The 72,089-nt window shown below is 39.2% G+C and overlaps 2 protein-coding genes across 2 annotated transcripts; both read right to left on the minus strand.

The window, feature by feature from the left end:
* Positions 1-10,113: 10,113 nt before the first annotated feature.
* Positions 10,114-19,705, minus strand: nfil3-2 (nuclear factor, interleukin 3 regulated, member 2). The gene is made up of 2 exons (XM_079831693.1): positions 19,455-19,705; positions 10,114-14,360 (listed from the first exon to the last, which is right to left on the minus strand). The coding sequence occupies exon 2, from the start codon at positions 13,762-13,764 to the stop codon at positions 12,118-12,120; it is 1,647 nt and encodes a 548-aa protein (XP_079687819.1). The 5' UTR covers positions 13,765-14,360; positions 19,455-19,705; the 3' UTR covers positions 10,114-12,117.
* A 3,337-nt stretch (positions 19,706-23,042) lies between these two features.
* Positions 23,043-26,858, minus strand: nfil3-6 (nuclear factor, interleukin 3 regulated, member 6). The gene is made up of 2 exons (XM_079827836.1): positions 26,436-26,858; positions 23,043-25,323 (listed from the first exon to the last, which is right to left on the minus strand). The coding sequence occupies exon 2, from the start codon at positions 25,210-25,212 to the stop codon at positions 24,031-24,033; it is 1,182 nt and encodes a 393-aa protein (XP_079683962.1). The 5' UTR covers positions 25,213-25,323; positions 26,436-26,858; the 3' UTR covers positions 23,043-24,030.
* Between the last annotated feature and the right edge of the window lie 45,231 nt (positions 26,859-72,089).

Genomic DNA, 72,089 nt, shown 5'->3' on the forward strand with positions numbered 1-72,089 from the left:
ACTAATAAAATAAACTATGCTTTTCAGGTTTTTCAGGTACGTCTAACATTAGTTTTCAGGTACAGAAATTTATCAAATGTAAAATAACATTGCATATTTGACTGTATAAATTAAAGATTAATCCTATTAAACTTACAAAAGCTATTCAATCAAGAGCAGTGAGTGATGTCCTTGTCTTTTGTTGTTTGACATTAAACAGACAGCAGTAAAGGCTACTGCCCCTTTAAGACCTAAAGCTCGGATATATGTCGTCTTTTCTCGACTGTATAAAGTTTACTTAAAGGTGAACTATGTAGGATTTTTGCAGTAAAATATCCAGAAACCACTAGGCCAGTGTTATATATTTTGTTCAGTTGAGTACTTAGAATATCCCAAATGTTTTCAACTATTTGTAAATCGTGAGAAAATTGCTATTTTAACCAAGGAGCCGGGACGTGTGAGCTATGCGTGTGAGGGAGTCGCCTGTCGATTGCGTCATATCTGCGTCACCCTCGGTCTCCGGTTTTATTCAGTGAAACGCTTTACTCTCACAGCAGTGTGAACAAGTGTCATAGCAGCCGCCGAGCGAACGTCATAACTTCCTTTTCAACACACTCAGATATGTCTAATACGATAAACAGAGCTGCGTTACCTCATATACTCATGACTGGAAAAGAGGAAGTGCCGCCGGCAACCGTGTCATAATAAAAGTCCCGCCAGCGACTATGCCATAATAACAGTCCCGCTCTTCAATCGCTCCTGCGGCCTTGCTCAGCTCCACAACACTCGCTCCTGCTCTGCTTCACTACAGTAATGTTAATAATCGCATCCATGAACATGATTTCTGCCCGAGTCCTATCCTGACTGTTTCCCACCGGCTGTGTGAGGTGAAGACCACATGTCCCGAGATTCTGCGCTCAAACGTGGCGTCATCAAACTACGCCTTTGTTTTGAACAGGCGACCTCTAGTGGACGGAAAAGTTACATAGTGTAGCTTTAAGGCATATACAGACTATGTCTGCTAGAATACTCATAAACATGGACATACTTTATTCATATACTTTTTTCATTAACATACTTTTTACGTGAGTCCGTCCGTTCAAGAGTGAGACTTGAAAGAGAACTCAATATTTGCGCGCTGTGAGACGTGAGACTTTCGGATGAGTGCACAGAGACAAATTTTCTCACAGCGTGCTCATTCTTGCTTCTCATTCGCGTCTTCTGGCACTAAACCCGGGTGATGACGGCAAAAATGACTGGTCATATTCGAACATACAGCATGCAATGAACAAAGTTTACAAAGAGAGAATTATTTGAAAAATTTGAACAAAAAAAAAATATATTTAAAGGACTTTTACACGGCACCCCTGCTCTCGTCAGACGGCACCCCGGTTGGGAAAGCTACTGTCTGTGTACTGCCACCTGCTTGACTGGATGTCTAGCAACCCAAGAGCAAGCCACTTCACAGACACAGATAGTTGCGTGTTCTGAGTTAACACAATCAGAACGTAAAAATACGGGATATTTTACGGGAAAATACTAAAACGGGAAGACAGCGGGAAAAGAGCTAAAATACGTGAGAAACCCAGAAAAAAACTGGAGGGTTGACAGCTATGCTGTAAAGCTGCTTTGAAACGATCTATATTGTAAAAAGCGCTACATATATATGTGTGTGTAACCATACTTGGCAGTAGTTCTGATCCTGAGCCCTATAGGGTTCTATATGGACCTTATGTAGCCCCGCCCCTTTTCAGCGCCGCGCTCGTTGTGTATTTTCATAGCATGAAGTTATGACAGCCGCTTCAAACATTTAAATGCTCATGATAACTTTAGTTAACTCTACAGTAAGTAAATCCACATCACCAGCGAATTACTCTACGACAGTGATCATTGAAATATACAGATACAGCTAAAACAGGAGTTCAAACACAATATTCTAAAGATGGCTGCGTACTTGTTTTTCTGGCGGATAATGTCTATTCGGTTGTTAAAGGATTAGTTCACTTTTAAATAAACTTTTGCTGATAATTGACTCACCCCCATGTCATCCAAGATGTTCATGTCTTTCTTTCTGCAGTCGAAAAGAAATTAAGGTTTTGGATGAAAACAGTCCAGGGTTTTTCTCCATATAATGGACTTCAGTGGACTCCAAACGGTTCAAGGTCCAAATGACAGTTTCAGTGCAGCTTCAAACGATACCAAACGATACCAGATGATGAATAAGGGTCTTATCTAGTGAAACAATCAGTTTCTGCGAATTTATGCTATTATTTTACCTCTTAACAGACGAATGTGATCATCTCTGAGCTCAGCCATAACTTCCGGCAAGTAAGGTCAAATTAGATCGTGGTCATAGATATATCGATAGTAGATGCCTCATTCTACTGATCCGTGCAGTCGCTAATGAGGCATCTATGTATACATCTATGACCACGATCTAATTTGACCTTACTTGCTGGAAGTAATGGCGGAGCTCAGAGACGATCGCATTCGTCTGTTAAGAGGTAAAATAATAGCATAAATACTGCTCGGTTTCTCGCAGAAACTGATCGTTTCGCTAGATAAGACCCTTATTCATCGTCTGGTGTCGTTTAAAGCCCTTTGAAGCTGCACTGAAACTGTCATTTGGACCTTGAACCGTTTGGAGCCCACTGAAGTCCATGATGTGGAGAAAAACCCTGGACTGTTTTCCAAAACCTTAATTTCTTTTCGACTGCAGAAAGAAAGACATGGACATCTTGGATGACATGGGGGTGAGTAAATTATCAGCAAAAGTTTATTTAAAAGTGAACTAATCCTTTAAGTCTGACGTCACACGGTAACGGTTCCGGGTCCAAACGCCCTTTCTCATACCACAAGGAAAAACAACAAACGGTGCTAATATACACACACAATGTGGTCTAATACAACAACAAAAAAATTATAATCATAACCTTTATCTCCATACCAAAATTCCAGATGGCCAGACAGTGATTCATCTTTTATAAATCGTTAAAATATTAACGTCCGTGACGCTGTGAGCACAGAGACTGTTGTGTAGACTGTAAGTCTTTAAACTTTTTTAAATGTTTTGTTTAATATGAATAAATAGCGCTCGTAAATGGCATTCTCAAGTGAAACGAGTTGAGGCTTGGAACGGCGTTCCTATACGTCACGTCTTAACAAGTGGATAGAGAACCCAATTGAACCTTTTTTAGTGCGTTTGTGTGTGTCAAAATACTATTGCTTAAAGTAATTTTTTTGACTTGAGATGGAGAAAGTGGAATAATTTTAATATGCATTGATGAATTTGCTCATCCAACCTGCATTTTCACACATCAATCACGATGCATCAAAATCACACAGAAGTTTATTTAGAATAACAATTAGAACCACCATTAACCACATGCAAACCATATGCAAACATTTAAGCTTAATGTTATGATACTAAATATGAATTATTAGGAATTTAATAACTAAGTTCATCTACAAAAGTATAACTTAAAAACGATGAGCATTATAGTTTAGTTTGGGGAACATTGAAAAATAGGAAACAATTTTCACTCAGAAATTGCTAGTGAATTTCACAAATAATTACAAGGAAACAGCAAGTAACACATTGAATTAAAAGTGAAATTTTATAAGTTGAAAGACTGAAATAGTATTTCTTGCAAAACATATAACAATAATCTTCATTAACACCTTTTTTTGTAGTTTTGCATAAAAATGTAGCTGATTCGTTCAGTCTAGATCTACAGTGCATAAAGGTGTTTATTTTATGATTTCCAGAGTGAATGCCAAACTCAGCAGACTTGGCTTTCTGTGTAAATAATTAAGCAATTTGCATGAATAAAATAAATAGTTTTATGAAAATTTTGGCTGTAGGCTGTGCTTGCAGAAGGTGTTTCTGCAGACCCGTCCATGTGGAGGAAAGCTTAAAGTGGGCCAGATTCCAGTGCACAATATTTCCGTTGTGCAATGGCACAAACACATGCAGCAGTGGCCTGATCCGTTGACCTCTCTCGGCAGTTCGAAATAAGCCAGGTAACTTGAGAAGGCTGTTTTCCCTCAGCTTAACTCAGCTTTCCTCTACAGGACAGGCCCGCTTGTCTCTCTCTTTTCTGTTTTTCTACCAATACTTTCACTTCATGTCCATCACCCTCTCTCTCTCTCTCTCTCTCTCTCTCGCTCTCATTCCTCCCTCCCTTCAGCGCTGACCTACTTTTCAACTGACCTGTTTATGCAAGCTTCCATGCGCTCCAGTCACTAAAAGGGGGACAAAGGGGAAGCCGAGTCCATATAGGACTGTGCTACTGTTTCCACTGCTGTTGTTTGGGGAACATTACCTGCTGCCCCACCTCAATACAGACACTGTGGCAGCCATTGCAATGGTGTTTCTAACCTCACAAAACAGGTTACGACACTGACTTCAAAAGCAGAGGTGATTATTTATAGCATTCATGTAGTTATGAGGCCGCTGGCATTTGGTTGCATTGGCCTATTTCACGCTGCTTACTTCGGCGGCACATATTTCTTTCACTGCCCATTTTAAAAAGCACTGTGATCCTATTCATAACGTGATTTTTTTTTGCAATATAGGCTTTTATGAAACAACATACATAATTTGCCCATTGTTTGAAAAAAGCTACTGTTTGTAGTTTGGCTTCTTGCAAATATGCTAATTTTATAATAAATATATTTTACCTTGTAACTAACTAAAACGTATATATTTAATGTATTAATATAGTTTAACATATATATTTGCAATCTATTTCTAGGCCATCATAGATTTTGAAATATTTTTAAAGGTGTCATGAACTGGCTTTTATTTTTTTATACTCTCTGAGATCAACTTATGACATTTGCGTGGTTTTTACATTTAAAAACATCATAGTGAATAAGTATTAGGCTATTTTCTGCCCTGGTTTTGAGCCTCTCTCCTAAAACGCTCGGTTTTTATGGGTGTGCCGCACTGAAGACTTGGAAGTAAACACCCACGCCTAAGGATTGGATAAGATTTGCACATTTAATGAGCTGGATACTATTGGCCCTGTCAGTACATGTGGGAATTGTTTTGAAAGCGTGTGGAAAAACGGCAACCGGAATGATTCGCCCACTGGGCTCCCAAAATATCTTTTATCAAACAAACACAATGATTCATCTCCCATCCACCCGCGATTGATTGGAATGTAATTTTTTTTATTACTTGGCCAGCCCGATCGGTGGATATAACCGCGAAACCGTACACACAAATGCGACAAGCCTTACATTTTGGTAGCCCGTCTGTAAAACACATAGCCCCGGGGACGTTGGGCTTTGCGAGCACTGGCCCATAAACATGTCAGAGTCTGATCACGAATCGCAATGAACCAACAACACCACAAATAAAGGATTCTTCAGACTTTGACAGTGTGCTACGGTATGTTCAGTTAGACAAGTACACATAATCAATAGATATAAAACGATCTGTAAAAATGCAAATCTGTCATGTATAAAACATGTTTTACTCACATTAGTGTGTTGCTTCATTCATTCATGTAATCTCATCCTGTCTGCAAATCCAGTCTCTTGTTTACAAACGAATCCGTGGTTAAATTAAGGAACGGACACGCAATGTCTTCCCAATGCGGTGTGTTTATTGCATAGAAGTTCGATGCGGTTCAGCTCTATGTAGGCCTATGTTATATCAGGGGCTACAGAATAAGGAGCTTTTGTTGAGGGCGGTGCTTCACCACACGATGACGTCAAGGTGTGACATATTCTGAGATTGAGTGTTTTCTGGGCCTGGTGTCAAAAAATGCTTTTCTTTGACTAACAAGGAAGTTTTCAGCTCTGAAACTTACAGGATATTCTTATATTACCATGACCTTTCATATATCAAAAAATCTCAAGGGAAAGTTGATTTCTCAATTCATGACTCCTTTAAAATATACATGATTATTCAAAAGTTTGGGGTCAGAAAGGACACATTCATTATAATGTAACCAAACATTTCTATTTTAAATAAATGCAGTTCTTTTGAACGTTCTATTAATTAAAGAATCATGAAAAACATATGTTTTCCACAAATGATTAAACTGTTTCCAACATTGATAATAATAAGAAATATTTCTTGAGCATCACATCAGCATATATTATAATGATTTCTGAAGGACTGGAGTAATGATGCTAAAAATTCAGCTTTGATCACAGGAACAAATTACATTTTAAAATATATTACAATAGAAAACCGTTATTTCAATTGCAATATTTCAATATTACTGTTTTTACTGTATTTTTGATCAAATAAAGCAGCCTTGCTGAGCATGAGCAATGACTTCCAAAAACATAAAAAAAATCTTACCGACCACAATACTTTTGAACTTTTCAGTGTATGTGAAAAGATACAGATCTTTTCCCAAAAATAAAATCACTATATAATATCTATATATATCCCACAGCCTTGTCTTGTCTTTCTAGTAAAGAAAACAGACCTTATCTAGGCCTCATCTACAAAACAAGCCTTCTTTGTAATGAGTGTTCTAGTTTTGTTGTGTCGCGCTGCTTGTTTTTAGTTTCAATCGGGTCAGGGTGTTTCCGATCAGACGGTGTGTCTCAGGAGAGATCTAAATCCCCTCAGCCCAATCCCTCACTCTCTCTCTGTCCCTCTGTATGTCTCTCTCTCTCTCTCTCTCTCTCTCTCTCTCTCTCTCTCTCTCTCTCTCTCTCTCTCTCTCTCTCTCTCTCTCTCTCTCTCTCTCTCTCTCTCTCTCTCTCTCTCTCTCTGCCAGACTCATTATGTCAGCTCTGTGTTTCGGGCCAGTCTCTCCGCTTCTATGTCTGTCCTCACACAGATTGTGTAACATTTTCCTTGTTGAAATGTAATCAGAACAAGGGCTTCAGTTTTATTTGAGGACAATGGATTCAAAGAACACAAGTTAACGTGACCTGTTCGATTCGATACCTCATTGATACTGGCACTGTATGTTCATTTCATTTAGCTAAAGTAAACTAGGACTCGAGAAGATATTATAGATTGCTTACAAATGGTAGTTCATTACTGAATACAAATTACATGATGAAAATTGTGGTTACTGACGACATTACACATTTTACGTAATAAAATCGGACTACTTTTTGATTTCTTTGACCTAATGTGTTTATCACATAGATTTGAATAGGATAATCTTAAAAAAAGAGAGAAAATTATGATGATAAATTTGCTATCAACAACATGAAGTGCATTAAACATATGGTGTCAGGGTTTTGGTGAAGGAACTGCTAATTCAACATATCCTATCTTTTTATAGAAAATATTCAAATATAACCCCCTTTGCAATCGTTAACATTTTCATAAGTACATTATGATCTAATATTGCGTTGGTCCCCTTTTGCTGCCAAAATAGCCCTGACCCGTCGAGGCATGGACTCCACTGTGTTGTGGTATCTGGCACCAAGATGTTAACAGCAGATCCTTTAAGTCCTGTAAGTTGCAAAGTGGGGCCTCCATGGATCGGACTTGTGTGTTCAGCGCATCCCACAGGTGCTCGATTGGATTGTGATCTGGGGAATTTGGAGGCCAAGTCAACACCTCAAACTCGTTGTTGTGCTCCTCCAACCATTCCTGAAGCATTTCTGCTTTGTGGCGGCGCATTATCTGCTGAAAGAGCCACAGCCACCAGGAAATACCGTTTCCATGAAAGGGTGCACATGGTCTCAGCAATGCTTAGGTAGGCGGTACGTGTCAAAGTAACATCCACATGGATGGAGGACCCAAGGTTTCCCAGCAGAACATTGCCCAAAGCATCACTGCCTCTGCCGGCTTGCCTTCTTCCCATAGTGCACCTGGTGCCATGTGTTCCCCAGGTAAGAGATGCACATGCACCCGGCCATCCACGTGATGTAAAAAAAGAACACTTGATTCATCAGACCAGGCCACCTTCTTCCATTGCTCCGTGGTCCAGTTCTGATGCTCACGTGCCACTGTTGGTGCTTTCGGCGGTGGACAGGGGTCAGCATGGGCACCCTGACTGGTCTGCGGCTGTGCCGCCCCATACGCAACAAACTGTGATGCTCTGTGTATTCTGATACCTTTCTATCAGAACCAGCGTTTTTTGCGCAATTTGATCTACAGTAGCTCGTCTGTTTGATCGGACCTCACGGGCCAGCCTTCGCTCCCCACGTGCATCAATGAGCCTTGGCCGCCCATGACCCTGTCGCCGGTTCTCCACTGTTCCTTCCTTGGAGCACTTTTGATAGACACTGACCACTGCAGACCGGGAACACCCCACAAGAGCTGCAGTTTTGGAGATGCTCGGACCCAGTCGTCTAGCCATCACAATTTGGCCCTTGTCAAACTCACTCAAATCCTTATTTTTCCTGCTTCTAACACATCAACTTTGAGGACAAAATGTTCACTTGCTGCCTAATATATCCCACCCACTAACAGGGGCCGTGATGAAGCGATAACTTAATTAAAATTTTTGTTGGTGTTATTTTGTTTGATTTCATTTACACATTTTAAATGTAACTGATGCCTCCAACACTATAAATTATTTGTCCAACCATATCGATATTACCCACTTAAAAAAAACTTTACCTTGTTGATACTGAAACTGCAGAATTTGCAGAAACGATGTTCAAAACATCACGTAAAACCAAATGTTTTCAAGCAATTAGAACATTTTAAGTGATCTACAAAGATGTAGTGGCAATCCAGCACCGGTCTGAAAGGGCAAGTGACCGTTAGGTCAAGTCACCCAAAATTGTCTCACACTGACCCTAGGTCATCCTTATTGCTGAGCAAAAGTCATAAAGCCCCTGAAAGTAAATCCAACATATTTTCTGAGGAGTTTGAGGGAGTTGTGTAAAAGTGGAAAAATGTTGTTCTGGGGAAACCTAGATTTTAAATTGATTTAGCTCACCATGGATTTGTTTTGGCCCGGCTTGGTAGGTGTTAAAACTAAAATGGAGTGTCTGTTTACACCAAGTGCAAATGGTGTGCCGTGTTGGTAAAGCAAAAGGCTTAAAGATTTAGGTTTTGACGCAATCGACCCGGGTTCGAAGCCGCCAGATCTCGCTCTTCTCTCTTTTCCTATCACAAATCACATCGGAAAGGCATTTACTTTCAATAAAATTTAAGAAAATGTTCTACAAATGGAAATAAAGTGCCTAACGAAATGTTTAATAATAATAAAAGCATTTATTGGGTAGGGTGGGGGCTTTTATTGTCCCATTAAGGCGGCATCCATTTAATAATTTTAATAAATATAATCATTTACACTATTATTATTGCACCCTGTTAATGTAACAATACTGAGGTACAGATAGTATGTATCTGTCAAAATAAAGTATAAATAGCATCTAATTACTATTTACACATATTGCAAAGAACTACTTTTACATTGTGTAAATAGAATATATCGCTATTTTCATTTAGTATGCCATTTCACTTAGTAAATAGAATCTATCACTATTTGCACTTAGTGCAAATAGCCGTTGCCAAACTAAAAACATCTAAAAGATCTGCTGACCCGTGCGTGTTCTCATCAGCAGGACAGGCTGTTCTGTACATGCATATCTTTACAACGTGAACAAGGAACTGAGGAAATAAGGGTTTATTTAGTATGTTCTACTGGTAGAGCCAATCAGAAAGAGAGACAGATTTTATCCTGTTTGACTACATTGTTTGTGTGTACATATATGCAGCAATAATACGCACATTGTGTACCGCATATGTTGCACTATGAGTGACTGTCAATGTGCAACGTGTACGTATCGGTTCACTGAACACATCTGCATAGCATGTTACTAGTTTGAGCAGCACACAGTAACTAGGTCAGTGTTACATAAGTAAAGTAAGCCTGCGGTAAAGCAAGAGTGATGTGTGTCAGTGTGTCAGTATCTCATGATAGGCCAGACTGAGATATTCAACACTTCTGCCCTTTCGTAATGTTAAGCCCGAATAATGCAGAGGATATAGGACATTCAATCTTGCCTTTGTTTACTAATCTCTTTCAGCTTGAGTGAAATTCTTTTTAGAAAGCAGTCAAAGCTTATTTAATCATCTGGTGTCAATACATTTGATTCAATAAGGCTATGATTTTATGTTGCGAAAGATAATGCAGTTATGTAAGTGGATAAAGTATGCAAAAAAAAAAAAAAGACAAATGCATGAATAATGCAACAACTTTTTTTTATTTTTTTTCGTAGAATTTTTTAAATGCACCCAGACCTAGCACTGAATATTAGTGTTTTTACAATATGCATCTATTTCAAAACAGAGCAATAGAACAGCAGTGCCACGGTCTACTCAATAACACCAAACAAGTGTCACCTTGCTCGTTTTTTCCACTTTCTTTTTTGATAAAACCATAAGAAAATAATAATAATAATAAAAAAAAACAACATCAAACATCACTCAGTTTGAAACATACTGAAAGGACGAAGAGGGATATGGTGACATTGTGGTGAGCAATTACAAAATCACAGTAAACAGGAAGTAAAGACGCAGTTAGTGATAAAAAGGACAACACTTGGCCCCCAAAACATTTCATTTATAAAGCACAATACAGTGTTGTGAGAAAAATATTTTACATTTATACACAAGTGCCATAAGTTAACATGACATGTAGACTTATTTGGAAAAATATTAAACGGGGGGTTGTGACTAAAATTGAGCTACCTGAAAAAATGACAAGCATTCTTCTAAAAGTAAAAAAAAACAATAACTTTAATTAAACCTCATTGTAGCAGTAAAACATATACAGGGCATTGGCTGACTAGTGAATGAGGAGTCAGCAAACCAGTTAAAGAGTGAAAAAACTGCAGCATCAGCTAGCTTAATTGCTTAACAGGGGGGCCTCAAGGGCAAACGGTCTGAGATATTATGCTAGTAATCATTCATTTATACTGATGTAAGCAGGGTGGAGCTTTCCTGTAAAGCCCATGCTAATAAGAGCAAAACATTCACGTTCATAACCAGAGAGGAAGAGAGAGTCATTTTGCATTATGCCTAGCAAATATTGCAATCTTTCTATATAATAGGTTCTCTCTATAACAGGTTATGAAGCAAATTGATGTTTTACATCAGTGGATGTATAAGCGAAATAATAAATAAATAGGAAGCCTGCTACACAAAAGGGAAGTTAAATGTCATTTGTTTACGATACATATTACGATAAACGGCAAATAGTGTTTCAAGACTAGACATTTCAATGAGTTATAACAAAAACATTTTAATATCTATGACATTAACTTACATCAACCTGCTAATGTATCTGTAAAGGCTTTGGGGCATTTTGTCATTTTCCTATAAAAGGAGTTTCTAAAAAAATATTAAATTGCAAATTGTTAAAGTAAAAAAAAATAGTTTATATTAAGTGGCACTGCAAACACACTGATATTGTACAGTTTTTTTGACAATGAACAATTCATTAGTCGCTCTTTTTTCATGTAATCTTTTTGTTTTCTTCATAAAATATATTCATATATAATATTTATATCACATTTTATACATAAAAACCAAGTGCCTGATAAAGGAGGAGTGGTAGCTAGGCTGTTGAATGTGGGAAAGAGATGGGGAGCACTAGTTTGAAAAGCAGACAGAGGTAGGGAGCAGAGAGAGGTATGAAATTAAAGCCATGTTTCTTTGGTCAAGGGAACATTCCCTGAATCTTCTGATGTTTGGTATGTTTAAAAAAATGGTTGCACAGCCACCTGCAAATGTTCTGTTGTTACACTGTGGCCAAAAACTAAGAAAGGGGCACTTGAAGTTGCCTATTTACATAGAAGAATCCAATACAATGCCTCACAAATTGTAGATATTGCTATGAATTGAATGTACTCTTATGTTGACATCTTGGTGCAGCACAGGAAATACGGGTAAGTGCGAACAATAGCATGTCATCCTATTTCATTCTGTTATAAAAGTGCCACTGTAACCTTAAGAGGAAGTTAAACAAACAAACAAACCAAACCAACAAAAGGTAAGTCTGTACAATATGGTACAATGCATCAGGCTCTGTCCTGATGTAGTTCTGGCAATGTCCAACTTCTCTTATTCCTAGCCATACGAACAGGGAATGGGTGAAGGATAGAGGATGACGGTAGGACCTCAGTGAGTTTATAAAATGTCTCTTGGTTCATACCAAGACCCAAGTGAGTCCTACGGTCTCCCATTTAGTCATGTCTCTTGTTGCGACTGTTACGCAAGCTGGATTCCTTCTTCCCACATTCAATGCTTCCAACCAAAGTTTCCTGCTTGCAAAACCCTGCATTCGACTGACCGGCAGGTTGAGACAAGGCCAGGTAAGGGTGCTGAGGTAAAGGTTGGAAACTAGCAGGTGGCGTCGACGGAGAGTCTTGAGATGATGCTGTGCCATCACTCTGAGCTCTGTGCTTCAGTCTCAATTTGTGGGGTAGGGCAGTGCCTTTGATTTCCGCTTGGCCATCTTTGCTCTGGCTAGGTGAGAAGGAGCTCTGGGTCATGAAAATGTGAGGGTGGTAGCTGCCTGTATCAGAGCAAGAGGAAGAAGGAGACTCATCATCTGTGGAGCCCTCTTTATCAGAGCTGCGAGGATCCCCGTCACTTGAGGAAGTGTCCTTTCCTGAGTTAGCCTCATAGTACTCTTCTTGTCTCAAGCCTCCTTCGTAGGTCAGCACTGGTGGCTCGTCGTTTCCCGGGGGGCTATTAGAACAGAGGTACATCTGTGTTTCATCCCCATCCTCTGGTCTCACCAGGAGATTTGGGGCTGCTGCATCGCCCATGGGGGTTTGTCGCTGAGCAATGTACGCTTGCCTTTCGGCTGCCTCTGTGTAGTCATAAGGAGAGTCCACAGTCTTCCTCTCTAGCCGTTTGGACACCTCTGCCAAGGTTTTACGATTTACGGTTGGTTCCTCTGTAAGCTGGTGGAGGTTCTGCTGCTCTTTTGGAATCATTTCCTGAGTTTCTACAGGATACGAGGCACTGCTAGAACGGTATAAGATTACACTTCTTTGAGCAGATTGCGGGACGTCAGAACTTTCAACCATCTCCTGGCATTGTTGCTTCTGTTGGTTGGTTGAATAACCTGGCTCAAAAGTGTGCTGGTGAAGTACTGCAGGCAGTCTAGAATGAATGTTGAACATGATCTGTGCGGTGGTGCTATTGATAATGTCCATCTCTAGACCCATCCCTTCCTGCTTTATGTCATATGCCATTGGCTCGGGGCTGTCCCGAGAGGAGCCATCGGACATATCAGAGAGGGAACCTCGTGGGGAGTACTTTGTCAATTTCAAATGCCCATCCCCACGAACAGACTGCTCCGTTTCAGAAGAATCCGAGTTTATCATCATCTGAGAAACGTTGGAGTAACCATTAGGGTAGAAGAGACTAGAGGAAGATGATGATGTGGAGCTGCCCCCTGAGTTTCCATTGACCGCTCCACCAATCTGCTGACTCTTTTCCATGTAGGAGGCTGTACTTATCAGACCAAACCTGAGCTTAAGCTGTAAAAGTTCAGTCTTTAGGCGTACATTCTCATCATTCAGTGCCATGACTCTGTTCTCGAGGATCATGTCATTAAAGCGCCGTTTCTCCCGGGAGCGCTTGGCTGCCTCGTTGTTCTTGCGGCGCTTTTCCCAGTAGGATGCATCCTTTTTCTCATCCGAGATAAACTCACGCTTGCGTCGACAGCTCATGTTTGACTTTGGTTTATGAAGGCGGCTCTGACGAGGGCTGTTTTGAGGTGAATGGTGAAGATCGCTGTAGTCTGAAAAGCTTTCTGTGCTCTCTAAGCTTTTATGGTCACTGGAATTTGTTGAGATTTGTAAGTTCAAACTTTCCATCCTCGGCTTCACCACCGATAATGGAAATTAATGAAGAAACGGGGATGGGGTAAAGGTGGTTACAAGAATCGCTGTAGGATATCCTGAAGTACAGTAGACTGGATAATCTTCAACTAAGTAGCTGGATCAGCAAAGACTTTATGAGGTATTTTAGCTTCTGAAAAGCTGAACCTCATTGATTTTGTTGATCTGAATTGCAAGCAAAAAGTCCTTGATGATCAAGTGTCCAGGTTGGCTAAGAAGAGCAAGAACAGGTGCACCTTATTATGAGTCTCCTGCATTTAACAAACCCGAAGAATTCCTCAGTGAGTCAAATCTTTTACTCTATTGCGCACAATGTTGGTCAAAGCCAAACTGGGGAGCAAAAGAGAGGCAATAAAGTACAGAGAGGGTGACCAGAATTGCCCCCTTTTTCTTTTTTTTCACTTTTGTTCCTTTATGTAACAGGCCTCTATCAAGCCAACAGAGATTTGTCCCAGTGCCTTGGGCGTGTTGGAGGATATAGGTCACTCGGTCTGCCCCAGCTTGCCAGCCTCTTGGGGAGGGGTGCTGCTGCTGCTCCTCTCAAAGCCTCCAGCTGGCTGTTCGACGAAAGGCTGCAAACATAAAAGAGAGAAGACAGATTTGTTAATCCTTGAAAGCTAAAGCAATTCATAGTACTTAAAAAACTTTTAATTTGTTGTAGTTTTTTCATTTTAAATTAAACTCTCCACAATTCTCTGCATGGCTGGCTAATCAGAAGATTTAGAAGTGGAATGTTCAGCTGTGCCTTTGTCATATGCTCTTTCTTCATCTACTCAACCTTGACAACCACAGAATGTTTTCTGTTGCTCAGCAACCACTGTCTGACCTGCTCACCCTCCTATTGATTTGTCTGTCTGTGACCCTTGACCGTTACTCTCTGACTAGACATTGGACTCTTGTAATGCAAAGGGAGCATGGCTAAGATTACCCAAGCTATACTTTTTTTTGCTCATTGAGGACCAACGGCTAAAGAGAAATGCCTAAAATTAGTTTCCTAGTTCAGCATCACCCTTTGTACAGAATTCCATCAAGACTGTGTTCCGCAAACATGACTACACATATGGTAAACATTAGCAGTGAACGCATAATCTGTTTTAACATTTTGAAACCTTATCCCGTATTACATCATCTGCTCCGAGGAAATCAGTGTGAGAGGTTTCGGCTTTTGAAACATTAAAATCCAATGTTACAACACATCTCATCCTGGCTGCACAGCCCGAATGTGCCCCAATGTGCGATGAGGCCCAGGAACCGAATTCAAAAACATTAACACTTAATTTTTTATTGACTAAAGGGCTTTCAAGGAGAACTTTCGAAAGGAGCATACTTTAGCTAAAAATGAGAAGAAGCCAAGAAAACCTCATAACAATAAGTAATGTAATGGGACATAAACCGAGGTCAGACAAAAGGCAAGTCTGGGTTTTATGATCTGGGGATTGGGAGCTTTGCAATATAGGTCAGACCTTTCTGGGAAAAAAAGGGGAGCAAGGGAACATTCCATCAACATGAGTTCAGATCCAGGGGAGGTAACTGTTTCATCCATTTAAAAGTGAGCACTAATGGAAAAGCGGAGACGCCAGTGATGATTAACTCAGCAGCCAGTGGGTAATTCCACATTGCTGCAATCCTATCATGACCCAAACTGAGCCACAACTCCCTGTTGCAATGTCATGATATTGTTGTTCAACTAAAGGGGTCTGATTTCCTTTTTTACTGCAAGTTTGCTAAATTTGGCTGCAAATATCTGGTCCCAGTATCCCAGTAGTAATGAACTCATAAGGCCAATTTGTACTAATAAACACTTTGTCAGGCTTTGTCGGATCAATGTTACCCCTGTGCAAATTTGCGTTTGTCAGGTCATGGAGTCTCTGAGAAGTGACGTATTGTAATCTGGTGATTGTCCGCTTTGGTCGATGTCTGCCGGTGCAGTGTGAATTGGCCTATAAAACTTCTTTGGTACTCTCTACATTGTATTTAATATCTAGTCTCACTTTTCTCTAACAATACTAGAATAAAAATATAAAGTGAACCATCACAATTTTTAGTTGAGAGTAAAAGCATTCCTATATTTTTTTTTAAAAGGAGAGCAACAGTATTTAAGACTATACTTGCGCATCTAAAACAGCACAATGACCCCATAGCATTAGGTATGACGTCTGAATCAGAAAATACGCATGAATGCAGTGTAATCCCATGATCTGGCTGCCCTTTTTATGGGTTATGGTCTCCTCATCCCAGACATGTGAAGGGAACATTACGTAACTCGAGACAGCTTAAACCTCTTCTGATGGCTTCAATCATCACTGGTTCTGGTTTAGGTTTAGTCTGGTAATGCATAATGAATATGGCCAAAACTGTGTTTCCCTCCCTTAATTATCAAATGATATGAAGGAAAATTTTCAATAAAGTGCACTGTTGATAACATGTAAATGTTAAACAGGTGCACATGAAAATTAATGAACTTGATGGTCATTTAAGTAAGGCACAAGGCTAAAAGAGACTCTCTTCCTCAATGACCCACTAACCTAGAAACTGGGCAGCTAGCGAGAATAAACTGGATCTTTTCCCTTGTGCTCAAATATAGGTCAGGAGTGCAACAGGCACCACGAGAGAGCAAGAGATAGAATCAGAAAGGGAATTAAAGTGTTTGCTAAAAATGGAAAGGTGAGGGATGAAAAAAGAATACAGGAAAAATTGGAGTTTGGATACTTGCAGACATTTTATTGAATGCCAGCTACACAAACACAGAGGAGCTTTCAAGACACCCTAACAAAAAACTAAACTAAACAAAAAAACATGAAGGATCTGGGATTATAATCTAAACAAATGTATTAATATTGGCACAGTATTCAGAGTCTTCCGAGATTTTTGTATCATAATGAAACAGTCATATTTGTGAATGAATCGCTTGATACAGTTCTTTTTAGTGATTCAGTCAAATTGAAGCAGTTTAGATTTCACACAAATGCCAATCCTTATTTCAGATTTGCACTGTGTGGAATGCAACTGAAATAAATGGTATTTAATAAGGGCATAAAAAGGTAATTATTATAAATGTAACCGCTGCTGTGCATCCTTGCATAGAAGAGGGAAAGGAAGAGGCAATTCATGAAATATTAAGTCGATGAGTTATTTACTTTGTCAAACACACCCATAAGTCATTAAAAAAGTATTTGTCTCCTCTCATTAGCAACAATTCAACTAATATTTAAAATCTTTGAGGCACCAACAACCAAACCATCCTAAAGACTCTGACTTGACACACCTGTGTCTGTTACTCAAAACTGCTATTATGTATCATGTGACATGTGGATTAATGAAATCATTTTTAATAGCTGACCTCACTGGATGACCTGCAATTAGCCAAGCTTAAAACTGTAATGAGCCAATAAAACTCACTTTCACTCTTGCCCTATATATAGGACATGGGTTAAATTTGCGCTTTCATCAGGGAAGAAATAGCATGTCTGGCCCACTGTAGTCTTAACTTGGGCGAGGCCTGGAAACTATAATTCAGCTCGAATGTTTCATGTGTTGCTTTACAGCTGTTTCAGTAATGGAAATAATGGCAGAAGGCGGGGGTGCTGGATTTCATTGTGGCCATGTAATTGACCCTGGGGCAGAATGTAATATTCGGCACGTGGGATGGGAGCTCTTTTTTTTTTTTTCGTCTCTGGATTCCTCGCCTGAGTTTATCTCCTCCAGTAGGAGGAGGGCAGGAATTGGACAAGCAGGGGGAGTTCCAGGCCAACTCTTTCTATAAACACACTCATATCCTCTAATGAAAAAAAAAAGAAAAGCTTTGACCAAGTCCATGTGTTTCACCAGTCACATGTGCTCTCTTGCCCCACAAAACTAAACGGTAATTCGCCTCTCCCTGTAAGCCACAACGTCACAATAACGACACGCCTCCTCCCTACCTTCCTTTCTATTTCACTACATTCACGATTTAATGTTTATTGCTTAAAGAGGTCAATAAACTTGGTCACATTTAAACACCGTAAACCAAAAATGACACTGCACTTAACTAATGTGTTTTTATGTGTAGCAATCTGAAAGATTTATCTGCACAATTTAACACTCTACCAATGTTTTCATTTTATATATATATATATATATATATATATATATATATATATATATATATATATATATATATATATATATATATATATATATATATATATATATATATATATATATATATATATATATATATATATAGTGTTGCTAAAGCAATATGCAAGCTTTTGCTGCGCGGATCTGTAAACTGGCAGAAGCTTTGTTCTTTGTTATGGCAGACGATTGTGTGCTTTCTCCAGGTTTATGACCTACATTCTGCACTGGCACACAAAGCCGTTCGTCTGATGCCCCCTGATGCTTTTAAGACCCTGTGTTTTTTTTGTTTGTTTTGTTTTTTCATTAAGACTTCTCATTTCTCTCCATTATGTAACTCTTTATTGCATTATGTCAGAAAAAAAAAGGCAAGGCAAGTTGTCAAGCAATCTCACATCCACAAATTGTAGGCTGATATGCCATACGGTGCATAATTGCTTACTATATAATATACTTTTGTTGAACCTAAAATATGTGACCCAAAAGCTTAAGACACCGGGTGTATCAGAACAATAATAAAAAAAAACTGTGTAGCCTACTGTATTAACATGTAATCAAAGATAAGGACCTCAGTAAATTAGTTTAGGTGGTCTGACCACCATCATTAATGCACAACACTAAATACAACAGTAACCACAAAAGTTACTAAATAACCGCTATCGCTTGTTTACCGGCAGAAATGGTCCTAAATATCAATACATTCGCACACTGTGTAACAAAATAAAATCTAAGTAAGAGAGAGTTTAGTGCAAGAATTGCATGATTTCCAACATTTACATTTTACATGTAAGAAAGTTTGGTTGCCAACTGGTTTGCTCCCGTCTGTGTACCAGGAAAGAGTTAACAGGTCTGAATCATCTAACGTAAACACCCGCCTTAACCTTTACCGAGCACGGCTACACGTGACAGCGAGAAGCGTGTCCGGGATTTTTCCTCTCAAACCGCCGCATTAACTTCCTGACCCAGTTGGATTTGAACACTTTCATTTAGGATGTCACTGACCAACATTATTCAATAACATAATATCAAGACATTTCCAGCGATATAATGCTTGTTGGTGTTTTAATCCAAGTCATAAGTGGTGCGCGCGCAACTGTATCTCCACTACACGTTTGCTTTTTATTATTTAAATGCACTGAATAAAATAGGACAATATCATTACTAAACGTGGTTAATGGTTCAGCTATGCATGGAGAGAACTTTTGGTGAATGAATGTGCATGCAACATTTAAAATATGTCATGGGCATCATCAAGTGCTAGATGTCCTGTCAACAGTCGCGAGGGGTCCTGGCCTCGCCTTAACATTGCGAACACGCACACTGAGCAACATCTGCATCTGTAATGAGCTTGCGTAAACACACTAAACACTAAACTAATGCCCTTATCTGTAAGAGAGCCCATTGCATTACCAATGCGATTCTCTGATTAATTCAAATCGAATTTCATAGCGCGCAAAATTTCCGCAGGATCCCCTCGTACGCAGACGCATCAGCCATGCATTTGTAAACAGACAGTGTGTGCGCATCTAAAAGTAGTAACGCAAACGTACCTTTTGTGTGCGTATCCAAGAAATCTGGCGCGCGGTGATTATTATTAGTCTCTTTGTATCAGCCGCAATGTCTTGAATGAACAGGCGAGGTGATCCACACACACTCTCTACACGCTGTGTCCAGTACGCATGGATTCCGCAGCCCGTGTGTTTTTGCCCTGGTGCCTTGTGTTGTGTTGGCGAGGCGCTCCAGTATCCTGCCGCTAGCTGCTTCTGTTTAGAAATGTATGTTAGTAGGTCAGCGGTTGCATAACAGGACGCTTCGGGTGCCTCGTCACGTTTTGTTTCTCTCTTTTGCCCCCACCTCCCTCCGTAACCTCCCTCATCCGAAAGCCTGTGAGCGCATAACTGGGAGGGATCGGGCAGTCCGCCAGACCTACTCTCAGATATAGGACGGTGTGATGTTCGTAATAGGATTGACATGTTGGCTAGGGAACATGTAGCTGTTAATTAAGGTTACATGCAACTTTCCACTTGCACTATTAAATATGTTGGAAATGTAATCGGTACATTGCACATAACAGTCCTCCACATTTTTAATTGTGACCCCCCCCCCCCCCTTTTTTTTTTCCTCTCTCAGTGGTTACCAAACAAATGCAAGCACAAACAGGTGCATTGCAAAGGCATTTCGATAAACACAACAGCTGATTTTATTTGGGTGAATCCTGAGTGTTTTAGGTTGAATAATTTGTATGTAAATGTCTGGGTCAAAATTCACCACAAATTCATAAGGAGAAAAAAAAGTTTGGCTGTTTTGTTTTTGTTTTTTATCTATCTATCTATCTATCTATCTATCTATCTATCTATCTATCTATCTATCTGTCTATCTGTCTATCTGTCTATCTGTCTATCTGTCTGTCTGTCTGTCTGTCTGTGTCTATCTATCTGTCTGTCTGTCTGTCTTTGCCATTGTTTTTATATTGATAAGTCTCGTTACTTTATTACAGTATTTTAGCAATAAAAAGTATTTTCAAAATGATTTTTTCTATGATTTCTACTTTACAGATTTTTTTGTAACATTATGACAATGAGAATATTAGAACGAATGAACTTTTTTGGGGGGGAATATGATAATGAAAATGGACCTTAATGGTCTAAAAATATTTTTTCTATTTTTTGTTATTTTATTATTTTATATTTTATTTTATTATTTTTATATTTAATTTTATTAATTTTATTTGATCTTATCATCTTATCATTTTTTATTTATTTTATTTATTTTCATTTCATTATTTCATTTCTTTATTTCATTTCAATTCATTTCTTCATTTCTTTTCTTCATTTTATATCTTTCATTTATTTCATTTCATTTCTTTTATATTATTTTCTTATTATTTTATGTTTTTTTTTTAAGTGAAATATGACCTGAACATGATTTTTAAAGATTTTATGAGAATGTCCCGTCTGCTGATCTAAAGAAGACAATGGGACAGACCAGGAATGAATGGCCTCATTTTCCCAAAATTCTGAATCCACCTCCTGTTCATTGGATTTTGTTTTCTATATTATTCTCAGTGATGGAAATCACAGACACAATTTGTGATGATGACCTTGAACATGGCCCACTGTCCCCTCCCCCCATACCTTCCTGCCTTTATCCCCCCCAATCCCACCCCGCCCAGCATCGTCTGGAGGAGGTTTCCATGGCAACCGTCGCGCTACCCGCCTAACGTCAGACCCAGCCTTCCCTTTGAATGGCAGAGTGATGAAGATCAGTCAGCCAGGGGTCAGTAGATTAGTGGAACAGGGCTGTCAAGGAGGGGAATTAACCGGGTAGCAGGGACGTTTGTTAGTGAAGAAGGCTCATAAACACTGCAGCTCAAGAAAAGCTTTGTGTCTTGTTTTAGAGTCCAGCTCCTTAAATAGACTCTCACAGCTATTTATATCCTATTACGTCACCAGAAAGGTCTCAGGGGAGCTCTGTTCTCTGGGGATTGGAGTAGCCTATATTTGGTGTCAGATGCTTATTCTTAGAGTAAAGGAAGTACAGGGAAATGTCAAGGTGTAATCTGACCTTGAATCAGGTGATGCTGTCCTACACATCTTTGTGTCATATAATTCGGTTAATACCCTGCATGTAAGTGCGTATGCGGTGATTGAAAATACTAAATTATTTGCTGACCTCTTGTGGAGTGTGCTAGTGTTGCAACCACAAATGTGTGATGAGTTATAGACCAGTAAAATATACTGTATATTGAAATTAAGAATTACAGTAGAAAATAAACCAAATTAAATTATAGACAAATATAAATAAGATTTATTTAATTTTAATGAATTCTTTATCATACACACACCATTAATTGTTTACCCAACAATCTTCTTAGAAACATCTTAAACATATATACATAACAATCCACAACACATGTACAATATAACTGTATTGAATTAGGAACTTTGCATGTGGTTTTTAATTATGAAACCGCTTTCTCACGAACAACATCCGGGTTGGTATATTGAGACATCTAAGGTGTCATTGCCTCCGGGGCTTTTCTTGCTGTTAAATCTTGATGAATATCAAGCAGAGGTGATGGTAAATGCAAATAGCTTATGTGTACATGTCAAAACCTGTCTGATTCCTGGAATTTGACTAATTCAGAGATGGTTCTTACAATTGAATGCAAGAGAATTCATGTTTCAAAATAACATTACTTGTAAAACCAATGGTGGTTTTACCTCAAGGCAAGTTAACATACTCACTAAATCGTGTGTGTGTGTGTGTGTGTGTTAGTGTTGTCAAATCAAACCTGTCGAAGTGATTAATCGCATCTAACATAAAGGTTTGTTTATATATACCGGTATGTGTATACACACACACACACACACACACACACACACACACACACACACACACACACACACACACACACACACACACACACATATAGTCAAACGAAAAATTATTCAGACACCAGATATCATTTTTGACTAGTGGGTGCAGGACACTATAGTTCATTTATGTAATTGAGGATAATAAAGTAAACTGTGACATATTATACCCCAAAATTCTTCATACAGTGACTACCAGTAAAATGTATAAAACATTTGGGACCAAAATTATTCAGACACTTTGACCTGACCATGTTTCATTTAAGTTTTTTTTTTTTCTTTAATTGCTAATGCGACCTTTTACACCACAGACTGGATAAAATTAAACATTGCTTGGTAACTGGTTGACCTAAATTGGTATTATCTAATTGTATACTTAAATTTAACAGCTGATTGGTTGATTGTAATCCATTACATACCTTTCTATCAGTTATCTGACATTATCAAGACACATTTTTTCTGATAGATTCTTGTCATATTTTATTACCAATTTCCAAACTATAGTGAATAAACTGTGATAAAATGAGAATGTTGGTGTCTGAATAAATGTTGGTTTGACTGTGTTGGTGTCTGAATAAATGTTGGTTTGACTGTGTGTGTGTGTGTGTGTGTGTGTGTGTGTGTGTGTGTGTGTGTGTGTGTGTGTGTGTGTGTGTGTGTGTGTGTGTGTATATATATATATATATATATGTGTGTGTATGTAATGTGCTAAGCAGAGGTAAATATATGTAATCATGTTTAATAATAACAGATGCACAAGAGAACAGTTCCAATATTTATTCACACAAACATATAATGTATTTACGGTACAAATACACAATAACTCACAAGACAACAGAAATTTCACCATCAGAATGCAAGTAACAGTGTAGTTCACATGATAATATCCTTATCTGGACCACGGCAGATAAGTGATCTGTATGAAAAAAAAACAATGATGCAGTCATTCAGTGCTGAGTTGCTACTGGTTCATGACGATGACAATAAACAATTAATTCCATAATTTGCCTCTTCCCGGTGTTTCCCGTTCTGCTTTAGTCGCAGTATAAATCTGTAAAACCACAGGAGGAACATTACAGTGCGAAGACTATCAGTCTCACCGCATCTCATCTCGCTAACTGACAAGTGTTTAAGTAGTGTTGGCACGCGATCGAGGAATGACGTTACGACGGAGGATTCTATGCTTCAGTTTACATTTACAGTGACATTTGTTTTACCACCTGAGGTGTTTTTGATAAAGATCACAGTGTTTGAGGCAAAAGGAGGAACCGAACGAATTGAGGTGAGGTGTTGTAGTTGACGTGTCCCGATGCCACTGGAATGCTCTTGCCACAGTCCTGAATGAGAGTTGAGAAAAAAAGAAACAAAAAAGCCATTATCCACCTTATTTTTAACGTAAAAGCGAGTGCGGCCTTTTTAACTCGAATGTGCAAGGCTTCCGGTGTCATTCGCCTCCAGTTCTTTAAGCTGTAAAAAAACAGTCGTTACGCCGGTATTATCATATTATCTTTACTTGTGATTCTTCTACTCATTTTCTTATAGTGGCTAATGAATCGTAAATCTCGCACATTCACAGAAAGCTTCTACGTTGCAAAATAAGGTGGATATGCAAGGTCCGTTTGGTTCTGACTGAGCGTGAAGAGGTAGTGATGCACATGCTGCTTTCTTTCAATTCATGATCTATAGATGTTCACGAGTTCCGACTGTGAATATGTGCAATGCTCCAGTTTGCTCAAACCTTTACAATGTCTTAATTAGTTTTGGTGAGCAACTGCTCCGAAAAGAGCTTTTTGAGCTGGGCCACCTCCTCGCTGAGAGAGCTGAGCTGAGATTTGAGCATGCTGTTCTCGGCCTGGTATTGCGATTCGTTTGGGTTCATGTTGTGGCTGTAATTTCTGTGCTGCTGCTGCTGTGGTGGCAGTAGTGTGACTTTTCGGGTGTCTTCTGCCTCTTGCTGTGTCCAGTAACCCGCTCCTTCGCTTGTACCCGAAAGGCTGTGAACTCTAGCGGCCCCCGTGGGACTTTGCCGGTCTCCAGGATTGTCGCATTCGGCGCCGCCCGGAGACTTGAACCTCAGCTTGTGCGGAAGGCTCCTCATGCCATCCATCTGCTCCATCCGGTTGGACGACATGGTGACGTGTCCCATAGCTAAAACGTCAGTTGGAGAGTGATGGGACTCATAGCCAAGCTCGTCTGCTTGATGCGGGGACAACTTTCCATGGTCGCTCAGCCTGTCCTCAAAGAAGACGGGGCTACCGACACTGGACCCACCAGGCGTGGAGAAACCCGAATCTTCTGACATACTGCTTGCATCTCTGAGGCTTCGCCCAGATGGTGGCCCACTTTGAGCAGGGGACTGATTTGACAACATTGGACCGGCATGGTGAGCACCATCCCCACGTGGAAGGTAGTAATGTGGCGCTGAATGCTGCGGGACGCAGGTTCCTGACGTGAGTGGAAGTATGGATGCATTCGATGGATCTTTAATGAGGCCGAAGCGGAATTTCAGTGCAAGCAGTTCCGCTCGTAGCCTGGCGTTCTCCTCGAGCAACGCCAGCACGCGGTTTTCCAGCACCATGTCATTGACGCGGCGTTTCTCGCGAGAACGCTTCGCAGCTTCGTTGTTTTTCTTGCGCTTGTCCCAGTAGCCCTCATCCTTCTTCTCATGAGGAATGAACTCCCGCTTGCGTCTCGCAGAGCTGGCGTTGGCCGGAGTGGCGTCTTCGCGTTTGAGCGCCGACGTCCGGCCCAGGAGCGAGCGTGCAAGCAAACTGCTCGATGTCAGGATGGACACGGCTTCATCAGTGAAAGACATTGTGCTGCTGGGAGCGGCCACATTTAACCCCAGCAACCCTGTGGAGGTGGAGGGTTCAATAGCCTTCAAAACTCCACCATGCTGCTCTCTCATCTCGTGAGATGTCTCTTCAAACATCGTGAAGTTGATTTATTTTCTTAATTGAAGCGTTGCTGTTGGTCTGTTGTGTTTCTCCGTGTGTGGTTTTCAGGTCAATTTCAGATGTTATTGAAACAGCAGTGGCTCCACCTGGTGGTAGAAAGAACACAAGAACAGTTACGTAAGAACAGTTACAACACAGTTATGTAACTTCATTACCTCCCAGTGGCAAAGCACAGTATGTTCGTACTACGCCTCATAATATCAGGTTAACAACTGTACAGTTATATAGCCATCTTACGCAAAGTGACATCAACAAATGTTCTAACATATCAAGTTAGATATAGCACTCAGATTTCTTTACATAAACAGTATTTTCAACTGTAAGCAGCCACTGTAAGTGCCTTCTCTAAGAATTCCTGTGTTGACCTATTTGCAGAACAGCTTGTGCGTGAGTGATTCTTATCTGCTTCCTGTCCCAGTGAGTCACTTTATTCATGGAATCCTGCCTTACTTAACACGCTGTTCTCTTTTGCATTGATACAGATAAAAAAAAATGGTTTACATAATATGGCTATGTGTTAAGAACTTCTCGTCCTATAAAAATAAAGACCAGATTAAGAAAACCTGAATCAATGGACTATACATAATTCAGTTGTTTTCACCATTATAAACAGAGGGAAATGCATTCACAATGACTTTGATTTAAGTATTTAACTAAAATAAACTATATTTTAGAATGCATTAAATATGTATTAAATACATTGTAAAGATCCAAATCAAAAGATATAGGTTAAGTTAAACAGTCCTGTCCAAAGCGTCCCGCTCTAGTATTGCATAATGTTACCGTCCTGTTATCGAAAATTCCCACTCATCCTCAACCCCATCTTAAGTTGGTAGCTGGTTTCTAACGGGTCAATATGGTCTATCTTTGGAACAGTAATGATACATCTATAATAATTACACATTTGGACCTAAAACCTACTAGGCTACATCATTTGATTCATATCCCAAAACACTGGAACAGGATTTTCCAACTAACATTCCCAAAATATATAATTTGTCCGAATTGAACATTTTAGACTTAATCTACATGCTTTTTAAAAAAAGGAATACAACTAATTGAGCACAAGCACAACTTTTAAATAATGGCAATAATTGTCAAATATCTATAGGTGCTATAGATTTATACACAAATATAAAAGTATCTTTAAACATATGAAATGTTAACTTTAAAAATTAAAAATAAAAACGGATTTTACCATAAATCGTCGCGTAATTCTGTTCAAAAGGTCTTCAGTTGAAATCGTTTTCAGCGACGCACGATCCGCGGAGAAGGCTTGTCCTCGGAAGAAGACAAACGGTGTTCGGTTTCGCTTATCGCCGGTTAAAGTCAAGCAGACTGTTCGTGCCGTTCACCCGTTCCGCGTCTGTTCCGCCTGCAACGCGCGCGGCCCCTATTTGTGCCATTGCTTCATCAGGTTCAGTCGAGGACGCTCCATCACCCCGACTGAACCACATGTGTATGAGTGGATGAACGGACCGCCCCCTCCGTACTCACGCAGGACCCTCCTCTTCTCTCTAATCTCTCCCTCGTTACAGTTTTCGTCAGAATAATCTTTTCGAATGCATTAAGTAATATTGCTCAATCTCCCCCCGCCCTTTTCACTGTCCTCGCGTGTCCTGAAAACCGACTGTTGTCCTCAATAAATATACAGAAACTATATTTAGACTAGTGACGTGCGACCAGCTGTCCTTTTTCAAGATAGCACTGAGCCACAACAAGCTATAAAACACTTATAATGTCGGTTTGATTAAATATATAATAATAATAAATTAATAATAATAATAATTTGCTTTTAAAGACAAGAACTGCGGGCATTGCTTTAAAGGGATAGTTCACCAAAAAATGAAAATTCTGTCATTTACTCACCCTTATGTCGTTCCAAACCCGTAAGACTTTCGTTCATCTTCGTAACACAAATAAAGATATTTTAATGGAATCTGAGAGATTTCTGTCCCTCCATTGCAAGAACCAATGAGGTTCGTTCTCGTGTTGCGCAGCACGTTTGAGCTTCTACAAGAACCAATGAGGATCGTTCTTGTGTTGCGCAGCACGTTTGAGCTTCTACAAGAACCAATGAGGATCGTTCTTGTGTTGCGCAGCACGTTTGAGCTTCCTCAAGAACCAATGAGGTTTATTCTTGTGTTGCGCAGCACATTTGAGCTTCCTCAAGAGCCAATGAGGTTCGTTCTTGTGTTGCGCAGCACGTTTGAGCTTCCTCAAGAACCAATGAGGTTCATTCTCGTGTTGCGCAGCACGTTTGAGCCTCCTCAAGAACCAATGAGGTTTGTTCTCGTGTTGCGCAGCACGTTTGAGCTTTCTCAAGAACCAATGAGGTTTGTTCTCGTGTTGCGCAGCACGTTTGAGCTTTCTCAAGAACCAATGAGGTTTGTTCTCGTGTTGCGCAGCACGTTTGAGCTTCCTCAAGAACCAATGAGGTTTATTCTTGTGTTGCGCAGCACATTTGAGCTTCCTCAAGAGCCAATGAGGTTCGTTCTTGTGTTGCGCAGCACGTTTGAGCTTCCTCAAGAACCAATGAGGTTCATTCTCGTGTTGCGCAGCACGTTTGAGCTTCCTCAAGAACCAATGAGGTTTGTTCTCGTGTTGCGCAGCACGTTTGAGCTTTCTCAAGAACCAATGAGGTTTGTTCTCGTGTTGCGCAGCACGTTTGAGCTTCCTCAAGAACCAATGAGGTTTGTTCTCGTGTTACACAGCACGTTTGAGCTTCCTCAAGAACCAATGAGGTTTGTTCTTGTGTTACACAGCACGTTTGAGCTTCCTCATGAACCAATGAGGTTCGTTCTCCTGTGTAAATTCAATTTTTTTATCATATAAAGTGATCGTGTCTCTTCAGAAAATTTTGACTAAACCTCTCAATTCATATGGATTAGTTTTACTATCATGGAATTTTGTAAGCATCAAAGTGGTAGAGTAGCTGTTAATGGAGGGATGGAAAAATATCTTCAATTGTTTTTCGAAGATTAACGAAAGTCTGGTTTGGAACAACATGAGGGTGAGTAAATGAGGACTTTTTGAGTGAACTATCCCTTTAACACAAACATTCAAAGACAGCTATTTGTGAAATATATTAGGCGAAAGGTGCATGACTATTGGATTAGAGTCTGTGCTTCATAATTTACATTCCTTTGTAATAGGAATTATACTGAGAATCTTATAATATTACAAGTTTGTTTTTTCTTACATGTAGACTGTTTACCTGTGTGAAATGTAAAAGCTGGGGTTGGTTAGACAACTAATACCTAAAATGTGACACAAAATAAGATACAGGCTACAATTCAACATGATGCAATAAATCCAATTATCTCATAATGTACTTAGCCAAGTGAATCTGCAATATATCAAGATTTTTTTTTGGTCCTTCAAATGAGTTTTCTTCAATCTCATTGACCCTGGTACACCACACACTCACGCACTACTGTTCAGACAGTTTGTGCTTACGCAACAGCTCTGAAAAACTGGAGAGAAAGCAAAACTGACAGCATGCATGTTTGTGTTGCATGCCATGAGGAACAGCAGTATGTTCGTCTTGCTGAAGCAAACAAACAAACAACTCCGCTAATTATAGCATGGCCCTGTCTTCTAAGCAGTGTGTAACCTCTTGCTCTTGATCTGCCAGAAGCCACAGTGTTTTCACACTGCATTAGAGTGATCAGATCAACTCAGGGCCATCTGCTATAGCAACTGACACTATGTGAGGCAGATGAGGGATTTTTACAGAAGAATTTATAGTAGCTTGTGCCTGGAATGGCTTAATCTGGGCAATGTACTCATGAAAAGATGCATTTTGGTTCTACAAAACTTTTTTTTATTGCAAACAACACTTTACTCAGGCCATCACCAAAGCACTCATATAACTGGGACCGAGATGGGTTTTGTGCATGTTGCCCACTTGGGTCCCACCTAGTGGCAAGTGCCATCCTATATGAAATCCATGTGGGCAACTAAAATGGGGCCGTTATGGAACCCGCGGACAATCCCATATGGGGCCCATTTTTCAGCCCATTTCAAACCCACATGGGCCCCACATATAAATGTTGTCTGGGTTAAAGCTGGGACCGAGGTGGGTCTTGTGCATGTTGCCCACTTGGGTCCCACGTAGTGGCAAGTGCCATCCTATTTGAAATCCATGTGGGCAAGTAATATGGGGCCATTATGGAACCGCGGACAATCCCATATTGAGCCCATTTTTCAGCCCATTTCAAACCCACATGGGCCCCACATATAAATGTTGGCTGGGACCATATGACCTCTTTGGTATCAGAGAGGAAACAGGATTTCCATACAAACTTTTGGTGATGAACATCAATCAATCAATCAATCAAAAATGTATTTATACAGCACATTTAATTTAACAACACAAGTTGTTTTCCTGTTACATTAATCTATATATCCATTCACCCACCCAATAAAACTGCTGAGTTATGATAGGATTTTAATTATGGGGTTAAAATTATTCAGTTACATTGTCTCATGCTCGTGTCATTCCAGACCTCTATACTTTTCTCTATACATTTTTCTGTAGAACAGGACATTAAAAGTAAATAGTTTCTGTGTTTAAGCTAAAAAATGCCAAAAACACTATTCGATTACCATAAAAGTACTCCATAGAACTCTATTCCAAGTCTTCTATCATAAGAAAATCTCATAAGAGTCACTTTACTGGTAAATTGCTAATGACAGTGATTTATTATCGCCCAGCTATATAATAAAAGTTGGATATATATACAGTAGTACATCCTAATACACGTGCACAGTACTTGCATGCATCAATATAGGTCATTGTGATTTTGCCAAGTGGAACATGTTCGTGGATCAACATATTTTTTTGAGACTGGAACAACATTCCTGCCTGAAAATGTTGTCCTAACCAAAGGCACCATTGGCTCTACACCGTGGGATATGCGTCAATTTTCATTTATACTTATGCGTCCTTGTCCGCATTGACGTGCAGTTACACATGCAGAGGGAGCATGTGTACCCCTGAGGGAGGGGTTCTGGCAGACCAATCAGAGCGCTTGCGGTCCGCGTAGAATTGACGCGCTGTTACATTTTTGGAGAGGTGCACATCAGGGTACGTCGTAGGCAACGCTTGCAACACACAGCCTGCAAAGTAGCTATGGCGTACCCTCGACGAAGAAGTATAAATTGGGCCTCAGCCTATCCCTACCCCTAAACTTAACACTACCCTTAAGTCATCTCTAAAATCAGAGGGAAATTATGTACACTGATGTAGTAGCATTTAACCCTGGTTGTAAGCCTAAACTTGACAGAAACTGTAAACTTGTCTTTCAAATCTGATTGGTTGATTGGAGTGTTGTTCCAAGATCAACAAAATCTGCTAAACGTTTCTATAAAAGTATTAAGATTATAAGATTATAAACATTAACGTCATGAATTTCTGTAAAGCTATTTACACAGCTGTTGTATATAGACACGAAATGTATATAGTACACACATAATTATTTGGCATTTTGTGAGTTAGCAATATTATTCAGTGCTATTATGATTAAACAATGTTTTGTATTGACACTAAAAGATGTACGTTTTGTACTCTCGAAGGTTCACGTTTTATGATAAACTTGAATGTCTCCCTGTGGCCACGGTTGACTGTCATTGGCCCAATAACAACAGCGCTGTTCAGGCAGAAAAACTGTGTGAAAGGTCACCTATCTTGCGCTATGTGGTACAGTGAGACCAGTAAATGAGTTACAGTCTCCTTAAATAACCTTTAACCTTATTACATCCTCAAACTACAAAAGTGCTTGTTCATTCATAAACATACTGGTCTTCATGAAAATGTTTATGCCAATAATTCTAAAAAAGAACAATCTGTTAATTAAGTAAAAGCTGGATGTTCCGTGAATTCCGTCTCTGTGTTTATGTATCCGAGTGCGTGTTTGAGCTGTAGCAGGTGCACCGAGTTAATCCAGCAGAGCGGCTCAGGCTTTAACACATTGACACACTTAGCTGCTTAACCTCAGTCTACCCTTCAAACAAACTGGGTAAACACACAGGCAGGGTTATCACTGTGTGGCGTAAGAGGTGAGCTAAACGCTCGAAGCATGGTAAACACACTCTGCTTAAGCATATGTGAAGATTCTTATTGATCCAGGTCATTGCAGAAACAGGTCCAGATGTAGCGATTCCATTTCACAAGACATTCCAGTCTGGTTATGCATTAACTCATCACATATAAAGGAGAGGGTTTGCATATAGTAACAGGAATGTTAAAGGGGACCTATAATGCCAAGTTATAAGTCTCTGATGTCCCCAGAATGTGTCTGTGAAGTTTCAGCTCAAAATACCCCACAGATAATTTATTATAGCTTGTCAAATTTGCCCCTAATTGTGTGTGTGACCAAAAACATGCTGTTTTTTGTGTGTTTCTTTAAATGCAAATGAGCTGTTGCTCCCGCCCCCTTTCTAGAAGAAGCTTGCACTTCTGCTTCAGATACTCCAGCAACAACAAAACTGGAGAATGTCACGCAGCCAAAATATCAGAAATGTGATTGTTTCTGAATGGTTAGTGGATAAATAGTTGTTGTGGAGTTAAGATTCAACTCATCAAATAGCATGTACTGTTATGTTGCCTTCAGTAGCTCAGATTGACATCCATGTACATCCAATAACAGAACATTTATAATGTTTTTTTTTTTGGCGCAGTCATTGTATATCTCCAGCTGCTACAGCGAGGAAACCGAAATAGCAGACTGCTGGGGTTTCCTCAGGGCGTGATCTATGTTAATAGACGGGGCTTTGGTGAAACTTCGCTCAGGCCGCCCTGTAGAAAGATACATGGATGCGCTGCCGCTCTGACGTAGATCGAATGCTTGGTCTTTTTTTACACTTTATTTAAAGGGGCTGCAAAGCAAACAATCATTTTGTTCTGCATTTGTGCTGACTGATCACAGGTATAGTTAACTTACCGTACCCGTATAAGTTAACCTCATGAAATCATTTAAATATGAAAGTTTAAAAAAAAAACTGATCGATGGAAAACTCAACAATTATATTTGCATGTTTGCTAACGAAATAAACCGTAATGCAGTTTATAGGAGACGTTTGCTAGCCGTGGTCTTTAATTAACATTCATTTGTGTACAGCCTACATTACCAATAACTGTCCTGGGTGAAGTGCAGCATTAATGCAAGTGGTCAAATCGGTGTTGTTTTGAGCAAATTAATTGTATTCCCGATGGAAAAACAAGCATTCTATAGCGAAAATGTTGCCTATAAATAATGTTGCGCGTCTTATCAAACTCGCCACAGCAATGATCAACCTCTCCTCCATTTTTTGTTTGGGAACTAATGTGGTCGGAACCAAAGTTTACATCACTGCGTTCTCTGGAATCATCTCAAGCGGAGCACTTCTACATTCCCATTGGTTGCCGCCCGGTTGCCGTCGAACCGCGTCATAGCTCATTACCATAAAGTTGAGCTGATTTCAACTCCTCGACGCCCAAATCCTTTAAGACTAGGGCTGGTCGATTCCGAAATTTTTTGGAATTGGGTTGTTTTAAACAAACATTTAACCCAACCGCTGGGTTAAAACAACCCATTCACTGGGTTGAAACAACTGGGTTAGTCCATTTTCAACCCAACTTGGGTTGTTTTTAACCCAGCATTTTTTAGAGTGTAGTTATATTGGCTATTAAACATTGACAAACAGAATCTCCTGTTAAAGATAAAGGGATAGATCTTTCTTGAGGCTTTGTCCCTGGTTTCACAGATGAGGCTTAAGTCTAGTCCCAGACTAAAATGCATGTTTGAGCTGTTTGATTTGAAAGCAACTTGCACTGATATATCTTCAAATACAGCTCTAGAAAAAATGAAGAGACCACTTAACATGGAGAAATCAATGTTAAGTGGTCTCCTAATGTATGTCAGTGCCATTGTTTTGTCTCAAGATGCACACCTGTAATGTTTTTTTTCTAAGGCACATTTATAAAAGCTAAGACCTAATCATAAAACCTAATCCTGGCTTAATCTAAGCACTGTCTGTGATACCGGTCCTAAATATTATTGTTTAAATTTGTCATTTCTTCATGGAGAAAATGAATGGCATTTTTTTTTCTTTCAAAACTGTTGTGTTCTATAGTGATGATAAAAAATATTGCAACAAATGCAAGAACACTCAACACATAATAAACATATACACTTTCATCCAATCCTAAATTGGGACAGATGACATAAGTAAATGGTCGAGTCTGTTTGTTTTTCTGGCCACACACACACACACACACACACACACACACACACACACACACACACACACACACACACACACACACACACACACACACACACACACACACACACACACACACACACACACACACACACACACACACACACACACACACACACACACACACACACACACACACACACACACACACACACACACACACACACACAAAGCCGGCTGTAGTAAGCTCTACATTATCTCAGTTTATGTAACACCTTGAAAACAATTGCTTTAATTCAGCTTGCCACTGAAAGGCAGTGTGAACTTCTATTGTTCTCGAAAGAGAGTGTGAATCACTAATGTGTTTTCTTCTCTTTGTATTTCTCCTTGCATAAGGATCTGACCTTTTGAAATATGTTTCTCCCTGGATGCAATACCATGAAGTTAAATGACAACAGCTTTGCAGTCACTATTTGGTCATGGAAAATGATCGGGCACACAATACAAATACACAATGAGAGTGGTTTAGATTTACCAACAGTGGCCCTAAAAACTATTGTCATTGCATTAGATAATGTTCTGTTTGACGATAAAAAAACACACTCACAATGCATGCATACAGGTTTGGAACAACATCACTGGGAATAAATGATGACAGAATTTATTTTTAATTCGTTTTTTTTTAATAAACATTCCCATTAAGTGCTCATATACTTTTAGCTCCAGTATGTGCAGACGTCTGGTTTAAAGACTGGGCAGAGAGGTTTATTTATAGAAGCATGTACCCTATATTTTTTAATTTATGAGCATTCTCTGCAGGGCTTGAGTTGCATCTCTCAGACTATGAATAGAATCTGACTCACTCTGTTGTGTTTAACTTATACAAGAGTGTCTCAGTTCATCTCTTTCCTTACATGTCCATAAAGATGCTTTTTCACTGAATTCTCTGCCACATAACACTATACTCTTTAACAATATATCATCTCACATACACTCACACAAAAGTGTCCAAACAATACGCAGACAAAGCATTTGATATCAATACATCTCCTCCTAGGCATTTCATCAGGTTAAGAGCAGATGCTACACCCCCCAAAAAAAGTTTGTCACCCTCAGGAGAAGACACGGCCTGAGACACCTTCCTTCTTCATCTTTCTATTTCTGGATCCCAAAATACGTCAACATGTTGCTATGGCAACCATCGCCAGTTGCTTGGAACTAGGAGTGTTATGAAATAATCATAAACAACTCAAAAGGGGACATCAGTATCGCCATATATACATTTAAGTGGAGCTGATAAAATACTCTTGATGGCTTTTGCGTAACAGGCATGTTATGGAGGGCATTTTAATGATGTAAATGTTCCTCAAGGCATCTTTTGATCAAAGCCGACTTTCCCATAAAATTTAATACAAGCGAAGCAAATACTTAAGCCACTACAAAATAAACAGTCTAAAAGTAAATGAGTTAAGGGAAGTTAAACCAGTTTGAATGTACCGGTAATAGACGTTTCTCTGTGATTGCTTGGAGGTTGAAAGCAGGTTTATTGTTTTATTTTAAACAAATATTTCTGAAAAAGTAAAATATGCATAAAGATCCTATCTATCTAACTATCTATCTTATGCTTTGTCATATCAAGTCACCCATTTTAAAAATGCGCGTTTTTTACTCTTCCTTTCTGCATTTCTGCTGTGGCTTGTGGGTTAGCTCATGTTTTTAACTTGGCATTGTATCCTATTATTATTGTCAGTAATCATATATGAAAATATGAGCTAACTGTTAGCTCTTATGACAAAATGCGTGTAATGTTCCAGATTTTTAAACTGGTTTGAATAAAGGCCGCCGCTAAATTAATAAATGTAAATGCAAACAAAACATCAACCGAAGAAGTTAAGAAGCTTGGCTAAATGTTGCAGAACTCAATTATGATTGTGAATGGTTTTGCAATGCATCATAAGTGTATACAATGTTGGGGAAAGTTACTTTTAAAAGTAATGCATTACGGTACTGTGTTACTCCCTAAAAAAGGTTAAAACTATACTCTCATTCCTGCGTAATAATCAAGGAACTTGTGCCGTACCATGAGTGCAGCAGCGCAAAGATTTTAGCCTGAAAAAAGGCTAACTTCCGTTAACATAACCAATGTGACAACCTGCTTGCACAGGGAGCGTGCTGGGGACTATTTTCAGGCACTGTGTAATATCATTGCGCCGCTGCACCCATCATATGGCACAAAGTTAACTGATTACTACGCAGGAATGAGAATATAGTTCCTAGCCATATCGGTCTAGAAAATCGCAACTTTTCATTTTCCGTCGGTCTTAATACACGATGTAACTATACACATCACAACATGTAAATAGGAAAATGTTGGCATTATTTTGTCACTTATTGAGCAGTAGGCTAGCTGGAGCCATTTACCTCCAGTCTTTGTGCTAAGCTAGGCTAGCGGTGGGTGCGTCAGTTATGGCACGCACAGAGATGAGAATGGTATGTATGGACTTATCTAACTCTGGGGGATACGACGAATAAGATAAAGTCCCAATAAGTCGGTGTGTTCCTTTAAAATCACGTTTGATGCAAGAGATTTTGCGGAATCTGTTATTGTGTGGTGTGCTTTCCTGAGCACATCGCGGCACTCCACACACTAACAGATTCCATTCACAAACAACAGAGCCACGGGAACAACAGTGAACACAGGAAATCTCGTAAAATCTCTTGCATCAAACATGACTTTAAAGTAAACAAACATGGCGGACGACCGGCAAGAAGAAATTACACTTATAGTGTATGGACTGCTTTTTACAGAACATTTGCATGGAGGGGAAAAGGAAAATGTTTAGATGAAGTCGTGGAGACGGTGTGAACATGGACTTTACATGTAATAGCGCGAGCTGGAGGTGTCTTCCATCAGCTCGCTTTATGATTTGGTATTGTTTCGTTTCGCAGGAAAATCTGAAAGATAACCATCAAGATAATCAGGACTTTACCTAGGATTGTCGGAGGGGGAGAAACTGCCCCAAAATCGCTCCGATAATCTTGTAGTGTGTACCCAGCATTACTTCAGCAATACAAAAAAGTAACACAAATGTGCTGTTTAACCATAGTAATTTTTGCACTTTACTAGTTACTTATGTGAAAAAGTAATTTGATGACATAACCCGTGGTACTTGTAATACATTACCCCCAACACTGATTGTATGTAATACAATCTATTATATTGTACTTTATGCACATTATTATAGGCCATGCTTAAAATACAACACTTACTTTTACAATGTCACGGAGGACCATGCTGCATTTGCTATGTCTTGGCCAGGAAAAGGTTAAACATCCTAAAATCAGTAAATGCAGATAAATAAACGGTAAACTTTTTTACATTTTTAAGATAAACAAAGTCAAAGGATTGCGTACAGTATGTACAGTACTAAGATTTGCATTCTCAAAGGGTAAGTAGTAAACGTGTTCCCACAATCCTCTCATCCTTCACATCACCCTTCACACATGAAATAAATCATACATGGAATGTCTGCTTATGGTTTAAGACTCTTTGTTTGTCCTCTTATGACATTGTCCTTCCATGAAATACTAATCTTTTTGTTGGCGTCGAATGGCGTATTGGGTTATGGAAGGTATTATTGTCACTCGTGTTTTGTGTGCGTAAAAAGCTGGCGAAATCTCATAACCCCTTGCAGTCGGGAATGAGAGGGGGAGCAAAAGAGAGAGAGGGACTATGAATGCATGACTGCAGTTACGTAACAGGCGCTGTGTAACTTGCATAATACATTCATAATCAGTGGGGTAGGACAGATATAGATGGCCTAATTTTCCCGCATGAGCATGTTTGAGGATTCACTGTCCGGAAGGCTCAGAACATTCTGTTCGTTACCGATGCAATTAAATGTTTCATTTCATTACAATGGACCTTTTCATTTCAGATTTGCTGTACCCACCAAGACTGTCAGACAACTTACTGAATATATAATTTTTTGGAAAGGTATAAAGCACAACAGTCAGCCTCCAGTAGGAAAAAAAATCACATTATTATTATCTCCATATTAAAATTGATTTTTAGAAGTAATGTATAAAGCTTTCAAGACAGACCTACATGAGTCAAACTAAACAATCTAATTACACTAATTTTTTCCAAAATTTGATTTCTGTCATAGTAGGAGGGGGGGGGGGGGTCGTCATGATTGACAGCTGAGATTGACGGCTTCTCTGAGTGAAGTTGTCACTGAGGCACTAACAGACTTTTTTCTGGATTTTTTTGGGAGGAGATTGGAGCTTAAAATGTAATTTCTATATTTCCATAACTGTTTATTTCACACCGACATAATGAATTGTTCTGCATCTGTGAGAGTGTGGGCGGGCTTTTGATAATCGCGCCTCTGCTTCCTGCTCTCTACTTGGCAGACTCCGGTCCCGAGATCGCTACTGCGCAGACTCGGTCCCAAATCTGCGTAAGATCTCAGCGCCATTTTCTGAGCTCCGGAGGCTTCAGTTATTTCAGCGGAAGCCAATGAAGTCGCGTCGTCCATATTTTTTTACGGCCTATGAGTCAGACCCATAATTTATGTGCACATCATAATTTCTGTTAAATTCATGTCTTCTTAATCTTCAATCAAAATAACTTCTCCTCCCGTCTTGCAGCTCATCATGTGTTTACTGGCATGAGGGCGAGCAACCTGTCACTCACATGAAATCAGCCAATAGCAAACCACAAACATCCAACCTGCCAATCAATTCCTGATGAACAAAATCAATCCCTACCTGCATTTTTTCTACTTCGATTTCTTTGGTTTAAAATACACTGAAAATGAAATTCTTTCAAACAAGACTTCAATACACCTTTTTATCGGTGGCAAGCAGTTGCTGGGTGGCGCTTTATTTTTAAAAATGCACCTGCACATTGGATGGGTTTATAATGAGCGTGTTCGCCCTAGACAGTGTTATCTGCTCTGTTGCTTACTCTCATGACACATAGCAACACAGCTAAAAGTTTCCTAATATATTTGATCATTTATTGAAAGTAGCCTACATTTACCTGATGCCTTCACAAGCACCTGTAAAAGCTGTTGAGTTGTGTTTGAGTTGAGTCAGGCGTGACGGGGCTTTTTTGTCATTTTTTGTCATTTTTGTAATTCCATTAGGTGGCACTAATTTCACAGAAACTACATGCTTCACCTTTAAACGGTACAGTGCACCGGCTGAGGACATGCACATCTAAATCAGAGACGACAAATAAGAAACGCATGACAGGCGTGACAGGAAATTTTTATCATAACAAACTATAAACCACATAAGGCGTTTTTAATTATATCAAGCTTATATAAGATGTTTTTGTTAAATATAAGGGTCATTCTAGTTTTCTGTAGTAGGCTAAACACATTTTAGTTTGATAACCTTTAACACTTTTCTCAGAAAAACTTGTGTGTTCATTGTCTGTAGCCTTGAACAAGCTTCTCAGAAACCTTGCGTGTTCACTCAAGGTGTCACAGTTGCAGATAACATTAACTAAGGAACTGTTTTTGTGTTATTGACTAAGAAGGCGTATTACTGTCGTTTTGCAAATAGATAACTGATGGAGAGTTACATGCGTATTACTAAAATTTTACCAAAGCTTTATGGTACACCTCAAACAAGGGTAATGTATAGTGTTTAACACTTTACAGTAAGGTTCATTAGTTAACATTAGTTAACTACATTAGTTAACATGAACTAATAATGAACTGCACTTATAATGCATTTATTTATCTTTGTTAATGTTCATTTCAACATTTACTAATGATTAAAATCTTGCTAAGATTAGTTAACGCAGTTTGAACTAACATGAACAAACCATGAACAGCTGGATTTTTTATTAACTAACATTAACAAAGATTTACAAATGCAGTAATAAATGTATTGCTCATGGTTAGTTCATGTTAGTTAATACATTAACTAATGTTAACTAATGAGACCTTATTGTAAAGTGTTACCGTGTTAATACTAATCAGCGATTCCACGAATGGCTTTGGTATGCAGAGCATTCACAGCTTATCTGGACTGCACACCCCAGCACACGTTTTTAATTTTTCAGAATGAAAATTAGTTTTGATATTTTTTTGTCCAAAAAATTCTATGTGGTGTAACTAAAGATTATTTAAAAAAGACAAAAAGAAATGCTGGCATAAATAGCTTGGCATAATTAACTTTTATAATTACACAAAAAAAAGCAGTGATGCAACTTTGTTTTTAAATAATATGAATAATTAATATTTGAAAAATGTGTGTCAGTCAAAGTCTGACTTATGACTTATGGTTTAAAGGGTACATAACACACACAGTTTCTGCCAATCTCATGTTCATCTTGAGTACCTATAGAGTAGTGTTGCATCCTTCATATCTCTGAAGAGTCTTAAGTTTTATCATATTTATAAAAGACAGATAAGCTGTACCGATTCTTTCCGAAAACAGCCAAACTCGTGGAGGCGTGCAGTGGCTGGAGCTAAAGAGTCACACACACACATGCACGCACGCACGCACGCACGCACGCACGCACGCACACACGCACGCACGCACACACACACACACACACACACACACTACATCATGGCATTATCCCTGGATAACGTCACTATACGTTTGTGTTGTTGACATTATATATCGGTCGCCAGCAAAACAGACATTTGATGCAGTTTCACTCCCCGTCTGCGGTTCAACTCATGACCGGGAACAACAAAACACACTTGCAGATTTTTTTGGGGAAGCTGAATAAGGTTATCTTTCCCTCACAACCAAAAACACACTTCTTTAGTGACATTTTGTGGTCTAAAAACAAAACGACAGCGCTGCCGACGGCTCCTGTTACCCGATGGAAGCTTGTTGATGTCCGTGCTCTTGCTCGGGTTGACGTGCGCACATGCTCATCCGGGAGAAGTGCTCATACAAGCAATTCCGCCCTTTATGGCATCATTCAGGTCCATACTTTTAAAAACCATTCCGTAACTTGTTCAAATCCTAAAGGAGTGTATTTGTACTTTTTTTTTTAAATTTTGGCCATGTTTAGCATGAGAATCCAACTCTTTAACAGTGTAAATAAGCAAGAATGCATGAAATGGCATTAGACCCCCAACCTTTTTGCCAATTTTTAGCCAATTCAGAATTTTTATGAAAAGGCATTTTTCGTTCAGTCAAATTCAATTCAAATTTATTTGTATAGCACTTTTCACGATACATATCGTTTCAAAGCAGCTTCACAGAAAATGCATCTACATTACAATTTCAAATGATTTGTACATGTTATGCATTTCAGAATTGCACATATACAAAGCACATAGATTGGCTAACTATCTATTATTAATCAATATAATAACTATGGCACAGAAATAAGAATACATTGTTTGTTAATTGGCCAGAGGAGAACTGGCACCCGACTGAGCCTGGTTTCTCCCAAGGTTTATTTTTCTCCATTAGGTCACCTGATGGGGTTTTGGTTTCCTTGCCACTGTTGCCTCTGGCTTGGCGTGCTCAGTTGGGGACACTACATTTTTCAACTAAACATCGAAATAAATCTAATTAATAAACTAAATTAACCATTTAAACTAAATTACTGATCGAATTATTGATCTAAAGCCCACACTGTCACTGTATGATAATTGAAATGAACTGATGACATCAGCGTTTTTTCCAGAATGGCTATACAGCTGAATAAAATTATGCTGCATTATTTTCCTGTTTAACACTGTAAAGCTGCTTTGAAACAATCTACATTGTTAAAAGCGCTATATAAATAAAGTTGACTTGACTTGACTTGACTTAATGAATAGGGTATATAAAGATGAGGATGGGTGTGTGTTGATGCAGAGCTGCGTCATCTGAAGTCCTCACAGGAGTTGAGTCGTCTTTTCACAGGTGATGGTCATCTGAAGTCTTTACGAGAAGCTGGATCCAGACTGGAGCTGACGGACTCTAGTTACCTCGGGATGGGCGTCCCGAGATAAAACAGAACAGAAAAATAATAAGCGTAGCTGCTGTTCAAGGCATTAAGCAAAGACAATCATGTGCATTAAGATAACTATAGAGTACAAGGTTAGGAGAAGCATCATGTGAATGCCTGGCTAAAGAGATGCGTCTTTAAACTAGATTTACGTGAGTGAGTCTGAGCCCCGAACATTATTAGGAAGGCTATTCCATAGTTTAGGTGCCAAATATGAAAACGTTCTTCCTCCTTTAGTGGACTTAGATATCCTTGGTATTACCAGAAGCCCAGAGTTTAGTGATCTTAAAGATCGTGATCGTGATCCTGCATAAGATAAGGCGATAGAAGATCAGTTAAATACACAGGAGCTAAACCATTTAGGGCCTTATAGGTCAATTACTTTATAATTGATACGAAACTTAACAGGTAACCAGTGTAGAGATGTTAGAATTGGTGTTATGTGATCTTATTTTCTTGACCTAGTAAGAACTCTAGCAGCTGCATTTTGGACTAATTGTAGTTTGTTTATTGAGGAGGCAGGACAGCCAGCTAGTAGTGCATTACAGTAATCTATAGAGGTCATAAAGGCATGACCTAACTTTTCTGCATCAGAGACAGATAGCATGTTTCGTAGCTCAGCGATGTTTCTGAGGTGGAAGAAGGCTGTTTTTGAGAAGTGCTCATATATACAGACAATTCCGCCCTTTCATCATACAATTTCCTGACAACATTCCGTAACTTGAAATCCTAAAGGAGTAGCCTGGCGTGGCCATACTCAATTCTAGTCAGAATATGAGTCTGGTACCGCTCCATTGAGCTTTGATTATGGGGCGTGTTTCAACCGAGCCAGGAAAGACCTCAATTGGATATACCCACAACCAATCAGAGCAACGGAGCGACGCGTAACGTTAGTTGTCAAATGTCAACAGAACTCAACTGCACTGTAACCAAGTCCGTGTTTTTCTCCATGTCCGCGGGTTGAAGCGACCCCAATTATGTGATTATATAAACCCAGGAATGCGAATTTTAGCAGGCAACCTTGCCAAAATAACATATTTTGCCAACCAAACGCCATTTTTTTCCGGAGAACCCCCCGGAAGTTATAGTTTTGGGCTATAGTTTTGAGTAGCAATTGTGCGCGACATTGCAAAAACACTTGGAAACCCTGTCTGCACGCACGCTGGATTAAGTAACGTTACAAGAAAAAGATGAGTGTAAACGATCTTTGCCAGTAATAAAATAATTTAAGGATACACAGAGTACTTACCAACACGATCATCGTTTCTGAGAGAAATAGTGAAGGTGAATGCATATACGAACAAGTTCTCCGTTTAGGATAAGAGCAAATTCAACCCAAGAGCCTTCGATGACGTGGATGATTACGTTACTGTTGATCATCTGTCCATCATCGTCTAAAGCCCGCCCTGACAATTTCATTGGTCCGAACAGTTTCTGTTCGGGCATAATTCCTCCTCTATGGAGCGAGTCCAGACCGAATTGCCCGAGCAAAACATTTTGTGGGGGGGGCTAAATTCGGCTGGCATCCAGGCTACTAAAGGAGTGTATTTGCCATTGAAATACTGTTAGCATTTTTAAAATGTTGGCCATGTTTAGCATGAGAATCCAACTCTTTAATATAATAAGTCAGAATGCATGAAATCGCATTAGACCCCCACCCTTTAACAAACATTGAGGAAGCCAATGTTCAAATAATTAAAATCAAATAATTTATATAAAATAATTTTAATGAAAAGGCATTTTTCGTTCAGTCAAATGAAGTAACCACTAAATCAGTTTGCTGACTGAGTGCACCCTATAGAAAGATCAGTAGTAAACAGCTTGTTTTCCATCTTCTGTCCTTGAAACAGCAATAAACAGCCTACAGCACATTAAAGTGTTGATCATGACTCTTAGTATTCCCATTGTGCTGTCTCTACATCCATGGAGCAGCATAAAGAGCACTTACGTAAGGAACAGATTTAAGCAGTGTGAAATCATCATATTTAAAAGACATTTCTTGAAATGTTATGCCTGTTTCTAGACTAGTCTCTTCTCCCTTGTGTATACTAAAAAACACACTGTCTCAGAACAACAGTTTCCTAGAAGAGGTTAGCTGAGAGTGGCGCTTGGCCCTGATCCCACCAGCCAATCAAATACCAGAGTCTTCAGCTAATTCGCATTTCATGCTGTGATTGGTCAACAGTGGTTGATGTCCCAAAATGCTCCCTGCTCAGAGCAGTTGACCTTACTTCACATTACCCAATCTGCACTGCTATTTTCCTTATTGTCTTTCAGCCTCTGCTGAGCTGTGCCAGTGTAAACCACAGATTCTTACAGCAATAGCATAGTGCATATCATATTTCACTAAAGACCCGTTCACACCAAGTACGATGACTATAGCAAAAAAGATATTGCTTTAAAAACTGAGTCCACAACTATAACAGTAACGGCACTGTTGGAAGCACTTTCATAATGATTTATTTTTTTCTCAGCTGATGAACGATAACGATAAAAACATTGACAGCCAATCAAAATTCACCCTGCAATATCTGGTTTCATTTCAAATCAGATATTTATTGTTACTTTTTAATCCACGCAGCATATATCTATGCATATGCATTAGGAGATTACGTTTGTGTAGTCGTTTTGACAGTGGATTAGTGCAAAAAGATGTGCTTACATGAGAGAGAACATGGATTATATAACATCTCAAACAGGGTCTGAGCCGCTCTAGGCCAGAGGGTAACAAAAAACCTCTGGGTTCTTGTCAGTACCTTTTTAATTCAGCAGTGCCTCCACAAGCAATGGGATCTTGTTGGATGCTTGTGCTAGTTACATACAATCAAACAATTGAGTTTTGTTGCGCAAGACGGAGAATGGAAGGGGGAAAGTAGGAAAAACAAACAGAATATAGCAGAGAGAGCGGTGCAACAAGGGCAGTGGTTCACAGCAGAAGCCGTGTGAGGACTCTTTGTTTATTCATTCCACCTCAGTCGATATTCATATCTTATGTTTTGATGTATTCCTTTTTGAGAGATGGTTTTACGTTTTAATACAACAAGGATGGTCAGCCACTCCGACCCTCAAAAAACAGCATTAAATGGAGCAAAAACAGGAAAACATTTGTGAATATAACGTGAATTAAAACATTTATGAATGTATTTTTTTATTATTATGAGACATATGGCTTAAGTAGCATTGAAATTATTTTTATATATGCGTCAATGTATGTTATGTCTTACGCAGTGTTGGGGGCAATGCATTACAAGTAACTTGAGTTACGTAATCAGATTACTTTTCAAGTACTAGTAAAGTAACGCATTACTTTTCAAATATACAACAAAATATCCGAGTTACTTTTTCCAAAAAGTAACGCAAGTAACTTTTTCACATTTATTTGACTGACAGCTCTCCTGTCCCCATGTTGAGAAAAATGGAGAGTAAGTGCAGAGGCGTTGTGTGTAAACATGATGGTTATTGTAGTTCTAGACTAAATGTTAGCATTTACTCATCTCACTTGCACAATAAAGATTCAGTATTCCTCAAAATGAATATAATCAGTCAAATGCAAAACTCCAATAATCAAATGTTAAATAAAGCAAATATTTGTATGCATTTAATCTACCTTTATTGACCAATGTCTTGCTGCTGACCTTCGAACATTCAGTTAAACCATGAGCAAAAATCACTAGATTTTGTTTTTATTGGTAAAACTTTTTTCTCCTGCGTCCTATTCTTCCATTATCCGGTAACACTTTAGAATAATGGTCATTAGTTAACATTAGTTAACTACATTAGTTAACATGAACTAATAATGAACTGCACTTATAAAGCATTTATTTATCTTTGTTAATGTTAATTTCAACATTTAGTAATGCATTATTAAAATCTTGTTAACATTAGTCAATGCACTGTGAACTAACATGAACAAACCATGAACAGCTGGATTTATATTAGCTAACGTTAACAAAGATGAACAAAAACAGTAACAAATGTACTGCTCATGGTTAGTTCATGTTAGTTAATACATTAACTAATGTTAACTAATGACCATTATTCTAAAGTGTTACCCATTATCCAGAATGGCAGCACAGCAGAGCTGCGCCCTCTACTGTTCATGCGTGAATTAGCATTTTTACCTCACAAAAATAGAACTTTTTTGTTATAAAAAAAACCAAAAAAACATGCTCAGCCCAGGTGAGAAAAAGTATCGCGAAAGCAATGCAAAAGTAACGTAACGCATTTCTTTTCTTAAAAAGTAACTAAGTAACTGTGTAAATAATAAATAATAATAATTTGTTACATTTATATAGCGCTTTTCTCGTTACTCAAATCGCTTTACATATAGAAGGGGGAATCTCCTCAACCACCACCAATGTGCAGCATCCACTTGGTTGATGCGACGGCAGCCATATTGTGCCAGAACGCCCACCACAAACCAGCTGATTGGTGGAGAGGAGACAGAGTTACTGACCCAAAACTTTTGAATGATACAATGTTGCAAAAGTTTTCTATTTCAGATAAATACTGTTCTTTTGAACTTTCTATTCATCAAATAATCTGAAAAAACTGTTTTCAACAATAATCATAAATGTTTCAAATCAAACATATTACATATTTCTGAAGGATCACGTGACACTGAAGACTGGAGAAATTATAATGAAAATTCAGCTTTGATCACAGAAATAAATTACATTTTAAAATATATTAAAATAAAAAAGTTATTTTACTTTGTAATATTTCACAATATCATGTTTTTTTGTTTGTTGCATTTTTAATATAATAAATGCAGCCTTGGTGAGCATAAGAGGCTTCTTCTAAAAACATAAAAAAAATCTTACAGATCAAAAACTTTTGAATGGCAGTGTATATATACATATAGTTAATATGTATATATTTTATATCCAATAATTTTCATATTCATAATTAATAATTTAATCATGATTTTATATTTATATTAATATTTTAAACAGCAATTTTAATGACATGATTTCTTTAATTTAAATACCTGTGTAAATGCATTCATGCCATCTCCAAGCACCATTATACAGCCTGTTTAAATGTGTTTTCCTCTTTTCATGGTATATGTAACTCTTCAGGCAGCTTCCATGCTGTCTTTGCTTGCAGTGTAAAGAAGTCATAATGCTCTTTTGCGTACTGTTATTTGACTTGATTGACTGCATTACAGCAAGGAATAGAGTCTGTTGTGGTCAGCCTTTGTCAACAGACTGAAAGCTGAAATGACTCCTCTCTGAGATGTTTCTCACAGGCAATAAGCACCTTTTCTTGTCCTTATTTGCCCTTTGCATTTGTTTTCTTGAAGAACACTTGCAGCTTAAGATCCATCCAGAAAGTGTCAGGACATTAAAAGGTACAGAGTTGTTTGTCCTTTTATGTGTCATTTTATTCAAATGTGTATTTATTTATTGACAAGTTTTATTATTGTCAGAGAATGTAATGGTGCTAAATGAATGAAAGTGAATGCAATGCATGCTTACATTCACTGCTTGGTCAACTCTGTGGAAATCTTAAGTAGAATTGTAGGCATTTTTATGCCATATATAAATCTCAGAAGATCAGGGTTATCAAATGTATACCATCCTCCAATAAAAAGGACTGAAGAGAAGAGTGAGGGGGTATATTAAGTTATTAAAAATATTGTAGGAAATAGCAAGCAAAGATTTTGAAAGCTTTTGGCTCTCTTCCTTCGGGTCACTATATATTATCTCCCTAATACAGGAGAAGATGACAGCCAACAAGATGACTCAGTTCCGGAGGCTGGCGAAGGAGCGGTGCTAATTTTATACTCTTTAATGTGCGTAAGAGAGGACTGATCAAACATGAAATGTTCTCTCTCCAGATGTATCACACATGACTCATCACTCAATAGAGTTACATAAGACGGCCTGTTTTCATCATTTGTTGACAACACCCCACATTCTGACAACACCTTGTGCTGTGTTGTCAGACAAGGACAGCACAAGCACAAGGACAGCACAAGCACATTCTGACAACACCCCACATTCACCTCACATTCAAAACTGAACGGACACTGAAATGAACTGAAAAATTCTATTCTTATTTTTCACCAATAAGGAGCACCAACTGTCCAAGACATGCTGATGAACACTTGATGACAATCATTTGAAAGTCCTTGTGCTGACTTTGAGGAACTATGTCAAGTGTTCATCAGCATGTCTTGGACAGTTGGTGCTCCTTATTGGTGAAAAATAAGAATAGAATTTTTCAGTTCATTTCAGTGTCCGTTCAGTTTTTCTGTGATACAAGTACAAAGTGGGTCAGGTGCACAGTAGAGCTTCTTCATGAAGATTTCATGCAGTCCTTCATTATTTAACCTTCAGGCCGTTTTGTATATGACCCTGAGTAAATGAAATGCTCATAAATGTTTAATGAAGCTGTGATATAATGCAAGTGTACGGTGGCTTGGAAATGCTTTGTGCTGTGCTTTTCACAGCTGATTGTGTGCATTTGGTGCAAAAGGTTTTAAACAAAATGTATATCATAATATTAAGTCACCTGCTGATCATTTGGTACATTATATAAAACTTTCTTCATGGTAAAGTCACCCAGTGATGCTAAAGGGCAAGTTTCTTTCTCGCCACCTTTTTTAGTCTAGACTTCTGGAAGTACAGAGATATGCTAACCATTAGTGTAAAATAGTATATAGTCCAAGTGTAAATAGGCCCTATAGAGTCCTTTGGACTCAGGGCATGATCCACTTGAACAGCGCCTGATGACTTTTGACACTCATTTCTTGTCTCTGCTGCAGCCGATGTAATCGATAAAGCAGGAACTCCCCCTCCTGGATGTCTTATGCTACCACACTTTTGGAGTAGCTTCTGAAATGTACTTGTTTGCCGCTTTATAAAGACATATCAGAGTGCAGCTCATGTCTCTTTTCTCCACCTTTTCTCAGTATGGTCGTGCTGGTAAAACCACTTCTGGGCTATTTTCTACTTCTGATACAAGTGGAACATCAGCTTCAGAAATCTTCAATGAGGTGAGAGTACAGTTAATTTTAAGGACCATCATTTGAATCTCTTTTGTATCGCCTTTGCACTGCTTTGTTTTTGGTCAAATTTAGGCCTAAGTTAGAAAAGTGTGAGTAAACCACGTGTCATTTCCATTGGTCAAGGTTTATTGGAACTGTTAATTGGAGTAAGGTCTGGCTGTTAACCAATAAGCTTATTACAAATAAGGTTAAAGAAATGTAATTTAAGATACTGCACAAATTGTACCCCGCTAAACATTTTCTATCCAAGTTTAACCAAAACATAGATGTAAATTGTTAGTTTTGTTCTTTGCACTGTCAATATAGGCTACAAAGAGGTTATGGTGGGAAGTTTCTACATTTATTAATGACAAATTGGAATGCAATTTTCTTTTGTTATACAAATATGTAATATTTGTTTGGAAATGTGGAAGCTTATATTATTAATCTTGTGATTTATATTTGTAAAGTTTCACATTCATTGGTGTAAATTAGTAATCAGAAACCTCTTTTTTTCTTTGGTATTGAAAGAATTATAAAATTATGTGTTTTCCTTTAAGGACAGTACAAACAAAAAACATTCATTTATTGAATACATTTAAGATTTTGTGAAATATCAAAGCCTTTTATTGTTTGTTTGGTCTATTGTGTTTTTATTGTAGGCTATTTTATATTTTTGTATCCTTAAACCTTTCTTTTTTTTTGTTCCTGTTCTGTAACTGTTGTTCAAGCAATAATAATAATAAAAAAAGACTTCATGACGAATGAGCAGGAAATGCTCAAATACGTCCTGCACCCCTATAGTCACCGTAACGACTACGACTGAAGTCAGCAAGGGTTCATCTTGTTTCCTGTGCACGGGCCGGCAGTCTGAAGTTGCTGCAGGTACATTTATATACAGTACTTGTACTGGCTTCGTATCCAGCAAGCTAAACACTTTACTCAATAACCAGTCTTGACACAGAAGTCGTCGTTCAGATTTACTGAATAAATGTGTAAAACTGTAAAACAACACAAAACAAAAAGAATACATAAATAAACTGTTACATGGTAAGTGTTGAGTCCAACAATATTAATCAGGAGACGATCATACAAAATGTTTACACAATACAAATGTACAACTATGAATTTCCCAATTCTGCATTATGAAACAATTACTTTTACATGCAGTCCCTCATAAGCTTACAAATAACATAATTAAGAATAATTAACCGCCACTTACAGACAGTGCCTCGTTTAAGAGTTGTAAATGCGATGGACGGCAAATTCAGCATGCACTTCCATGTGTTGAGCACGTTCTTTTTAACCCAACCCTGGAAACTGAATAAAATAAATTCAAGCAGCAGAATATAAATTTACCAGCAGGGGGAGCAAAAACGCTAAAATAAATGCTAAAATAGGCAAAGTCACAACACTCCCCGTCTGGTATCCCAAAGATACCATTTATCCTAGCGATTACTGGACTAAACAGCCTGATCTGAAGACAGGAGGTATACTAATTCAGAAATAGGTCTGAGATAGATTCTTGTTGTTCCATGTTGAACCGTTTTCACCTCCACTTTCCTTACCATACCGTCTGTACTGGGAATAGCCTTCACAATTATCCCCATTGGCCACTCATTCCTCTTGACTTGTTTGTCTTTGAGAAGTACAATGTCACCTTCCTTGATGTTCGGATGTTTGTGAAGCCATTTGCGACGGCTCTGAAGAGTTCCAAGATACTCCTTCCTCCACCTATTCCAGAATGTTTCTGCTAAGGTTTGAACCCGTTTCCATTGACATTGGAGCATGTCTTTCTTGCTGAAATCTTCTTGTGGAGTTGGGAGACTACCAGCTTTTTGTGTCAGAAGCATAGATGGTGTTAGGATGAAGGGGAATTCAGGATCTGTGGAGACTGGGACCAGAGGCCGTGCATTAATGATGGCTGTGACCTCAGACATGAATGTCACTAAGACTTCATGAGTCAGCTGTGTGTACCTGTTTTCCAGGAGCATAGAATCCAGGATACGCCTTGTTATACCAATCATGCGTTCCCAGACACCACCCATATGAGAAGAGTGTGGTGGATTAAAGACCCAGGAACATCTTTGCTCAAGCAGGTATTCTCTCACCTTTGTTTGTTCATTCTCACTCATTTTAAGCTCTCTAGAGGCACCAACGAAATTCGTCCCACAGTCGGAACGCAGCTGCTTGGCAGGACCTCTAATAGAGAAGAATCTTCTGAGAGCATTAATGAGACTTGAGGAAGTCATTGACTCAATCACCTCTATGTGAATTCCTCTGGTACACATGCAAGTGAACAACACTGCCCACCTCTTGCTATTCGCTTGGCCACCCCTTGTGCGTCGTGAGATCACTTCCCATGGCCCAAACACATCTAAGCCGACAAAAGAAAAGGGTGGATCCATCTGCAGCCTTTCCGCTGGCAGGTCAGCCATCTGTTGTTCCTCCATCTTGCCTCTTAATTTACGGCAAATAACACACCTCTGGATAATACTGCTAATGCATCGTTTAGCCCCAATTATCCAAAAGCCATTAGATCTTATGGTGCCCTCTGTAAGATGTCTGCCCTGATGCCGCACACGTTCATGAAAATGTCTGACCAGTAGGACTGTGATGTGGTGGTGAGCCGGTATGATGAGGGGATTTGTTTCTTTATCTCCTAGCTCCGCTTGTCTGATACGTCCACCAACTCTTAGCAAACCATTGCTGTCGATGATTGGATTCAACTTTAAAAGTGGACTATGTGAGGGAATATCACCCATGGAAGTGATACATTTCAGCTCATCTGAATACACCTCATGTTGTACACTCTTGATGATGATCTCTTCTGCTTTCAGGAGGTAGCTTACAGATAAGCCCTTTGGGCACAAATGCCAACCAGTGCACTGACTATCGTCATCTGTTCCAGTGAAACAATGAGCTATGTGCTGCAGCCGAGCTACGGCTCTGACGACTGTTCTCCAGTCTGAGAATTGCTCAAATCTTTTGGTACCTAACTGATTCAGGTTGACATGGGTAGACAAGACTTTAACCTCTGGGTGCACTTCAACATCTTCATCGGGGTCAATAAGGTTAAATGAGCTTGGGCTATCAGAGAGCCGCTCTGGTGGATAGTGCAAAAATGAAGGTCCTGTGAGCCAGGTTGTGGCCTCAAGCTTGGCAGATGAAACAGAACGAGAGCCATGATCGGCAGGATTTTGCTCAGAGGAAACATACCTCCATTGTTCAGGCTGAGTAGAATGTCTGATGCGCTGCACTCTGTTGCTCACATAAACATGGAACCGTCTTGACTCATTATAGATGTATCCTAACACCACTCTACTATCCGTGTAGAACCTTATTCTATCTGGCTTTAGATGAATCTCTTCTGTAATGAGTTCAGTTAGTTCAACAGCTAGGACTGCAGCACATAGTTCCAGCCTAGGCACAGATAGATCAGGTTTTGGAGCCAACCTTGCCTTGCCAAGAATGAAGCCTACCTCTGTGTTGCCATTCTGATCTGAGGCTCTCAAGTAGGCAACAGCTGAGATAGCCTTCATGGAGGCATCAGAGAAGACGCATATTTCAGTGTATTCGGCTTCAGAAAGAGGAATGGATACATACATGCGTGGAATGGTCAGACTTCTCAAATCTTGCAGCGAATGACACCACCGTGTCCACTCTTCATGCCTGTTCTCAGGGAGTGGTGTGTCCCACTCATGTGTCTGTGATGAGAGTTCTCGTAAGAGTAGACGTCCCTGAATTGTGATTGGTGCCAGGAATCCAAGGGGATCGAATAAGCTGTTCACTGTTGAAAGCACTCCTCTGCGTGTGTATGGCTTTTCAGTGTCAGGCACTTGGAAGGTGAACGTATCCGACGTTAGATTCCACTGCACTCCCAAGCTTCGCTGATCAGGTAAGTCATCTGTGGAGAGGTCAAGGGATTTGATGTCCTTAGCCAAATCTTCATTAGGAAAGGCATCCATTACTTTGGCTCTGTTTGCAGCGATTTTATGAAGTCTGAGGTTTGAAGCAGCTAGTGCCTCTTGTGTCCTTTTTAGTACATCGATTGCCTCTTCCTCTGTAGGAAATGACTTCAAGGCATCATCTACATAGAAATCTTGTTCAACGAATTTCCTCACATCCCTGCCATACTCTTTCTCTTCTTCGTTGGCAGCTCTGCGAATTCCATAAATGGCCACTGCTGGTGAAGGGCTATTCCCGAACACGTGAACTCGCATCCTGTAGTCCACAACCTCCTTAGTCAGATCATTGTCGCGATGCCATAGAAAGCGCAAAACATCACGACAGTCCTCCCGGACCAAGAAGCAGTGAAACATCTGCTGTATATCTGCCGTGATGGCAACAGGATTCTTTCGAAATCTTATGAGGACTCCCAACAGGCTATTGTTAAGGTCAGGGCCAGACAGCAGTACATCGTTAAGAGATACTCCATCAAACTGTGCACTAGAGTCAAATACAACTCGTATTTGATCTGGTTTTTTGGGATGGTACACCCCAAAGGATGGTAGATACCAGCTCTCTTGGCCATCTTGTAAAGGAGGTGCCAGCTCGGCATGGTTATTGTCGAGTATTCTTTGCATGAACTCTGTGAAGTCATCTCTCATCTTTGGTCGTTTGTCAAGATTGCGACGGAGAGACATGAGACGTCTTTTTGCATATTCTCTGTTGTTTGGTAAGCGTCTCCTTGGCTTACGAAATGGCAATGGCGCTACCCAGCTGTTACTCGAGTCCTTGAAGAATTCCTTTTCCATGATGTCCAGAAATAACTGATCCTCAACAGAAGGTGCAGATTTATTGTCATCTTTGGTCTGCTGAAAGACTGACTGGCCAAGTCTGCAGCTTGATAGGCTTCCTTGACAGTGTGGCAAGTGAGATGGCTTTTGGAACTGGGTTTTCTCATCAAACGACTCCTTCAGTACAATGTGATTATTGCATGGACTGAAGTAGCTTGGTCTGCCATTCTCTAAGATGTGTGTTCTCATGCAATTCACCGGAAAGGGCTTGTGACACTTCCCTAGACACACATTTCCCACAATGACCCAACCAAGGTCCAATTTTTGGGCATATGGAGCATCATGGGGACCGTTAAGTTGCTTGCGGACTTTATGTGCTCTTATTATGTCTCTTCCCAACAGGAGCAGTATTTCAGCATTAGGGTCAATAGGTGGTATCTTGTCTACTATCACTTTTAGGTGACTATGGTGCAAGGCAGCAACAGCGGTTGGTATTTCATCTCTGTTATCTGGCATACTATTGCATTCGATAAGAGTAGGAAGTGGAAAATTGATCTCACCATCTGCAGACTCAATGATGAACCCATGAGCTCTTCTTCCAGTTGCTTGAACTACTCCAGCACATGTCTTTAATGTGTATGATGAAGAGGTTCCTTGCACATTGAACATGTCGAAAAATTCTGATCTGGCCAAAGATCTATTACTCTGCTCATCTATTATGGCATAGATCCGCTTGCCTTGGTTGGGACCGCCAGCAGGAAAAACATTCACAAGGCATATTTTGGAGCATGACTTTTCACTAAATCCTTTGCCACAAACCTTGGTGCATTTTGATGACACTTCTCCACCACAAGACTCCTCTTCCTCCCCGCCATGCAGTGTGGGAGGTGTAGAACCAGAACGCCACGGCGCTGGGCCCGGGTGAAGAGCAGCCAGATGTTTGTCACTGTCACATTCAGAGCATTTGATTGACACATCACAATTCTTAGCCACGTGTTTGTTCGATGAACAGCATCTAAAACAGATGGACAGCTCCCTTAAAATCCCTTTCCGTTCCTCTAATGGCTTTTCTCTGAAGCCTCTGCATTTTTTGAGAGGATGAGGTTTACGATGTATTGGACATTGCTTATCGAACTCCTTGGTCGCTCTCTGAAGATTGTTTGCATGAGAGAGATTAAAGGAGGGCATCACATCTGTTTTATGGACAGAGACAGGTTTATGAACATAGGTGTGGCTTTCACTGTACCTGTTCTTTTCACCAGGGTTTATGGAGGGTGAGGAAAAATTGAAGCTTGGATCATTGCGGGCTCTTGCTTCTGCACACACAAACTCAACAAAGAATGAGAATGGTGGGAAAGAAACTCCATAAGTGTACTTGTAGTGTGAACCCTGCATCATCCACTTTTCTTGTAGTCCAAAGGGCAGCTTTTGCACAATAGGATTAACCCCTCTGGCTGTATCAAGATAAGTAAGCCCAGGTAGATCACCCCCACTCTTAGCAGCTTCTATCTCTAAAAGCAAGTCTCCTATTTCACGAAGCTTATGATGGTCTTTAGCCGATAACTTTGGAAAAGTCTCCAATTTTGTGAAGAGAGCCTTTTCGATAGCTTCTGGAGATCCATAGGTCACATCCAGTCTCTCCCAGATCAGTTCAAGACCAGCAGGTAAATTTCTCACATTCACAGACTTTATGCGACGGGCATGATCTGCTGAATCTCTCCCCAGCCACGTAATCAATAAATCAAATTCCTCACCTGCTGTAAGATCAAGGTTCTTGATGGCGTTGAGAAATGATGATTTCCAGGCCAGATAGTTTTCAGGACGATCATCAAATTTGTTAAGCCCTGATGTCACTAGCTGGTTTCGTGCTAAAAACTTAGCTAGGTCATACGTGGCTGCATCATGTCTAAAGTGATGAGTAGAATGATTCGTGTTTCGAACGGGATGGTGAATGGGAGCAGCTGGACTCTTAGAATGGTGAGGGAAGCTATGTGAAGACCGGGGAAAAGGCGGATTAGACTGATCTGCAGTCTCACTGCCATGGTAGTGACCGGCGTTCCAAGAGGACAGTACACGATACCCCTGTGGAGAAGGCTTTTTTTCTCTGTCATCATCCACATTTTTGCTTAATTCAGTCTTTGCGTTCTCTTTGGTTGGTACAGTGTCACTAGGTTCACTGTGTTGTTTTACATACTCTTCAGTACGTTGCCTAGGACTTTGCTGTGGAAGGTGGATAGATGAACCATGATGTGATCTTTTTACCTCTAGTTCAGCGACAGCAGCTTCCATTACTGCTGCTTCTGCCATAGCAGCTTCCGCTTCTCTCTCTTTTTCCATTGCGTCTAATGTTGCTTCAAGGCGAGCTTTCTCTATTTTAATTTCCATTTCCTTTTTTGCAAATGAGGCTCTTGCCTGTGCAGCTTCTGCCTTCGCTCTTGCTTTAGCTGCTGCCATGCTGACCGTGGACATGCCGGAAGTCACGGAACGTCGAGATGAAGCTGACTGACTTTTTTCATCTTCCATGACTGATTCGAGCTTGATAACCGTGTGGAGAGTCTGCAGTCGTCGTTTTAGCCCCTATGCTGTGTATGACAATAGCAGGTGAAGTCCAGCTTCCATGATAAACAGCTCTTGTATGAAGCTTGTCTTTTTACTGTACTGGCTTCGTATCCAGCAAGCTAAACACTTTACTCAATAACCAGTCTTGACACAGAAGTCGTCGTTCAGATTTACTGAATAAATGTGTAAAACTGTAAAACAACACAAAACAAAAAGAATACATAAATAAACTGTTACATGGTAAGTGTTGAGTCCAACAATATTAATCAGGAGACGATCATACAAAATGTTTACACAATACAAATGTACAACTATGAATTTCCCAATTCTGCATTATGAAACAATTACTTTTACATGCAGTCCCTCATAAGCTTACAAATAACATAATTAAGAATAATTAACCGCCACTTACAGACAGTGCCTCGTTTAAGAGTTGTAAATGCGATGGACGGCAAATTCAGCATGCACTTCCATGTGTTGAGCACGTTCTTTTTAACCCAACCCTGGAAACTGAATAAAATAAATTCAAGCAGCAGAATATAAATTTACCAGCAGGGGGAGCAAAAACGCTAAAATAAATGCTAAAATAGGCAAAGTCACAACAGTACTAGCTTAATATAGCTTGGTTTTGCTTTTTTGTAAGAAACAAATCTTTCTATTTGTACATATGCTTTCATGTTGTGCGACATTTTATGTTAGTAATCGCGTCGCATGTATAGGCTAAGCTTAACCCGTCGTCTCCGTCAACTCTTTCCAGAAACTTTTGTGAATGCTGTGAAAAATAGGCCTAACTTGAATTATACGCATTCTGTGACGGCCACCGACGAATAACAATCAAAAAGCAAAACGAAACCAAAAAGACAGAGAGAAAAGGTTATGAATGGCTTAAGACAAACACGTTTCGATTTGGTTTTGGTTTCGTTTTGGTTGCATTGTAAGGGAAGTGAGCACTTTAAATCTCCGGAGAACCCGGAAGGATGATAGCAGTGCTTCTTGCTCCGCTTTAATATATTTAGTAGAGGTGGGCAGATCGATACTAATATCGATAATATCGATACCAACGTTGGTATCGGTATTGATTGATACCAACGTGAAAATATCGATACTTAAGTTTCAGTTTCTCTCGTTTTGCGACCTGTCCGTGTTTGTCAAAATGCTGCTGCTGTCACAGAGCAGAGCAAGCTCTCAAGAGTGCTGCTCGTGCTCGACGCTGCTCTCCTCCCCCTCTCCTGTGTTGTACCGTCACGTGACTCACCACTAGCGCTACCACCAGCAGTCAGGCGCGCGCATTTCTAACAGCAGTCAGTCAGAGGCGGAGAATGGCAGCAGAGAGAAAGAGGAGCGTTGTATGTAAAACTTTGTGACTTTGTTTATTTAAGAAAGAAATCCTGAAAAGTGCACTAAAGAGTAGAAACATTTTTTGTTAACATGCTACTTGAAAAGAGAATTTGTTTTTAAATTTTTTATATTTGTGAAGTAATCATTTTGTAACTTTGTTTATTTAAATAAAACAGAAGTAACCAAAAGTTGTTTCTGAACAAAAGCTTTTGTAGTACTGATTAATAACCCTAAATGCAAATCACAGAAACTAATTAAAAGTCATGAAAATTCATTTAGATTTAGGTTGAAGACGCATCCACCTTAATTATTAAAAAGTATCGATATTGGTATCGGTATCGGCGATACTGGCCCTGTATTTACTTGGTATCGGATCGATACCAAATCTAGCGGTATCGCACACCTCTAATATTTAGGCAGTGGTGGAGGAAGTACTGAATCTCAGTAGCCTACTTAAAGAGTTAGTTCACCCAAAAATGAAAATTCTGTCATGAATTACTTACCCTCATGTCGTTCGACACCCGTCAGACCGTTCATCTTCGGAACAGAAATGAAGATATTTTAGTTGAAATCTGATGGCTCTGAAAGGCCTCCATTGGCACAATGGCACGGTTCACTATCAAGACCCTTAAAAGGTACTAAAGACGTCGTTACAAAGTCCATCTCACTACAGTGGTTCTACAATAACTTTATGAATCGCCGATAATAGTTTTTGTGCGCAAAAAACCCCTAAATAACGACTTACATAGTGATGACGATTTCAAAACACGGCATCATGAAGCTTCGAAGCGTTATGAATTAGTGAGTCGAATCAGCGGTTTGATACGCGATCCGAATCATGATTCGGCTCGCTGATTCATAACGCTTCGAAGCTTCATGATGCCGTGTTTTGAAATCGTCATCACTATGTAAGTCGTAAGCCCTAAAAAAAAATGTAGGGTTTTTTTGCGCACAAAAACTATTATCGCCGATTCATAAAGTTATTTTAAAACCACTTCAGTGAGATGGACTTTGTAACAACGTCTTTAGTACCTTTTAAGGGTCTTGAGAGTGTACCGTGCATTGTGCCAATGGAGGCCTTTCAGAGCCATCAGATTTCAACTAAAATATCTTAATTTCTGTTCCGAATATGAACGGAGGTCTTACAGGTGTCCAACGACATGAGGGTAAGTAATTAATGACAGAATTTTCATTTTTGGGTGAACTAACCCTTTAAGTAAAAGTACAAATACCCAGAGATATATTTACTTTAGTAAAAGTATAAGTACCACAATGACAACCCTACTTAAGTAAAAAGTACCTGATTTTAAATGTACTTTAAGTATTAAAAGTAAAAATACTTGCATAACAATTTATTCTCTTAATGTCTATATTCTAATAATAAAAAAATAAAAAAAGATTATGGGCTGTGTCATTTTAACTAAGTTAGTTTTGGGTTAATGTAATTGTGCTTACCATCTGTGGCCCAGTTTACATTTTGACTTACAATTCTGGCTATCAATCAGGGTGATCTGCAGAGTTAAATATCTGAAGCACTATTCTCACTATAATGTTCAGTGAACAGCTTTGACGTATTGAAATCTGCATATTTATGATATTTTTACACTATAATTTCAGCCTTACTCAAAGGCCGTGGAAACATGGCCAGTGGGTTCGTTACGCACGTCAATTCATTCCCGGCGTTCGGATCAAGCATACAAATATCACAACTATCTATAGGCCTACTGTAATTAAGACATTCAAGAAATGTATTAAAAACAGAAAGACGCTATAGTTTCAGCGTCCATTCAAAATGTTCAAGCGTTCGGTGTGAACGCAGCATAAGGCTGAAACTAGCGTCTTTCTGTTTTTAATACATTTCCTGAATGTCTTAATTACAGTAGGCCTTATAGATAGTTATGATATTTGAGGCTGCCCCGGGGTCCGTCATTACTAGCTGGATACGCCACTGAGGCTAATCATGAGCGATCCATGGCATCAGCTGTTAAGAACTGTGGGCTACATCAATAAATTACAACACTTTCATGCTATGGGCACTGCCACTGAGACAGGCAGCGGATGAGGCTATTTTACGCTGAGTTTGCTTCTGCTTTTCAAACAAGTGTGACAAAGGCATGGGCTAAATACATTCTCTAATGTGGATGCAGACATATATCACATCACTATACAACACATGCCCTTATTAGGACAAAATATGTTGTTAATGAAGGCGAATCAGACGAATATCATCAGCTCTCCAGACCGCCATAACTTCCTGTGCGCGGATCGGTCGAATGAGGAATCTACGTATATATTTCTATGATCGCGCTGCTATTTTGACCTTACTCACAGGAAGTTATGGCGGTCTGGAGAGCTGATGACATTTGTCTGATATGAGGTGAAATAATAGCATAAATACTGTTCGGTTTCTCGCAGAAACTGATCGTTTCGTGTCTTAGGACATCAATGTGTCGTCACGAGCTACATAATTTGAAGTTGTCTATGCATGTTTTTTTTACTCTTAATAGAATTCACATGCATTATACGTCTGACAGACGGCAACGGTTGGAGTTAAAAATCTTAATTTGTGTTCTACTGAAGAAACAAAGACAGCTACATCTTGGATGCCCTGGGGGTGAGCAGATAAACATACAATTTTTGTTTTGGGTGAACTATCCCTTTTAGGGTTTTTTCTTACCTGTGTGAAATTGCGATGTTCAAATGTGGAAATATGATTGATAATTGTAATATTGTTGTTTAAGTACATCTGTCTTGTACCTCAGGTTTGAAATGCCTGCAGCATGGCTTGTGCACAGCAGCTTCCTACGGAGTTCCTCAGAAAAAATTGGACAAATCTGGTGACTGATATGAGAAATCTTCCGCTGATCATTGATAATCTTTATCAGAAGAGGATTTTTAATTACTATGAGGTCGATGCTCTCGAATCCGAGAAGGTAAAGTGTGATAAAGCCAGATGTATACTGGATTGGGTCATTAAGAAAGGGGAAGAGGCCAGTTATGAATTACTCAGGATTCTGGATGTCACTAAAAAGAGGACATTAGATACTCATTTTCACCCCTTGATCAGCTGTTTTCCATTCAGAGAGGAAGATGAAGAGATCAGCTATTCATTTGGTGAGTAGATAAATGAAAACATTTTAATAAGATGACAGTAAATTAACAAATCTTTTAATACACGTGTTATGGGTTTATTATCATTTTAGGTACAACACCTTGTCAGAACTACCAGACACGGCTGAAGAAAAAAGCACAACAAATCCTGAAGAACCAAAGGGTAAATAAATATGTATGTAAATATCTGGATGACTTCCATTTCATACCTCTTGTTTTAGAGACTGAATCTGTGGCAAAAACTCCTCTATGCAAAATAAAACGGAAAAACACAAAATGCAAAAAGCTACGGTCCAAAAAGCTGAGAGCTTACATTCCTAATGAGGAACGAGCACTTTCACCTGTGGATCTGCTGAGATGCCAAGACAAGAACATCCTCCTCATAGGCAAACCTGGAATAGGAAAGACTACAGTTGTCCAGGAAGTGTTGAGTCTGTGGGCAGAGGAAGATCACAGAGAGCTGGACTACATGTTTTACTTTGATGAAAGTGCTTTGGCCAGTTCTAGCTTTGACAATTTGGAATCTATTTTGTTTGACGTGTATTTAAAACCAATGGAAAAAGACAGAAAAGAAGTGTTAGAAGATATTGAGGAAAACTCTAAGAATATTGTCATTATACTGGATGGCGTCACTTGTGTGCAAAATTCTGTCTTAAAGAAGATCATGGATCACGAGCTTCTACCTGAAGCAAAGATTATAATGACATGCAGATCAGAAGTAGAAGATGATCCACTTTTCTCCGACTGGCCGACACGGAAAGTGTATGTCGAAGGATTCAGTGAGAAGTCTATTTGGACTTACTATCAGAAGAAGTTGGGCCCTAATTCTGTTCTTCTAGATGTTGTTTTGAAGAATCAAGAGCTGTTCAGTCTCAGTCATGTGCCAATGTATGCATTTATGGTTGTCGCCTTCATTCCATTTAAAAATGACAAAATTTTTGACCATCCACACACAGTCACAGAAATGTACATCCACATTTTCCGTCTTGCTGTGAAGACACATGGGAAGAAACAAATGAAACAAATAGATACATACCTGAGAGAGATCAAAGATCAGGTTCATTCCTTGATGGAAAATGCATTCAATGCAACAATGCAGAAAACCCTAAACATAAGCTGTGATGAGACAGACATTTGTTGTGCTTTTTTGAAGATGATCACAACAAGTGACTCATTATCTTTAGCAAAGACATACTGTGCATTTCTCCACAACACAATGCAGGAATTCTTCTCAGCTTTGTGGCTTCTTGGACATCCAGATGAAATTGAGAAAGTCCTTCAACTCTGTCAGACTGAGGAGCATAAACACATGAGACATGTTCTTCCCTTCCTGTGTGGACTTCTGGGAGAACACAACATTCAACTCATCAAGTGTCTCTTCCCAGAGGATCAGATAAAGAAAACATCTGATTGGTTCATTGAGAAGTTTTTGGAAATTTTCCTTCAACCTCAGAGTGGAAGTGAAGAGTTGGATCTTCTCTATGTGTGTCAGTGCTTGTATGAGCTCCAGTCTCCTAAAGCGTGCTCAATGTTCCTGGAGAAGATGGACCATCAGCTTGAGCCTGAAGAGGATCTTGACCCTCATCAATGTTGTGCTTTGGCTTACGTGATTGGCCAGTCTGGAGATAAAGACGTTTATCTGAATCTGGAGGACTGTAACATGACTGACGCGGGAATGGACATGATGCTCAGCTGCTCATCCAAGATCAGGTACTAAGGAATAGGGATGTATCGCAATATAAAATAGTGACAACTTGTATTGTGGGATTCGTGAATGTGAACATTCAGTCAAAATAGTGTTTTTTTCCCCTCCAAGACTGAGCTTACTGTATTTATAAGGTAAAGTTCACCCAAAAATGAAACTGCATCATGTACTCACCCTTGTGTCGAATCAAACTCATAAGATTTTTATGAAACCTGAGAGATTTCTGTCTCTCCATTTAAAGTCCATTCCCCTAAAAGAGAGGCAATATTAGCATTTAGTGACATGGCGTCTGACGCACAGAAGCCAATGGCACATGTCGCTGTGCTTAGTGGCACATCTGGTCTCCATTGGCATGTGTCAGTTGGATAGTGGCATTGACATTGTCCCGAAACACTGACACCGAGTCGTGGAACATGTCGCCGTTGTGACACCTCCAGTAGTGACTGACAGATGAGTTGAGCAGCTATACGGATGTAATTGTGACACTAAATACTAAATAAAAAGCATAATTTACTGATATTTTAAAATAAATATCAATTAAATGCATTAAATGTTGTTTGTGGCACATCTGTGTTTGAGTGGCTTGTGCCACTGAATGTTTTGTAATACCAGTGCTACTGTATGTTGTTTATCACGCAAAGTTGCGTGCCCATTCTAGGAAAGACTAAATAAATCTATCATGGGTCACTACAAATAAGCCATTACAGTCACATCCGTAAACCTTTATTTTTTGCATGATGCTGCACGAAAGTCTGTAGGTGTCAGTAATCAGTGGCTCAAATACAGGTGTGCCACAAACTGACAACATTTTTTAAAATATTATTGATTTATTTAAAGGTGAACTATGTAAGATTTTAGCAGTAAAATATCCAAAAACCACTAGGCCAGTGTTATATATTTTGTTCAGTTGAGTACTTAGAATATCCCAAATATTTCCAACTATTTTTAAATCGTGAGAAATTGCTATTTTAACCAAGGAACCGGGACGTGTGAGCTATGCATTTGAGGGAGTCGCCTGTCGATTGTGTCATATCTGCGTTACCCTCGGTTTCCGGTTTTATTTAGCAGAAACGCTGTACTCTCACTGCAGTGTGAACAAGTGTCATAGCAGCTGTCGAGCGAACGTCATAACTTCCTTTTCAACACACTCAGATATATCTAATACGATAAACAAAGTTGGGTTACCTCATACTCATGACTGGAAGTTGCGCCGGCGACTGTGTCATAATAAAAGTCCCGCCGGCAACTATGCCATAATAACAGTCCCGCTCTTCAATCGCTTCTGCGGCCTTGCTCAGCTCCACAAAACTCGGTCCTGCTCTGCTTCAGACTACAGTAATGGTAATAATCGCATCCATGAAGATGATTTCTGCCCGAGTCCTATCCTGACTCTTTTCCACCGGCTGTGAGGTAAAGACCACATGTCCCAAGATTCTGCGCTCAAATGTGGCGTCATCAAACTACGCCTTTGTTTTGAACAGGCGACCTCTAGTGGACGGAAAAGTTACATAGTGTAGCTTTAAAAATATCACTAATTTATGCTATTTATTTAGGATTTAGTGTCACAATTATGTCAGTATAGCTGCTCAACCCTTCTGTCATTCACTACTGGAGGTGTCACAACATTCGGCGGCTCGGTGTCAGTGACAAATGCCACTATCCAACTGACACATGCCAATGGAGACTGTATGTGCCACTAAGCATAGCAACATGTGCCATTGGCTTCTCTGCGTCAGATGCCATGTCACTTAATGCTAATACCGCTACTGGAGAAAAACTTAAGATCCAAAAAGGTCATAAAGGCATGTAAAAATAATCAATCACACAATTTAAAAACCTCTGATCTAGGCCACCCCGTAAACCATGCAAATATAGTTTACATTACTTTTAAGATTAATAAAACAAATGTTGGCAAAGTGCACATAGGGTTTTTCTATTGCATACAGAAGCCCTTTGCCAGAGATGAGGTAAATAATAGCATTGCAGTCCACACTACAGCGAATTCATGGTTTATAATGGAGTTATAGTCCGCCTCGGTTATACTCCAATCCGGACTCATACATGGACGGCTGCGGACAGCACTACTTGTATTTATATACTGAAATTGTATGCTCAGGTCCGCTCGGTGGACAACGTGTTCCACACATGCGCACTAGATCGGCGTGTAGACTTCCACACTTCCAATTTCACTCCACCAATTATTGCACATCTGGCTGTCTTTATATTGTTTTAACGACGGATTGTAGAGTTGCAGGAAGTGATGGACATCTTCACACAGCCTCTCTTCAAATTACAAGTCCATGTTGGTTTTCCAGCGCATGCACAGTTGGTGCTTTTGTAGCCTAGTGACCGCGCGTACTGGGCTGCGTTCCACTCCACTTTTAGACACACACTTGCGAACTCCCCTAAGCAATTCCCCTGCCGCCATTTTGAAGTAGTTTTCAGTCACGTGACTATCGCAGAGCCCTGGAGGGAAAACAGCTATAGAACTACAGCACAAGCCTGTCAATTTTTTTTTTAAATATGTGAGATGCAAGTTTTGGGCACTTGTGATCCATATACAGCACCTGCTGCAGTATTTCAATCACTAAAAACAGCGGGACGTTTTTAAAATGCTTGACATGAAAAACACTTAAAGGATGAGTTGCACCAATAAGGATTAAATTAAGCAAAGTTTAATGCTAATCAAGGATTTGCTGATCTGGGCTGAGTTTTATTTTAAATGAAGTTGAGTTGCACCACTTCATTTTAAATACAGATTAACTATGTAGAGAGACTTAAAGGGCTGATTGGGATGAACCGACGCCAGGCATAAGTGATATTAAAAGATTAAATTCAGTTTTCACCTTTTTGATGATGCATAGCCTACTATATACCAGTAGATGAGCCAAGAATATGAACGCAACGCATTTTCTTCATAATGGTTTTCAATGGGAAAACACTTAACGAGAAACCTTGTGTTGTATTTATTAGGGCTGCACGATATGAGGAAAAGCTGCGATGTGCGATAACATTGTTTAATATTGCGATGACGATATGACTTGCGATAAATATTCAAATGTGAAAGTTAGCTATACTGTTCCCATGTCTTAGTGCTTTAATAGGTCGTGTTGGGCAGTAACGGAATACATGTAGGCTACCGGCGTTACGTATTCAGAATACATATTATGAGTAACTGTATTCCGTTACAGTTACAATTTAAATAGTTGATATTTAGAATACAGTTACATTGTTGAAATCAATGGATAACATTAACCATACTTCTCTGTTTCATGAGTTTATTTACTCTCTAAATAAATTAAGGCAACTCAATGCATTTCTCAGAACGCCCCAATATGAAAACGAAAAAATGCACAGTTTGCATGATCAGTCACAATGGAGTCGGAAGAGGAGCAGCGGGAGCTAGAGGTAGAGATCAGAGAGCCAGAACAACAGAGCCAGGGCAAGAAATCGTTTCTATCTTGGAAATTCAAACAGCATTTCATATTAAAGAAAGAGAAGGGAGCGAAATATAACACAGCAGTGCAACTGTGCAGTGCCGCGGTGGTTGGGGTGGACGCACGCACGCCTATATTTTTTTTTATATAGGCCTAGCCTATATTAGGCCTATATATATAAATTCGTTATATATTCGTAAAATATATTATTTGTTTATATTTTTATTTTCAAAATGTAGGCTATTTAATTGAGATTGACGTGTTATATATATATATATATAAACACGTCAATCTCAATTAAATAGCCTACATTTTGGGGGGGGGGGGGGGGGGGTATAGGCCTATATAAGGCTCAAACATGCGTGTTTATTTTAGTAGGCCTACTTCCGTCAGTGAAACAACAAACTACAGTCTGTAAAACATTTAAATAAATATCTGTAAATAATCGAAATATAAATAGTATAAGTTAAATATTAGTTAAAGAAAAAAATCGTTTATATTTCCTCACAGACGTGCGTCATGCCTCTTTGCGCTGAAAGGGAAGACACGAGCAGGAAAGAAGCATCGTTTTCTAACATCTTAATGTTTTCTCCTGATGTTCCAAAACTGATAGGCTACTTGTAGTAAAATGTGAAGAACGAAATTATCTTCCGCAGGGTCAAGAACTGAGGCTTTGTTTGATTATGCGCTTTGAGAGAAAGCGAAACTAAAAATCTCCGGCGTGTATGAAATACGCTATACACATAAACTTGACCAAGTCTAATAGCAAGCACAAACTGTGCTAAATAAAGTAAAGTTTGAAGTAAAATGTATCTGTCCTACTCCGTTTTCTACTTTACCACAGTAAATGATGCGAATATAGCCTAGGCTACTCCCAAATTAATCAAACAAGGAAGACACGTTTAATCCCCTGTGAGAGACGTAAATGAGGATTTGGGGAAACAAATAAGAGATTCCATGTCCAGTAGAATGAAATGGAGTAAGCCTAAACCTATAGTTAAATTCGAGCGAAATCGTGTGACCAGATAGCAAAACGCAAGCAATCTTAAACAGGCACGTGCAGAGGGGGGGGCTTTGGGTGCTCGAGCCCCTGCCCTTTTTCAAAATGAATCAAAAGTGCCCCTCTCAGACAAATATCAATGATGATATCGTGGTCAATAAAACTAAATAAATGTGATTATTATAACATGACATTGATGACAATGTATACAATAGTAACGAACGGCTCAAAAGTCGGACAATTTCTGTTGAGGCGTTGCCATAACGCGTTGCTATGGGTTGCGTGCGTTTTGATTGATTGCTGATTTTCCTCTGTTCGGAAGCGGCTCTCGAGCCAAATATGGTCCTTTCAGAGAGTGTGTGGCCTTACGGGAAAAATGTAAACCAATATTTTTTTTCATCCATAATCAGAGCTAATGTGTTGATTTAATTACAAATCTATATATTATATATTTTAAAGTATTACACAATTCACCAATGCCCGTTTGTCATGTATATACACCAACCAATCTGGCAAAGCAAGTTCAAATTCCATTGGGCATGTGAAGTGGAGCGGTAATTTTCTGTTCTTATTCATAAATCGGTTGAAAACTACATGGACAGACGAACTAACGTTTCGGGCTTTCGGTACGGTGCGCGCGTGTACCGAACGGTTATGAATGTAATCTATAACAGTTAACAGTCGGCTTGTTTAAAGCGCGGAACACACTTCAATCCGAGTTCCCACACGAACATATTAAGTATTCAGTCCATTTTATCACGAAATTCAAACGATAAATGCCGTTTTAACGCTCTATTATGTGACGTGACAGATAGACGCGTATCAGTTCAACTTCAAGCGGCAGCGCGCGGCGCGCGAGTGAACGCCATCATCTCTTCCTAAAGAAATGAATATCTAAAGGTATGTTGAGGATACATTACAACTTACTGAAACGTATCATATGTTGTGCAATCGCTCCATCGGTGTTTCAACCGCGGAAAGACAATAAAACAGCTTGTAAATAAACAATGTCATGTAGAATCACATTTACCTCAGAAGTCATTCAGTGTCCACAGCTGTGAGTTCACTAGAGAGATTAACTCTTTCACTGAATACATGCACTATATTAGCCTATATATATTCATTATATACCACTTAGCCTGTTAGTGATGTCTTGTTTATTTAATGTATGTTTAAATAAACCTGTCATGAAAATTACAGCCACTAAATGATTATATTTCAACAAATAAATCAAAAAATAATAATAATTAGATTTACATATTTATGCAAAAACTGCTTTATGTGAAGCTTATGAGTGTTGATTATTATATCTAAAAATAAATAGCAAATGAATTTAGGCTAATAGTTTGGGCTCTGTTGTTAATCTTTAATAGCAATATGTAAGGGCTCCCTATATAGTTTACAGCATTATCTTTAAGAAACTTTTAGTTATAATTGAATTCATTTAAGGACAGAATTTTTTTTTTTTATTAAACCACTGTTGAATAAAAATTAATAAAACGCAATTTTGTAAAACTGCTGTACCGAATCCGTACCGAACCGTGACTTCAAAACCGAGATACGTACCGAACCGTCAGTTTTGTGTACCGTTACACCCCTAATATATATATATATATATTTACATATTGCCCCTTTTTTACATTTGAGCCCCTGCCTCTGAAGAACTCTCTGCACGGCCCTGATCTTAAATGTGTCTCACCACACAAAGTTTCCTCTCTCGTTCGGCATGAATCCTTATGTTTCCATGGCTGCGATGTAACATTTAATTGCAAACCTATTATTTATTTTGTAAATGAAACTTTGTGCTTCACTCGTGTCATTAATATTCACGTAAAACAGCATTCACAAACAAAAAAAGGTGTTTTGGCCAACCACCGCCGGTGCTCCCTGCTTAGTTGACGTGCAACTTTACATTCTCCTGTTTTATTAGCCCAAGCGCCTTTGGCCCCGTTGACGGCAGCTAAATATTTTATAATATATGTTTAGTAAGCAGGATTTGATGGCCGCATTCTTAGACTTATAAAATGCAATTCAATGTGGAAGTAATCCAAGTATTCAGAATACGTTACTCAGATTGGCGCATGTAATAAACTGTTTTCCCTTATTCATCGTGTCAGGCTGTCGGTTGCGATGTGTTCATCGCGCGAGTTCATATCGCGATGACGATGAAAATTCGATGTATCGTTCAGCCCTAGTATTTATATTCTGTGTTCATCTGCTTGCCTGTACAAAGTATGCAACATCAATAAGGTATATATTAAATTTGGTCTTTTAATATCACTGTCTTACTACATTAAAACTTACTACAAACCTGGTAAAAAAAAAAGAAAAAAAGATGGCTGTTCCTATAATGGTGTGACGTCAAGTGAAAACTATAGATATATTTTGACTGAGGGAGCGAGTAGCCTACTACATGTGTTCACTACAGGCAGCTCCATGACGTCACTGCACATCGCATTTAATTTAGGCTACCCCAGCATAAACAACTAGGGATGGGTATTAAATACACTTACTATTTATTATTGCTATATAGACGTTATCTTGCCAATTCTATCTTTGCTAGCCGTTTCTATATGAGATGCTATTAAACTATTATCTGTGATGCATTTTTTGCTATTCGCAATCTAGAAGAGAGAAAGAGAGAGAGAGAGCTACAGCTGCAGCGCCACAACACGACAGATGATGTCCCTGCTTGATGTGTGACAAAAGTTTAGTCTGGTTAGAGCTGTGATATTAACCTAATTTTATTTTCGATTTCGATTTTGGTTTCCGAAGATTATAAAAAGAAGATATTAGGTAAAACTACACTCAAAAAATGTTTTATGATGCTGTTCACTTTAAGCAATTCAATTGATTTAACACAATTATATCAGGTTTCTGGTTCAAATGTAATTGATTAATAACAATGCTAACCTGCTAATAACAATTAAAGTTGTTTTAATAATAAAAAACAACTACTTTGGGCATGCCATGGATGTAACACAACCAACTTCTGGCTAAATGTAATAGTTTTGGACAAAATTAAGAATGTTCACCTGATTTAACTAAATGGCATTGAATTAACCTTGTGTAAAAAACGCAAGTTTACTGAAATAAACAATGTTAAAGGTGAACTATGTAGGATTTTTGCAGTAAAACATCCAGAAACCACTAGGCCAGTGTTATATATTTTGTTCAGTTGAGTACTTAGAATATCCCAAATGTTTTCAACTATTTGTAAATCGTGAGAAAATTGCTATTTTAACCAAGGAACCGGGACGTGTGAGCTATGCGTGTGAGGGAGTCGCCTGTCGATTGCGTCATATCTGCGTCACTCTCGGTCTCCGGTTTTATTCAGTGAAACACTTTACTCTCACTGCAGTGTGAACAAGTGTCATAGCAGCCGCCGAGCGAACGTCATAACTTCCTTTTCAACACACTCAGATATATCTAATACGATAAACAGAGCTGCGTTACCTCACACTCAGCACTGGAGAAGAGGAAGTGCCGCCGGCAACCGTGTCATAATAAAAGTCCCGCCAGCGACTATGCCATAATAACAGTCCCGCTCTTCAATCGCTTCTGCGGCCTTGCTCAGCTCCACAACACTCGGTCCTGCTCTGCTTCAGACTACAGTAATGTTAATAATCGCATCCATGAACATGATTTCTGCCCGAGTCCTATCCTGACTGTTTTCCACCGGCTGTGAGGTGAAGACCACATGTCCCAAGATTCTGCGCTCAAACGTGGCGTCATCAAACTTTGCCTTTGTTTTGAACAGGCGACCTCTAGTGGACGGAAAATTTACATAGTGTAGCTTTAATTAAATTCAACATAACCCAATTACGTGGAACCTGTTGACATCAAAAAATTATACGTTGGATTTGCTTAATTTTTTTGAGTGTCAAGTGCAACTTCCTTTCACAGCAGTCAGCAGTTTCTCGCTAAACTCCAACTTAACATCAGATTTAGCACAATCTGTGATTGTTGTAAAATGCAGTCTATACTGTTGCTAAATTGCGGGATGTGTTTGATAATAAAAATAGATATTGAATGCACATAATCTGTGCAAGAGACGCTGTTTCCAACTTCAAGGCGGCTTATGTGTGTGCGCGCTGCAAAACGGACAGACTTGCACATTATACCTACTTCAGGCTTCATGTGCGTGTCTAAACCATCAAATACACAACAAATAGCCTAAGTCAAAATGACCGGCTTGGAGAGTATACTTACACACAGTTCACACGCATTTACAAATAGATATTTTATTTTTGTTTTGTTCGAACATTGCTGTTTCTGTTGCTATAGATATTTTACTTTCAGATTATAAAGCAATGTTAATTATGTTCTTAATGTTCGTTGTTTTTTTTATTTAAAAAAATATATAACAAAAAGAACCGATAAAGAATACAGTTAAAGTACCAGATCAATAAGCAGTAGTTAGGCTTAACTAATGGCTTATTCTGGTTAATAAACTTAAATATCACTCAATAAGTGCCATAATTAATGAGGATAAAACGTTCACTTCAGAATAGGGGGTCAAATTGTCTTTATTACACTATTTTAACAATTTATAACGGCAAATTCAGCAGTAATTAAACATAATTACTATAAAATACACAGAAAATATAATTACATTGCTACAGAAAAATAATATATGGCTTATTAAGTTGTAAATAATGGCTAATATGCCCTTACTGTAATGTTAAGTTAATCATTAATAACTATTGTGTCCATGCTTAACTAATGCATAATTATGGACACTTAAAATGTAAAGTTAATCATTAATTACTAATGTGTTCGTGCTTAACTAATGCTTAGTTGTGAACAAGTTAATCCTTAATTAATGCTTAACTAATGCATTATTCTGGACCCTTAAAATAATGTGTTACCGCATGCGTATATATAATGCTGCATTAAACAATTTCATAACAGGGAAAAAATAAATAATAAATCAACTCATGGATTCCAAGTGATCAAGGGCTTAGGACGTTCCAGTTCAGTCCATTGCAAAGGTTCCACCAGTAGTGGGCACTCGTGTAACCTAAGCTGCATTCCAGTTCGTTTTTATTATGCCCTTCACTCGCTAACTTCCCTCCGTCACAAATTTTCATGATGCAATATTACGTCATATGTGATCGAATCGTCTTGACCCAAGGATTCAGAGGAAAAAATTATTTAGTTTCTAGCCCTTATTTTTGTGCTCATAACTTTCAAACCCTAAGTTAAACTTTGGTCAGGTGGTGGCGCTAGAGGGATTGAGTTAGAGACTCCAAATTTGCTATGGTGACAGCTCAGACTGTCCTCTATGAGTGTGCCAAATTTCATACCTTTCATGCTAGCAGTTCTATGGGCTGCCATACACTCAATAGCGGAAGAAGTAAAAGAATAAGAAGAAGAACGCCAACGGATACAACAGGTGGCTTCGCACATTCGGTGCTTGGCCCCTAATTAAAACAGTTATAAAAAATAATTAAAACAAATATAAAGATGATAGATATAAAAGGAATTAAGAGTAAAAAAGATGATGCATAGATAAACTTCTCATCTGGCAAAACACCGGCGTATCATATTTTTCACAGCTTCTCGTTTTACTGTGAGATTTTCCTGTGTTAATTGAACTGTCTGTGGTGTTCTTTCTGCACGCCTAAGTAATCTATTAGACGTCTCCAATAGATCTGATTTTTTACCTAAAATTGGACTGGAAGAGCTCTAGGAATGGAATTGATCCAATCCGCACCATAAAGATTTGTTCGGAGACTCTTGGACTGACTCCAGTCCGCACCCCACAGAACAGATTT

The sequence above is a fragment of the Gobio gobio genome, assembly GCF_949357685.1.
Source record: "Gobio gobio genome assembly, chromosome: 1".
NCBI classification, from domain to species: Eukaryota; Metazoa; Chordata; class Actinopteri; order Cypriniformes; family Gobionidae; genus Gobio; species Gobio gobio.

Coding starts and splice junctions, on each gene's coding strand:
- nfil3-2 (XM_079831693.1), bottom strand. CDS start 13,764: ATGGAAAGTTTGAACTTACAAATCTCAACAAATTCCAGTGACCATAAA.
- nfil3-6 (XM_079827836.1), bottom strand. CDS start 25,212: ATGTTTGAAGAGACATCTCACGAGATGAGAGAGCAGCATGGTGGAGTT.